We start from the raw sequence: 72089 nt of genomic DNA on the forward strand, positions 1-72089 counted from the left end.
ATGCCTCAGTCACTATGCCCGCATTCTCCACCAAGCTGTAAGGCGGCAGTGTTCACACCGTTATGTAACTGAGACGGTGACCCAAGCAAATCCAAGCAAGCTTTATTCAGCAACTCACGGGGAAACAGAAAAGTCCTCCGGTTTGCAGCCGGGTTAACACGATTCCTTAAACAACGGTTGCCGTGGGCAACGGCCATGCCGGGCCGCTCAGAGCCTGACATGTGCAGAGCCTTCCCAGGCGTGGGTTCAGCCACACTCAATCCTGCTGAGCTTTCCTGCTAAGCTCCTAGCAGGTTCCAATACAGAACAACACTAATCCTTAGTGCAGGGTTTTTAAAGGACCTGTGGCAAGAGCTACTGGAAAACCCCGGTTGGAGGGAGGAGGCCGTCCCACTGCCTTCCTGTAGCCTCCCCCAAGAAATGAAGGCCCTGCCAGGTTTTACTTAATCTGCCTTATCCAGATAGCCTGACCAGATCAATGCTCACCTTCATTCCTGCATTGCAGCCGCAGGTGAGTTTGTGACTGTGACGCGCCCCTGGGCCTGTGTCGCGCTGCGTTGCGCACGCGGGAGCTTACCCGGAACCGGATCTGTTGAGGGTTGTAGTCTCGTGGCGGTGACCCGGTCCGTGCCCAGGGAGTCAGACTAAGTGGCAGAGTACTAGCAGTAGATGTTGGATGAATGTCGACTACGCGACCCGTTGAGTGCGGCTTTGAAGCCGCCGCTGCAGAACAGTCCGCTGAGGCCGGTGGTATGTGTGCAGCAATGGTGGTATAACCCCCAATGGGAGAGGTATGGCCTCAGGGCAGCTTGTGCGGATGATGGGGGTGATGGTGGTACATGAGCGCAACAAAGATAACTCGGAGTCTTGATGGTGCAGTTCAGGGTCTTTACTCACGGTTACTCGGTTACTCACCAGGTGAGGGGCTCGGTTAACCCCCAGGTCTTTCTGGAGTGCTTTGCAGGACCCCCTTTATGTCTCCTGTCTCTGTTCTTCAACCCCACTAGTGACCACGCTTATGTCCAGCTGCCTCGGACCTTCTTGGTGGGCAAACGTTGGCCTGCGTTTCCCAGGTCCTATGTGGTGCCTTTCTAGCGGGTTTGGTGAGGGGCTGCTCCACATGTAATGTCGCAGCCTCCGGTTCTTAGTTGAGGGTAGTTTCTCTCCTCCACTAATTTGGGATCCGGTTCCCTTCTTCTTGACCTGACCCCCCTACTCGGGTAGTGGCGGGCGTGTGGTGGCTACCAGCCAGTCCACACCCCTGGGGTCCCCTCTGTCCTTCTTGGAGCCCAGTCTGCTCCTCTTCCTCCTTCTTCCCTCCTCCAGGCTCAGGCCTCCTGACAGGGCCTGCCTGTGGAGCAGAGCCCATAAAGCAGCTCTGCTCCCTGGCTTCTCCTCCTGACAGGGCCTGCCTGTGGAGCAGAGCCCATAAAGCAGCTCTGCTCCCTGGCTTCTCCTCTCTGAACTCACTCCTTGTCCTAAGATGGTGCCCACCTTATATACTCCCTCTATGTGTGAGCTCAGGTGACCAGCACCCAATGAGCTCCTAGCCTTACCCAGACTACTCCCCCTATCTGCCCCTACACTACTGGGATGTTCCACCCCCCTCCCACTCCAGCCAGGGACAGACGCTGTCGTACCTGCACATATACTGGTGGGAGTACCGTCGGTCTGTCCCCCGGAAATGGGATGTATGTAGTGCATGCAGCCTACTAGCTCAGTTCCACACTCCATCCTTACCCGGGAGTGGAATACCACACCTCTGGCTTGAGGTGTAATACCCCTGTAGCAGCCGAATCCTCAGGGTGCTACATTCCCCCCTGGTAAATCACAGCACGTCCTCGGGCTGTAAAAGAGCAAAAACATACAAAAACATACAATTTTTTTTCATAACATCATAAACATAGAAAACATTATATATATATTATCAGCAGCATAAAAACTTTTTCATTATAAACTGTTCATTATCAACATTCTTGTGCCTCCGGCCACGGTGCAACTTGTGACCGGGTAAAGTGCAACAGTCTCTTCTGAAAAAAACACAGTTCCTTATAAAACCAATAGGGGGCGCCTTAGAAAGCGCAACTATATACAAGGGGAGGTATGGCCGCTCTCAGTCCTCGGCCAGGTATTAGGAAAGGATGACCGCTCTCAGTCCTCGGTCAGTGGGAATAGGGACACACGGGTTTCAGTTCACACTTGTCCCAACGGGAACATATTTTAACTATTAACAGTTCTCTGTACCCTGACGGGTAACTATTTTACAGTTCTCTTTACCGTACTCTAGTAACGGCGTCCTCCTGCTCCTTCTCGCGGGTAAGCTTCAGACCCGTCCGGGTGCTCTTGCTCCTCCTGACACTTCAGCTCTTCCTCCGTCAAACGGTGTACATGAAGGGCATAGGGTCCTTTGGCACATTTGTGCCGGGTGAATGTGACCTCATCCCCTACGTATAGGTCACGTCCTCTGTGTCCCTCTGGTAGGTGGGACTCGACATCTCTCCTGGTCACGAAGACGTCGCCGGGGGTGCGGTGATCCCTGATGAAACCCCAACCGTGCTGCAGTTGGAATTTAATCACAGTCCCGGTGGCACGGGGACCATGAGCTGCACGGGGGTTCCTCCGGGTCCGACTCTTCTGTTCTGCACTTTGTATTTGCAGCCGCTGCTCACGGACCCGCCTCTCTCTCCGCTCTTGCTCAAAGACCTCCAACTGCTGGCGGCAGCACTCCGCACGCTCAGCTGCGGCCGCCCGAGTTTCTTGGGTGAACCCCATGAGGTCTCCTTCAGTGGGATCCCACTCAAACTGTGCCTCCTCCAACGAGAGCGGGGTCCTCTTGACGGGCTTCGGAGCCGGAATCAGGGGCTCGCACAGGGGCCTTTCCTTTTGGAGTTGTAGTTGGTAGTACTCCGGTGGCCATATAAAGGGCTGCCCATCCGGGCAAGTGTGCTGAGCAAACAAGTCTTCACCCAGGTGCGGCACTCTAGATGTTGAGGGCGCGGTGGTGGTAGCGGCGCCCGGGTTGACCAGGCCTTGCGACCAGGCTTGGGGCATCCTAAAGGTAAAGGGCACCGTTAGGACGGCGGCGCCCGGGGTTACTTGGCCCAGCGACCAGGCCGATGGCTCAGTGGAAGTAGAGGGCGCTGTTGGCACTGCGGCGCCCGGGGGCACTCGGCCTTGCGACCAGGCTGGTGGCGTCTCCTGCTTGGCCGCGCTCAGGGTTGAGGCGCGTGACGTCCCAGGGGGCGTGGTCGCGGCTTCTGCTTGAGGCCTAGTCTGGAGCGGTAGCGGTGCGGCAACGGGCACGAGCGGTGGGATTTCGGGCTCTGCGACGGGGAGCGGGGATAGGCTTACGGTGGCTGGGCTTGGGGTAGTGACGTCCCCTTTACTTGCCTCCGTCCCTTCTGCATCCTCTTCAGGGGCAGGCGTGCTCCTCGTTGCGGGTGGTGTGCTCCGCTGGCGGGTTCCAGCCTGCTGGGCCATCTCCCTGCTCCATTCCGTCAGCGTTTCTCGCTGCACCTGGGCCATCCTCCGTGCGAGGCCCTCCAGCGCGGTCTGTGCACACTCCCGGTCTCGGGGGAGCTGTGCCAGGATCTCCACCATGCCTAGTGGGGTTGTCGCTTGCAGCAGGCTCCTGACCACAGGGTCGGTGCTGCCTGACTCTCCCTCCATCTCCGGGTGCGACTTCTCCGGACTCCTCTCCAGACTCCTCATCTCCGGGTGCGCTCTCTCCAGACTCCTCCAGGCGGCACCCATCTTCGCTCTTTTGTTCTGTATCCGCCCCCTTTGGGGATGGTCCCGGGGCAACTTGGTGATTGTCAGTTCCAGGGGCAGTTCCCTCACGCTGATGGACACTTCTATCATCACAGTCTCTGTTAGTGGGGGCGGTTTCCGCTTTTGGCGCCATTCTTGGACCTGGCCCACGATGGGAGGTGGCCTCTTGCCACCCTCTGGCACGCCCATAATGGCGTCCGCTCTGCCAGGGCGGGAAATCTTCTGAAATGGCGGGAATTGTCTCCCAGCGGCGGGAAACTCCGTGGATGGCGGGAAAAAGCTGCAGATGGCGGGCAACCGGCGGGAAACGATCCGTGATGGCGTCCGATGGCGGGGACCCTCTGGAATCGGCGGGAGACTTCTTTTTGAAGTAAATGTGAACTTTTCTTCAGGCACGCAGTACCCGGTGATTGCGGGCACGTTATCCTGCCGACTACGCCAAAAGTTGACGCGCCCCTGGGCCTGTGTCGCACTGCGTTGCGCACGCGGGAGCTTACCCGGAGCCGGATCTGTTGAGGGTTGTAGTCTCGTGGCGGTGACCCGGTCCGTGCCCAGGGAGTCAGACTAAGTGGCAGAGTACTAGTAGTAGATGTTGGATGAATGTCGACTACGCCACCCGTTGAGTGCGGCTTTGAAGCCGCCGCTGCAGAACAGTCCGCTGAGGCCGGTGGTATGTGTGCAGCAATGGTGGTATAACCCCCAACGGGAGAGGTATGGCCTCAGGGCAGCTTGTGCGGATGATGGGGGTGATGGTGGTACATGAGCGCAACAAAGATAACTCGGAGTCTTGATGGTGCAGTTCAGGGTCTTTACTCACGGTTACTCGGTTACTGCTCCAGGCCACCGCTGCAGAGGTGGCCGCCTGTGTCGCGCTGTGCTCACCAGGTGAGGGGCTCGATTAACCCCCAGGTCTTTCTGGAGTGCTTTGCAGGACCCCCTTTATGTCTCCTGTTTCTGGTCTTCAACCCCACTAGTGACCACGCTTATGTCCAGCTGCCTCGGACCTTCTTGGTGGGCAAACGTTGGCCTGCGTTTCCCAGGTCCTATGTGGTGCCTTTCTAGCGGGTTTGGTGAGGGGCTGCTCCACATGTAATGTCGCAGCCTCCGGTTCTTAGTTGAGGGTAGTTTCTCTCCTCCACTAATTTGGGATCCGGTTCCCTTCTTCTTGACCTGACCCCCCTACTCGGGTAGCGGCGGGCGTGTGGTGGCTACCAGCCAGTCCACACCCCTGGGGTCCCCTCTGTCCTTCTTGGAGCCCAGTCTGCTCCTCTTCCTCCTTCTTCCCTCCTCCAGGCTCAGGCCTCCTGACAGGGCCTGCCTGTGGAGCAGAGCCCATAAAGCAGCTCTGCTCCCTGGCTTCTCCTCCTGACAGGGCCTGCCTGTGGAGCAGAGCCCATAAAGCAGCTCTGCTCCCTGGCTTCTCCTTGCCTGTGGAGCAGAGCCCATAAAGCAGCTCTGCTCTCTGGCTTCTCCTCTCTGAACTCACTCCTTTTCCAAAATGGTGCCCCCCTCTTATACTCCTGTACAGAGTGCACCCAGGATCTACTTCCCCCACGCACACACTACCGGGTTCCCTTCTCTAGGTGTTCCCTCCCCCCACTCCAGCCAGGGACATGCTCACTCGTGCCTGCATAACTAATGGGAGCACCGTCGAGCTGTCCCCCGGAAATGTGGTGTAGTGCATGTGGGTGTTAGGGTCCTGAGCCACACTCCATCCTTACCTGGAAGTGAGATATCGCACATCTGGGTGAGATGCAATACCTCTGTAGCAACCGAACCCTCGGGGTGCTACAACTGCAATGCACTCCAATGGACTTAATAGGTCTCTGTACACATTCTGGGGGATATATAATGTCCCTCGTATACGATCCCGGTCACTGCCTCACAGGCTGGATTGGGCCAAACTTCTCAACACCACTGGATGATAGCAGCGGAACATGAAGTCAAATCCAGTGGGGGTTTTGTGGGGGTCTATTCCCATTAACCTCTTCACACCAAGACAGACAAAATCCTGAAGCGTATACCTATTTTATGTTGTCCTTCTTGTCCTTCTCCTCATCCTCCACCACCATATCACTATGGTGACCGAGATGCAACAGCCACATAATTTTTTAAGGGTGTTTATGATGCCCGTGGGGAAAATTTTTAGAGGCGCTGCCCTGGGACAAGATTGTGGACTTGGTTGCTGATGATGGTGGTTATAAATGTGCAATGACAGGTGCATGGCAGGAGGCATCTTCGCCTGCACCATGGACAGGGGATTGGCGTGCATGCTCAACAGCAGAACTGGCAGTGGTGTCTCCCTTAGACACTGTTTCTGGACCCTGGCATTCGGCCCAACTAGACAGGTGCTGTCACGCTGTCTCAGTATACTGGAGGTAGGGGGCCTAAGCTGACCCTAAGCTGGGGCCCTGACTAATCCCTCAACCTGGAGGTACTGTTAAAGGTACAGAGGTCCAGGCCGCCAGAGTAACCCCTACCTCCTGAGGATCCCTGCACCTAAGTAATCTAGTCCTGAGAAGGACCCCGATCACAACAAAAGGGAACAAGAAATAATATGCCCACACACAGTACTTAGACGAACGAGACAGTACAAGGGAAAAACCAAAACCACCTTGCATACAACAACTACACAACTACAACAGAGGGAACACCAACGGGAAAGGAGATAAATGATAAAGCGAGGAAAGGGAAAAAACACTTCCAAATACACTTATCTCAGAAACTCCAAACACCACGATCTGCTCTGTAATTCTGAATGAAATGCTTTCACCGACACTTCCCAAACAGACCAGCAGGCATTTGAAGGAGTCTCACTACAGAAATATTGATTGCAGCTGGGCGAGGCTGGACCTCATCTAGCACAGAGAGAGAGAGAATTAACTCCCTCACTGCCGAAAAAACACAAAGCACCAACAAGTCAGCTGCGAGAAGTCAGGCTGTGTACTCGTGACGATCTTCGTGGCGACACACCCGTAACAGTACCCCCCCTTCTACGAGGGGCCTCCGGACCCTCAGGGCCAGGTTTATCCGGGTGAGTCGTGTGGAAGGCCCGAATTAATCGGTCTGCGTTAATATCCGACGCAGGAACCCACATCCTCTCCTCAGGACCATACCCCTTCCAATGAACCAGGTACTGAAGGGACCGGCGATTAAAGCGTGAATCGATGACCCTCGATACCTGGAACTCCAAGTTACCATTGACCACCACTGGAGGGGGAGGTAAAGGTGACGGTACCACCGGCGCCACATACCTCTTAAGCAATGATCTGTGAAACACGTTGTGAATTTTAAACGTAGGGGGGAGGTCAAGACGGAATGCCACCGGATTAATAATAGAACTGATTCTGTACGGCCCGATGAACCTGGGACCCAGTTTCCAGGAGGGAACCTTAAGTTTAATATTCCTGGTAGACAACCATACCCGATCGTTCACACTTAGGTCCGGACCAGACACTCTCCTCCTATCAGCCATACGTTTGTATCGGTTTCCCATAGTATTCAGATTCTTCAGCACCCCTCTCCATACTGAAGCGAGTGATGAGGAAAATCGTTCCTCCTCAGGAACCCCCGAAGAGCCCCCCCTACTGAAAGTACAAAACTGGGGGTGAAAACCATATGCCCCAAAAAACGGGGACTTACCAGTGGACTCGCTCCGCCTATTATTAAGAGCAAACTCTGCCAGAGGTAAGAAAGAAGCCCAGTCCTCCTGGTTCTCTGACACAAAACACCGGAGATATGTCTCCAAGCTCTGGTTCATACGTTCCGTCTGACCATTGGTCTGAGGATGAAAAGCCGATGAGAATGACAAATGCATCCCCCGCCGTGCACAAAACGCCTTCCAGAACTTGGACACAAACTGAGACCCCCGATCAGACACCACCTCGGAGGGTACCCCGTGAAGCCTCACAATCTCCCCAATGAACACCTGCGCAAGAGTTTTAGCATTAGGGAGAGCCGGAAGAGCGATAAAATGTGCCATCTTGCTGAACCTGTCCACTACAACGAGTATGACCGTTTTACCCGAAGACGGAGGGAGGTCCGTAATAAAGTCCATAGACAGATGAGTCCAAGGACGCTCCGGGATCTTCAAAGGTAAGAGGGCCCCAGACGGACGGGTATGTGAGGTCTTAGAGCGCGCACAAACCCCACAGGACGCGACAAAAGTTACCACCTCCTTATGTAAGTTAGGCCACCAAAACCGACGCGAGAGGAGATCCACAGTTGCTTTACTCCCCGGGTGTCCTGCAAAAACTGAGTTATGGTGTGCCTCGATAACCTTTTGTCGCAACTGATCTGGAACAAACAGTCTCCCCGGAGGTCCAGCAGGGGCGTCCCCCTGAGCCTCCAATACCTCCTCCTCCAGCTCAGAGCATACTGCCGAAACCACCACCCCCTCCTGAAGGATAGGAATCGGGTCGTCCGTATTCCCGGCCCCAGGGAAACTACGAGATAAGGCATCCGCCTTTACATTTTTTGACCCAGGACGATATGTAACGACAAAATTAAACCTGGTAAAAAACAATGACCACCTAGCTTGTCTGGGATTCAGACGTTTCGCGGACTCCAGATATAGCAGGTTCTTGTGATCGGTGATGACGGTGACCGGATGAACTGCCCCCTCCAAAAAATGGCGCCACTCCTCAAAAGCTAATTTAATGGCCAAGAGTTCCCTATTGCCGACATCGTAATTCCTCTCAGCGGACGACAATTTTTTAGAGAAAAAGGCGCACGGATGCCACTTACCAGGGGACGAACCCTGTGACAATACTGCTCCCACCCCTACCTCGGAAGCGTCTACCTCTACAATGAATGGCTGTGACGCATCAGGTTGAATGAGTATGGGTGCCGAGGCAAAACATTTTTTCAAGGAGGAGAATGCTTGACAAGCCTTGTCAGACCACCTAGAAAAATCCGTCCCCTTTTTAGTCATGTCAGTGAGAGGCTTAACCATGGACGAGAAATTACGAATGAACTTCCGGTAATAATTAGCAAACCCCAGGAAACGTTGTAGTGCCTTAAGATTCTCTGGCCGATCCCACTCAAGAACTGCCCGCACTTTCCCAGGGTCCATACGAAAACCGGACGCTGAAACCAGGAAGCCTAAAAACTGGAGTTCCTGTACGGCGAACACACACTTTTCCCACTTGGCATACAGTTTATTATCCCGCAAGATCTGTAACACCTGCCTAACGTGCTCCTGATGAGACACCAGATCCGGCGAGTAAATTAAGATATCATCCAGATATATGACAACAAACTGTCCCACCAGGCGGCGAAAAATGTCATTAACAAAGTGTTGAAACACCGCCGGGGCATTAGTCAGACCGAATGGCATGACAAGGTTCTCATAATGCCCCTCCGGAGTGTTAAACGCCGTCTTCCACTCATCCCCCTCCTTCATCCTAATCAGATTGTACGCCCCCCTGAGATCCAACTTAGAGAACCATTTGGCGCCCACGATCTGATTAAAGAGATCGGGAATAAGTGGGAGCGGATACGGATCTCGGACCGTAATCCGATTAAGTTCACGGAAATCCAGGCAAGGGCGTAGGCCTCCATCTTTCTTCTTAACAAAGAAGAACCCCGCAGCCACCGGTGAAGATGAAGGTCTAATATGCCCCTTAGCCAGACTTTCTGAAATATAATCCTTCATGGCCTGCCTCTCAGGACCAGAAAGGTTATACAACCTAGCTTTAGGTAACTTGGCCTCAGGGAGCAGTTTTACAGAACAGTCATACTCGCGATGAGGAGGTAGTTCCTGACACCCTTTCTCCGAGAATACATCCTCAAAGTCCGCCAGAAATGGAGGTAAGACCCAAGGAGAAACCGCACCGATGACCGTGTTCATGCAGTTTTTATTAGAGAATTTACTCCATTGGCTTATCTCTCTGGTTTGCCAATTAATAACCGGGTTATGCTTAGCTAACCAAGGAAGGCCCAACACTATAGGAGTGGGAAGACCCTCCAACACGTAGCAAGACAACAGTTCTTTATGTATTGCCCCCACTTGAAGTTTTACGTCATGCACAGCTTGCAAAAAACTTCCCTGACCGAGAGGCCTGGCATCGATCGAGAATATGGGGATGGGTTTAGCCAACTCACTCAATCGCATACCTTGAACCCGGGCAAACCGAGCATCAACCAGATTAGCCCCGGCCCCACTATCCAGAAGAACAGATATCCTCTCAGTTCTCGTACCCACCACCACCTCCGCCGGTACGAGAAACTGAGACAAACCTAGGGACGAAATACCTACTCCCAGATTGCCGTCCACCACACAACCTGGGATCAACAGTTTTCCGACGACTCTTCACTCTGCAAGGAACGGGATGGACACCCCCCAATAAAATGTCCCTTTCTCCCGCAGAAGAAACACCTTCCTGTCTTATGGCGCACCACCGGTCCCCTCCCCCGAAATGATGTCCCTCCTAATTGCATAGGCTCCTCTGGACTGACCAGGGGAACCACCATATGAGGGGACCTTGTAGGAGGTGGAGTCATCACAGGGGGTAGAGTTATCCCGCACCTCTCCTGAAGCCGTCTGTCAACGCGAATAGCAAGGGCCATAGCGGCTTCCAGTGACGCGGGAGAGTCATACTGTGCCAACACATCCTGTAATTTGTCGGATAAACCATGACAAAACTGGCTCCTAAGAGCCGGGTCATTCCACTGGGTGTCCGTGGCCCACCTACGGACCTCCGAACAGAATTCCTCCGCCGGACGATCTCCCTGCTGGATCCTACGTAACTTAGACTCAGCAAGGGAGATCCGATCTGGGTCATCATATACGAGTCCCAGAGCAGCGAAAAACCTATCCACTGACTGGAGAGCCGGGGAGCCCGGGGGAAGAGAGAACGCCCAAGATTGTGGGTCCCCTTGTAGGAGCGAGATGACAATTCCCACCCTTTGTTCTTCACTCCCCGATGACCGAGGCCGCAGCCGAAAGTACAATTTGCATGCCTCCCGGAAAACAAAAAACTTGTCCCGCCCCCCAGTGAACATGTCAGGGAGAGCTACTTTAGGTTCTGGTCCGGCTTGCTCCTGAGGATGCAAAACCTTGGACCTAACGTCCGCCAGCTCCATGGACAAACTCTGCAACTGCCGAGCTAGACCGGCTACTGGATCCATGGTAGCTGGAAAAAAGCTAAGTGGGTCGGTGAAAATGTCACGCTGTCTCAGTATACTGGAGGTAGGGGGCCTAAGCTGACCCTAAGCTGGGGCCCTGACTAATCCCTCAACCTGGAGGTACTGTTAAAGGTACAGATGTCCAGGCCGCCAGCGTAACCCCTACCTCCTGAGGATCCCTGCACCTAAGTAATCTAGTCCTGAGAAGGACCCCGATCACAACAAAAGGGAACAAGAAATAATATGCCCACACACAGTACTTAGACGAACGAGACAGTACAAGGGAAAAACCAAAACCACCTTGCATACAACAACTACACAACTACAACAGAGGGAACACCAACGGGAAAGGAGATAAATGATAAAGCGAGGAAAGGGAAAAAACACTTCCAAATACATTTATCTCAGAAACTCCAAACACCACGATCCGCTCTGTAAGTCTGAATGAAATGCTTTCACCGACACTTCCCAAACAGACCAGCAGGCATTTGAAGGAGTCTCACTACAGAAATATTGATTGCAGCTGGGCGAGGCTGGACCTCATCTAGCACAGAGAGAGAGAGAATTAACTCCCTCACTGCCGAAAAACACAAAGCACCAACAAGTCAGCTGCGAGAAGTCAGGCTGTGTACTCGTGACGATCTTCGTGGCGACACACCCGTGACAGGTGCTTTGCTGTCATGTGCCTGAGCATGCTGGTTGTGGTCAGGCTGGTAGTTTTGCTGCCCCTGCTGATTCTGGCATGGCACATGTTGCAAATGGCCTTTTTGTGGTTAACTTGACAGTCTTTGGAAGACTTAACAGTTGGACTGGCAACTTCCCTCATATTGATGTTCTGGGGAACAACTGCCCGCCTTGTGTCTGTGACCACCCCACTGCTTATTCCTGCCTGTTGTGGTGCTACACCTCCCTCCTCCTCTGTGCTGCCCTCCTTGCTTGCCAGGTTGGCTCAGTGACTTCATCGTCCACCACCTCGTCATCCACATACACACCCTAAGCCTCCTCCTGACTTGCTGGCAGTTGTGTCTCATCATCATCACCCACCTCTTGCCACAGTAATTGCACTTTCCCACCATTGTCTTCGTGTGACCATGGCTGCTCAAATACTTGGGCATCGCTACATGTGATCTCCTCTTGCCCAGCTTGAAGCGGACCGGGCAAGAGGCCCGAATCTATAAATGGAAAAGTGAACAGCTCTTTGGCGTGTCCAAGTGTGGGATCAGTTGTCTCCAGGCACTCGGCATGGTGGGATTAATGATCAGGGTGAGGAATATGTGGTTCAGACTTAAGGCTACAGAGACTAAACCATGTGGAAGACAAGGTAGTTTTGGTGGCAAACTTACTGGAAGCATTATCTGCTATCCAACCAACAACTTTTCACTCTGCTCTGGCTTCAATAGTGGTGTTCTACGGCCACTTACAAAAATGGACAGGAAGGTAGAGTGACATGATGTGGGTGCTTATTGTGCTCCCTCAGCAGGCACAATTTCAGCTTGCCCACGGCTTCAGCCTCTGCGTGCACCATCACCATCACGTCCACTTCCCAGTCCTTTGCTATGCGCTTTGCCCATTTTAAATGGAGTATAATGTTTGTCACAGTCCCAAAAATGTCAGCATTATAACTGCTCTAATATCGGATCATGTTTGGTTACCACGGTTTTAGGCAGCGGCCTTATAGTATGGTATTGCTCAGCGACCAAGTGTGAATAGGTTTGAACAAAAGACAACTTGCAGACTTTAAATGGAGTATAATATTTGGAACGCTCCCAAAAATGTCAGCATTATTACAATAATATCGGATCACGTCTGATGACCATGGTTTTAGGCACTGGCTTAATAGTATTGTATTGATCAGTGACCAAGTGTGAATAGGTTTGAACATTACACAACTGGCAGACTTTAAATGGAGTGTAATATTTGGCACGCTCCCAAAAATGTCAGCATTATTACAATAATATCGGATCACGTCTGATGACCACGGTTTTGGGCACTGGCTTAATAGTATTGTATTGGTCAGCGACCAAGTGTAAATAGGTTTGATCCACACACAACTGGCAGACTTTAAAAGGAGTGTAATATTAGGCACGCTCCCAAAAATGACAGCATTATTACTATAATATCGGATCACGTCTGATGACCACGGTTTTAGGCAGTGACCTAGTAGTATTATGTTGGTAAGGGACCAAGTGTGAATAGGTTTGAACAACACACAACTGGCAGACTTTCAATGGAGTATAATATTTGTCACGTTCCCAAAAATGGATTATTACCACAGTAATATCAGATTACTTGAGATGACGGACAAGTTTCTCTGCTTCTACAATACAGCAATGCTATTAAAATCAAACAAACCTGGCTGTATGCTGCTAACAAGCAAATGGAGCTGTAACAATTATGTATTATATTGCTTTTCAAGCAAATAATCAGGATTAAGACCAAAAAGAATATTAGCCCTGATATATAGGGCTATGGATATCAGTAACAGCAGCAGACAGAATGTGCAATGCACCCTATTCTGTTCTATACACTCTCCACAAACTATGCCTGCCTAACTCCTGCTATCACCAGGATTGATATGCATATGGGTTAGTCCTTAGGAGGACTGTTAGTTTAGATGTTTATTGTTGTGGAATACCTCACTAAATAAACCACCAATTCTCTCCCTCACTCAGCTGCAGCTCTGCCTGTCTGAACTGTAGACTGTTATGAGCATAGGTCATCGAGTCTTTTATAGACCAGATGACGCTATGCGGCCAGCCAATCACTGTTACGCCACAACCAACATGGCCGCGGCATTTCAGTGACTGGCAGGCAATCCCCGCATGTTTATTTGCTGTCTAAACAGCGCCAAACATGCGGATGCGGGAACTTGAGCTCCCGCCCGAGCATCCAGGAAGTACTCACCGAGCGCCGAGCATCTCCTAAACCCTTCATCCAATTTTAATGTGGATATGACTCGCCCCCTGGGCCGTGGGGCACTCGGATCCGGGCAATAGGGAAACGGTGGGAGTAGTAGTGGCAACCCGGTTCCGTGGCTCAGGATGGTCAGGCCAGTGGTAGTCCGTTATGTACTGATGTTTATGTCCGACTACGCCACCCGTGGATTGCGGTTATTAGGAACCGCCGCTGCATGCAGACCGCTGGGGCTGATGAGGTGTGCAGCTAGGGTAGTGTGACTGGAAGAGTGCGGCCCCAGGGCAGTATAGTGGATGGTGGGAGTGATGGTAGTGAGAGTCCCAGTGCTGGTAGTGCTGGAGGAGCAAGGAGCACACAGACAACAGGTTGCAGTCCAGGGTCTTTACTAAAACAGGTAAATTGACCCACAAACAGTCCCGGCTAGGAGGGGACCTGGATGTCTGAGAGCAACGGGGAAATTGGCCCTGGTCAGGGTGAGGGTGTAGGTCTACCGTGCTTTCTGCGCTCCTTCTGGCTATCTCCTCCTGATAGGATAACAGCCCACGTTTCCGAGCTCTCCGTGTATTCTCGCCTGTATGGCCTGCGACGTGGGTTCCTTTCTGCTCCCAGCCTTGTATGGCTTTACTGGTCCCTTCGGTTGTGGCAGGGCCTTCAGGCTTCTTAGGCCAAGGAATGTACAGTCCCTTACGGACTGGTTCTCTGCTGGGGGATGTGGAATCCTTCCAGCCTCAGACACCAAAGTCTGGTAAAGTTAAGTCTTTTCTCTGCCAAGACAGGCTCTCTTCGCCTCATGTCTCTGACTTGTGGCTCTCCTACTGCCACACTTCCTCTTAGGTGCAATCAACTTTCTGTCCCTGCTCCACTCTGGGACACGTCTCAGTGCTGAGACAGGCAATCCAGTTCTCTCTAACCCTGCCCTCAGTACCAGCTTTTATAGGGGCAGCCAGCTCCCCCTACTGGCCTGAGACAGGAGGCATTGCATGCTAATGTTCCCCTGACTAGAGAACCTCCCCCTTGCTCTCAGACACAGCTTTAATTACACTTGTGGCATCCAGGTCAGGGTGACACATTCCCCCCTAGTGAAATTTAGTACTCCGGGACTAAGCAGTAAACAAAGATAATATACATAACAATAAAACATTAATAGACAGACGACGCACAAATTGAGTTCTTAAGGTCACAGTGTGGTCTGTGACCAGGTGTCCATATCACCAAAACAACGGGAGCCTTAACCAGGTGGGGGTCTGTCCTACCCCAAGTCCTTCACAGTCTTAGTTCATTCCTGGGTTAGGCTCAGAATGCAGTCCATACAAGGTCCCGGTTATAAAAAGTCCATAACCTGTGAGTCCTTACGGTAGCTGCAAGAAACTGAAACACACTATTAATAAACATGCAGGTAACTTGGCAAACATTTCAACATTTGGCAACAGGGTTATTTACAATTTAGCACACTCTATATTCTCCAGCGAGCGGGTATCTGCCCCTCTGTGCTCCTGGTTGACCTACGTAGCCCACTGTCTGGTGGTGGACCAACTTGGCTCTCCTCAATAGCGTTAGGGGTACAGCTACCAGCTGGGTGTACAGGTAGGGCAGGCAGCTGTCTGCGGGTCCTTTGGCTTACCGCAGGTATGGCAGGCTCACTGTCAGCAGAGGGTTGACTCTCCTGGGCTGCTGGAACAGGCTCTTCTGCCTCTGGAACCGCTTGCTCCTCTTCACCTTCCGGCTCTGGTGTTGGTTGTTGCTGGGCCGGTTGCAGGAAATGCAGGACGGGTACCACTATAGCATCATTTATGCGAGTCCAGGACTGAGGGATCTCTCCGAGAACGGTGCTGATCATTTCTTCCTTGTCCTCTGCGGGTTCAAGGTCACTCTGATCTTCTTCTGCACTACGGAGTTGCTCGGGGCACCTTTTGAGGTCGTCTCTGGAGACGACACTAGTGGTTTCTCCTCCGTCCTTGGTGATTACGCACACCTTTGGGTTGTCGTGATCAGACTGCAGTACGGTGTAGGGTTCCCTTTCCCACTGGTCGTCCAACTTATGTAGCCTTCTCTTCCGCTTTAGGACTTGCTCACCAGGGTCTAGGGGACCAGCAGGGGTGTGTTGGTTGAAGAGTTTTTCTTGCCTCTCTCTCACCTGGGCCAGGCTCTTCTCCACACTCTCCTGTACCTTCTTGTACTGCAGTTGCCTTTCCGTATCCCAGTCTGCATCCGGGGAGGTGTCCTCAGGTATTAGGACTCCCATCTCCAGGTCTACAGGCAGCTTACCTGGTCTAGCTCGCATCAGATAAGCCGGGGTGCAGTTTGTAGCATTCACCGGGATATTGTTGTATAGGTCTATCAGGTCCGGCAGTTTTTCTGGCCACTGGCTGCGTTCCTCCAGGGGCAACGTCTTCAGGAGATCAATGACTATATTGTTCATCTTCTCACACATCCCGTTGGTTTGTGGGTGGTAAGGCGTTGTACGAATTTTCTTACAGCCATAGAGGTTGCAGAACTCCTGGAAGATTTCAGCCTCGAACGCTGGACCCTGGTCTGTCAGGACCTGTTCCGGATACCCGTGTGGACGGCAGAAGTACTGCTGGAAGGCTCTGGTCGCTGTTTGGGCTGTCAAGTCCTTTACCGGGACCACCACTAGAAAACGGGAATAGTGGTCCACGATTGTCAGTGCGTAGATGTATCCGGACCGGCTTGGAGCCAACTTGACGTGGTCCAGAGCTACCAGCTCAAGAGGCTGCGTGGTGACGATGGGCCTCAAGGATGTCTTCTGGCTGGTGCGGTCCTTCCTCCTCAGGTGACAAGGGACACAGTCTCTGCACCACTTTTCTACTGCTCCTCTCATGCCGACCCAAAAGAACCTTCCTCTTAGTAGGAACTCCAGTTTCTTCCAACCGAAGTGTCCCGCTCTGTCATGGTAAGCCCCCAGGACCATAGCTGCATCCCGCCTTGGGACCAGGACTTGCCAGGTCAGCTCGTGCGTCCGGTGGTTGACAATCCTTCTGCACAACTTGCCTTCGTAGAGGAACAGCTTGCTCTTCTCCTTTCATAGCTGCTTGGCTTCCTCTGGGGCATCTGGATCTAGGCGGGCGTCTTCCCGGGTCAGCAGATCTTTCACCAGGCGGACTGCAGGGTCACTATCTTGGGTCTCGGCCCAGCTGTGGTGAGGTAGGGGATTCATCATCACAGTTGTTAGATCCTCCTCCTTCACGCGGTGAGAGTGTTGAGAGGCTCCATACCGGTGAAACGCGGGGAGTTCTACCTCCTCCAGCTCTTCTGGGTCTTCGTCACCTTCAGGTAAGTGAGGCATTCTTGATAGGGCGTCCGCGTTGGCGTTGGTTTTGCCTGCCCGGTACTTGATCAAGAAGTCATAGTTGGAGAGACGGGCCATCCACCGCTGTTCCAGGGCACCCAGTCTTGCATTGTCCAGGTGTGTCAACGGGTTGTTGTCCGTGTACACGGTGAACTTCACGGAGGCCAGGTAATGCTTGAAGCGTTCCGTCACGGCCCACACCACCGCCAAGAATTCTAGCTTGAAGGAGCTGTAATTCTCCGGGTTCCTCTCGGTGGGCCTCAGCTTCCGGCTGGCGTATGCGATCACCCGTTCTGTGCCCTGTTAGTTTTGGGACAGTACGGCTCCCAGTCCCACATTACTGGCATCTGTGTGGAGAATGAAAGGCTGGCCGTAATCAGGGTAGGCCAGGATCTCATCCCCCGTGAGGGCCATATTTAGCTGGCGGAAGGACTCCTCTTCTGGTTTATCCCACTTGAAGGGTGGCTTTTGACTCCTGGACTTGGACTGTCCGATCAGGAGGTCCTGCATAGGAGCTGCCATCTTAGTGAACCCGGGGATGAACCTTCGGTAGTAGCCTACCAACCCGAGAAACTGTCTCACCTCTTTGATGTTCGAGGGGCTTGGCCAGCTCTTGATTGCCGTGACCTTGTCAGGGTCGGGGGCTACTCCTTCCGCACTTACCACGTGCCCTAGGTACTGGACTTTTGGTTTCAGCAGGTGACACTTCGATGGTTTCACCTTCAGGCCATAGCCTGCCAGGGCTTCGAACACCTCGGCCAGGTGCTTGAGATGGTCCTCGTAGGTCTTCGAATAGACGATCACGTCGTCCAGGTAAAGGAGGACCGTCTCGAAGTTTCGGTGCCCTAGACAGCATTCCATCAGCCGCTGGAAGGTCCCTGGTGCGTTGCAGAGCCCGAAAGGCATACAGTTGAATTCGCTCAGTCCCATCGGGGTGGTGAAGGCGGTCTTCTCCTTGTCAGCCTCTGCCACAGGAACCTGCCAGTACCCGCTAGTAAGGTCCAAAGTAGAAAAGAAGTTAGCAGATTTTAGTGCGGCTAAAGACTCTTCTATTCTAGGCAGCGGATATGCGTCTTTGTGGGTGATACGGTTGATTTGTCTATAGTCCACGCACATTCTCATGGTGCCGTCTTTCTTTTTCACCAGAACCAAGGGGGCTGCCCAGGGGCTACAGCTATCTCTAATGACCCCAGCTTCTTTCATTTCCCGCAGCATACCCTTGGCGTTCTGATAATGTGCAGGGGGTACAGGTCTGTGCCTCTCTTTTATTGGTGGGTGGCTCCCTGTGGGGATGTGGTGTTCTATCCCTTTTACTCTGCCGAAGTCTAGCGGGTGCTTACTAAAGACTCTCTCGTACTCCTGTACCACCCGGTAGACTCCTTGTTTTTGGTGCAGGGGAGTGGAGTCAGCACCCACGTGGAGTTTCTGGCACCAGTCCTCTTTTTGTTTCTGGGAGCCATTACCCTCCGCCTGAGGAGATGGAGGCAAGGGTTCCACGGCCCTGATAGCTTGGTGTTCGACAACAAACAGTTTGGCGAGTGTAGCGTACCTGGGTAAGTGTACTTCCCTCTCCCCAATGTTGAGGATGCGGACGGGCACCCTCCCATGACGGACATCAACCACCCCCCGGGCTGTCAAAATGGTGGGCCTGCTGTCTGAGTACACGGGTTCTACCATGGCTTGGTAGTCTCTACCTCTCAACCCGATTGCAGTCCGACACCAGATCATCATTTCACTTTTGGGAGGCATGGAAATGGGGAATGGATCACTGAGTCTTACGCTACCGATCTCACCACCAGACAGTTCTACCTGCTGCCGTCTCATCAGGGCTTTTATCTCCTTGTTGAGGACCCTCTGTTGGCTGGAACTAGCATTCACCGCCACCTGTTGTTGAATTACAATTACCTCTGAAAGACAATTTTCAATTATGTTAGTACCCACAGTTATTTTAGGGTGACTTTCATGACGGTCAATGTCCACAATAATCACTCCCTGTGCCGGCAGTTCAACTTTACCAATTTTAATGGTCATCTCCTTGAACCCCATCTGCGGCACGGGTAAGCCATTACTGGCGATGATGCTCAAGTTACTGTCTGGATACCGTGTGATATCAGCATCAGTCCAATACTGCTTAAAAAGTACATAAGGGATTGTGGTTACTTGCGACCCAGTATCCAGCAAGGCGCTCATGGGGATACCGTCCAGCACCACGGGTAAAACCGGGCGCCCCCCAATGTACTTATCACGCCAATTATAAGGGCCTGGTGATCTTATGCCTGGGGGTCGGCCCTCTGCCCCAGGTAGGACCCGTTTAAATTACAGTACCTGGAAATGTGTCCGGTCTGGTTGCATCGACGGCAAATGGGCTGTCCATCCTCTGCGTAGCGGTCTGTGGGCCTCCCTCGGAACGACGGGATCCTCCTCTGTCGACACCACGGGACATCCTCCGGACTTGAAGCCAGCTCGATGGGTCTTGACGGGTCCACTTGCAACGCCTGGACGGTCCTGGTCAACGCCGCGACGCTCCTGGTCAGCTCCTGGACTTGGTGGTGCAGGCCTTTCGACGGGGCTTGGTTCAGGGCCTGTGCATCAGCCTCCACGGAGTCCATAGAGGAGGGCGCCGCCTCCTGGTGGTAGGTGATAGCAGGGCGCCGGGGGTTTTATAGCGCCACTGGTTGCAGATTCACGGAGCACCCTTATGGCCCTGTCCTTAAATTGGGCAAAGGTCAGGTCGGGGTTCTGAAAGAACATGAGGCGCAGTTGGGCCCTGTGGGCGCTAGACAGCAGACCTTCTATGAATTGTTCTGTTAGCAGCTTATCGGTTTCCTGCACACTGCCAGGGTCAGTTTGTTGAATAGCCCTCAAGGCTTCCTGCAGATTTAGGGCATAGTCTCTGATGCTGTCCTGTGCCCGCTGCTTACATCCATAGAACCTCATTTTAATCTCAGCGGAGGTACGTGTATCAAAGGTACCCCGCAGCCGGGCCAGAATACCCTTCACAGTCCTTTTCTCCTCAGTGGGCCATGATTTTACCTCCCTTTGGGCTGCGCCAGTTAACTGCCCTGTTAATATGCTGACCTTCTGCTCCTCTGTCAGGGGGTAAACCTGGAACAAACTGTATAGCCTTTCCTTGAAGTCAGTTAGGGCATGGGGCTCCCCTGAGTATTTGGGCAGCCAGGCCGCTCCAGGGATGTAGGGCAGGGCAAAGGGCATCACCGCTGCTGCAGCTGCGTTGGTGGTAGTGGGCGCCTCTGTGTCCGACATCTTCCTCCCCCCTAGTTAAGCGTGGCCTACCTTCCGACGATCCTCTTCTGTAGGCCGCGGCTCCGCTGCTGCTGCTATGGACGAGGACCTGGCGTCGCGTCCTGATGACGTCAGCGTCGCTCTCTCTCCCTTCCAGGACCTTGCGCAGCGTCGGTGCGTGGGGCGGAGCTTCGGATCTCGCGCGGTTTTGACGTCCACGCCCCTCTTCTTCCCGCGCGGCGTCCTGAAGATGGCGTCCGATGGCGGGAAGCAGCCGCGGATGGCGGGAAGACGGCCGAAGACGGTGGGAAACGGTCCAAGATGGCGTCTGATGGCGGGAATCGGCTCCGGATGGCGGGAAACGACTCCGGACGGCGGGAAACGGTCCAAGATGGCGTCTAATGGCGGGAATCGGCTCCGGATGGCGGGAAACGACTCCACAGGTAAGTTACAAAAGTCTTTTTCAGGCACGCAGTACCCGGTGGTTGCGGGCACGAAATCCTGCCGACTACGCCAAAGCTGACTCGCCCCCTGGGCCGTGGGGCACTCGGATCCGGGCAATAGGGAAACGGTGGGAGTAGTAGTGGCAACCCGGTTCCGTGGCTCAGGGTGGTCAGGCCAGTGGTAGTCCGTTATGTACTGATGTTTATGTCCGACTACGCCACCCGTGGATTGCGGTTATTAGGAACCGCCGCTGCATGCAGACCGCTGGGGCTGATGAGGTGTGCAGCTAGGGTAGTGTGACTCCCCACGGGAAGAGTGCGGCCCCAGGGCAGTATAGTGGATGGTGGGAGTGATGGTATTGAGAGTCCCAGTGCTGGTAGTGCTGGAGGAGCAAGGAGCACACAGACAACAGGTTGCAGTCCAGGGTCTTTACTAAAACAGGTAAATTGACCCACAAACAGTCCCGGCTAGGAGGGGACCTGGATGTCTGAGAGCAACGGGGAAATTGGCCCTGGTCAGGGTGAGGGTGTAGGCCTACCGTGCTTTCTGCGCTCCTTCTGGCTATCTCCTCCTGATAGGATAACAGCCCACGTTTCCGAGCTCTCCGTGTATTCTCGCCTGTATGGCCTGCGACGTGGGTTCCTTTCTGCTCCCAGCCTTGTACGGCTTTACTGGTCCCTTCGGTTGTGGCAGGGCCTCCAGGCTTCTTAGGCCAAGGAATGTACAGTCCCTTGCGGACTGGTTCTCTGCTGGGGGATGTGGAATCCTTCCAGCCTCAGACACCAAAGTCTGGTAAAGTTAAGTCTTTTCTCTGCCAAGACAGGCTCTCTTCGCCTCTTGTCTCTGACTTGTGGCTCTCCTACTGCCACACTTCCTCTTAGGTGCAATCAACTTTCTGTCCCTGCTCCACTCTGGGACACGTCTCAGTGCTGAGACAGGCAATCCAGTTCTCTCTAACCCTGCCCTCAGTACCAGCTTTTATAGGGGCAGCCAGCTCCCCCTACTGGCCTGAGACAGGAGGCATTGCATGCTAATGTTCCCCTGACTAGAGAACCTCCCCCTTGCTCTCAGACACAGCTTTAATTACACTTGTGGCATCCAGGTCAGGGTGACACAGATACCCTTCAAATGAAAGCTGAAAGTCTGAACTTCAACTGCATCTGAATTGTTTTGTTTAAAATTCATTGTGGTAATGTCTAGAACCAAAATTAGAAAAATGTTGTCTCTGTCCAAATATATATGGACCTAACTGTATGTCTAGTGAAACCTTTTCTTATACTACAAATGAAGTAGCTGAAATTATTTCCAATGTCTGAATTCCCAGTGATTTGGCACAAAGAATACCACATGGCTTGAGGGTAAACTTTCAACCAACAATGTTTAAAGATAATGACAATTTTTGTAAAAGATTCGAGCAAATTTTAAACAAGTACTCTTTCAACTTGTTTGTATTGGCATTCCTTGAGAAAGACGCCAATACAAACCTTTCTATGAACTCAGAAAAAAGGTACATACCCATGCCTACGCTGCCCGCAATGTAGCAATATACAGCGGGGTGATACTTTTTTCCACCCCCATACCGGGATTAGAATTCAAGGTTTTTTTACTTGTGATTCTTCTTTTGTAGTGTATGCGATCAAATGTCCTTGATGGTCTCATATATGTTGGTGAGACAACCTAACCTATACGAGACCGCATATCTCAAAACAAGTCGAGTATAAGATGTGGGAAGACTTATCTCCCCTTATCTTACCATTTTAATTTAAAGAAGCACTCCGTAGAACAAGTCAATTTTCAGGTTCTGGAACATGTACCACCATTAATATGTGGGGATAATAGGATTCAGGCATTAAAACGTCGTGAAGCTTTTTAGATCCATACGTTGGATACGTTGTAACCTCGGGATTTAAATAGAGAGTATGAGTTATCTAGCTTTCTGTAAATGTATTAATTATTGTTTTTCTGTTTCAGACACGTACTACTTGATTCCTTTCTCTGGAACTGCATGAAATCACATTTCTTCTCATAGAACTTTATTCACTCCTGTGGGTGATGATGTTGTCTGTTGATTAATGCTAGATATCACCTACTCCTCTCTATTTTCTTCTCTTCCTTTCTTTTCTTTTATTTCAATCTAATACTACATTGGGTAGTGATCAGTATATTTCCCTAAATTATTTTTCCTTATATTTTTTTCCCCTTGGTCTAGTTTATCCCTTAAACATGTATTACTATATTTTTCTTACTAATACCATTGGTAGCCAGAGGTCTACGCTTTATGAACACCTGTGATTCTATTATATATATATTCCCCATTCATTTTAACTGCCTTTACCTATTTTTTTCTTTTCTATTTGGATCTGGGTTATTGCAGATCCAATAACATGACACCGGGTGGCGACATACACATTTGTGCTTGTTACTTCCGTGTTTGCGATCATGTGACCTGATCACATGACCAGAAGTGAGTCATGCAGGTCCTTTTGCTCAGATTCCATTGCAACTTATGAAACAGGAAGTGGCCAATTGTCAGATCCTTGTCTCATTACACGGTTGCGTCTAGATCGCAGTTGATTTTTTGTGGTCCTCACTTTAGCCACTCCATTCTAGACGCCTCACTGCTGAACTTTCTAGATCGGAGTTGATCTTTTGAGGTTCTCACATGCTCCTCTTCGATCTAGTGCTTTCAGTGCTGAGGCGTCTAGATCGGAGTTTATCTTTTGAGGTTCTCACATTCTCCTCTTCGATCTAGTGCTTTCAGTGCTGAGGTGTCTAGATTGGAGTTTATCTTTTGTGTTAACCGTTTTAACAGTTCCACTCTAGATGCTTCAGTGTTGAGGTGACTAGATCGGAGTTGCTGGAGTGAGGGCCTCAAGAGAACAACTCCAATGTAGACAGTTCAGCACTGACACCACTAGATCGTAGTTGATTCCAGGAGCTTCTCATACACTCTGCAATCTAGATGCCTCTTCTGGCTTTTTATTGTAGTTTTAATGCTTTTTTATGGAATTGCTCATGTTTTTAATGGAGCAAACATCACAGGTCAAACAGGATTTTTTTATGCACTGTTATATATTTTTTCTATTTTTACACTCTTATACTTTGTGTTTGGGCAAAATTCTTTTTTTTCCAGATTAATAAAACTTGCATTGTCACTTTTTGCAATATAAAAAATTACACTCAGCACTGATTATTCAGTTTTGCCAGAATGTGACTTTTCCCATTTGTCCACAGCCCCGACATAGTGAAGAGTGTGCGGAGCTCCACGGGGAGAGGTGTAAAAGAGCGCCCCCGACAGTCACTATAATATACAAAACAGAATATATACAGTACAGACCAAAAGTTTGGACACACCTTCTCATTTAAAGATTTTTCTGTATTTTCATGACTATGAAAATTGTACATTCACACTGAAGGCATCAAAACTATGAATTAACACATGTGGAATTATATACTTAACAAAAAAGTGTGAAACAACTGAAAATATGTCTTATATTCTAGGTTCTTCAAAATAGCCACCTTTTGCTTTGATGACTGCTTTGCACACTCTTGGCATTCTCTTGATGAGCTTCAAGAGGTAGTCATCGGAAATGGTCTTCCAACAATCTTGAAGGAGTTCCCAGAGATGCTTAGCACTTTTTGGCCCTTTTACCTTCACTCAGTCCAGCTCACCCCAAACCATCTCAATTGGGTTCAGGTCTGGTGACTGTGGAGGCCAGGTCATCTGGCGTTTCACCCCATCACTCTCCTTCTTGTCAAATAGCCCTTACACAGCCTGGGGGTATGTTTGGTGTCATTGTCCTGTTGAAAAATAAATGATGGTCGAACTAAACGCAAACCAGATGGAATAGCATGCCGCTGCAAGATGCTGTGGTAGCCATGCTGGTTCAGTATGCCTTCAATTTTGAATAAATCCCCAACAGTGTCACCAGTAAAGCACCCCCACACCATCACACTTCCTTCTCCATGCTTCACGGTGGGAACCCGGCATTGAGAGTCCATCCGTTCACCTTTTCTGCGTCTCACAAAGACACGGTGGTTGGAACCAAAAATCTCAATTTGGACTCATCAGACCAAAGCACAGATTTCCACTGTTCTGATGTCCATTCCTTGTGTTCTTTAGCCCAAACAAGTCTCTTCTGCTTGTTGCCTGTCCTTAGCAGTGGTTTCCTAGCAGCTATTTTACCATGAAGGCCTGCTGCACAAAGTCTCCTCTTCACAGTTGTTGAAGAGATGTGTCTGCTGCTAGAACTCTGTGTGGCATTGACCTGGTCTCTAATCTGAGCTGCTGTTAACCTGTGATTTCTGAGGCTGGTGACTCGGATAAACTTATCCTCAAAAGCAGAGGTGACTCTTGGTCTTCCTTTCCTGGGGAGGTCCTCATGTGAGCCAGTTTCTTTGTAGCGCTTGATGGTTTTTGCAACTGCACTTTCAAAGTTTGCCCAATTTTGCGGACAGACTGACCTTCATTTCTTAAAGTAATGATGGCCACTCATTTTTCTTTACTTAGCTGCTTTTTTCTTGCCATAATACAAATTCTAACAGTCTTTCAGTAGGACTATCTGCTGTATTTTCACTGAAAGTCGCACGCGTATTTTCACTGAAACTCAGCAGCCATTTGAAAGACATCAAAAATGGGCTTTTTGGAACAGTGATAGCAATGGTACACGTCATAGAGTTTCAGAAACGAGGTCTCCCACATGCGCACTAAGCAAATCATCAATCTAGATCATATGAGGTGAGGTGAGGTGAGGTACAGATCCTCATATGATCTAGATTGATGATTTGCTTAGTGACTTGGCTTGAACAAGTTTTATAAAGATTTTTTCTATTTTTCATTGTTTGACCTGTACTACTGTAATTCATGCTCATGTGGGTATCTATTATGGTGCTCTTTTCTTTTTTTTTTTGGTTAATTATTAATACTTACTGCCTTTTTTTAAACATTGTGTTTTTGTCTGATTTTAAATATTACTAATAAAGAATTCTTTGTATTTTTTGGATAATATTCAGTTTACGTCTTTTTTCTATTTGATATACTTACTAGTTGACGTTGAACAGCGTCACGTTTGGGTCCCTCCTACTAAATTTCTGCATGACTCTATTGGTCAGTTATGTTGACTGACAAAGTTCCGAAGGTAGACAGCAGCAGTGGTCGGCCTCCTACACAACGAGTAAATTATTCATGATCATGAGGCCATCCATCTCCTTAGTTTTCTGTTCCTTGGAATGCAAGCGCATGTATGTAGTAGCAGCTAGGCCTGAGGTGGTCAGCGTTTTGGCGCATATCCTACCTCCTACGAGGATTGCTGGATGTTTTCCTGCTACTATCCCTGTTCTATGACTCCCGTTTAAAAAAAGCTTGATGTGATGAATGATGGATGAGGTGGTGGCAAAGGAGAAAGAGCAGGAGGAACAGGAACCATTCACACCAATGTCAGGTCAGTCAACCACACATGTCTTGTAGGATATGTTTCTGTACCAAAAGGAGAGGTTTGGCTACACAGTTATAGGGCATACAGTGAGTGCAATGCCTACCAAAAATTTTGAGGCACTCCAATGCCCCTTAGAAGTGACATGGAGGTCAGAGGGCCTTAACTAAACCTTTTTTTCCATTTATAGCAACTGGGTCTACTGTACACTGTTGGCCTAAGCAGTGAATGGAAAGCTTTCCAAAAATTATGAGGAACTGCAATGCCCCTTGAAACAGACGTGGATTACAGCATACTAAAAACCTTCTACCCATTATTGGGGAGTGGGTCTCCCTTAGTGTTCACTTATGCATTGAAAAGCAAAAGCTGACTAAAAGTGTGGTGGAGGTCGCAGTGGAATAAAAAGACAATATCAATGCCCCTTGGAAGAGACATGGAGGTCACTGTAGCTTAACAAGACGATTTTAATGCACTTTGGAAGAGACGTGGAGTTCAGAGTGGTTTAACAAGACGTTTTTAATGCCCCTTGGAAGAGACGTGGAGGTCACAGTAGCTTAACAAGATGGTTTTAATGCCCCTTGGAAGAGACGTGGAGTTCAGAGTGGTTTAAAAAGACGTTTTTAATGACCCTTGGAAGAGACGTGGAGGTCACAGTAGCTAAACAAGACAGTTTTGATGCCTCTTGGAAGAGACTTGGAGTTCAGAGTGGTTTAACAAGACGGTTTTATTACTCCTTGTAAGAAACATGGAGTCCAGATTGGTTTAACAAGACAAGTTTAATGCCCCTTGGAAGAGACGTGGAGTTCAGAGTGGTTTAACAAGATGATTTTAACGGCCCTTGGAAGAGACGTGGATTTCAGAGTGGTTTAACAAGACGGTTTTAATGCCCCTTAGAAGAGACGTGGAGGTCACAGTGGAGTAAAGAGACAATATCAATGCTCCTTGGAAGAGTGGTGGAGGTTACAGTGGAATAAAGATACAATATCAATGCCCCTTGGAAGAGAGGTTGAGTTCAGAGTGGTTTAGCAACACGGTTTTAGTGCCCCTTGGAAGAGACGTGGAGGTCATAGTAGCTTAACAAGACGGTTTTAAAGCCCCTTGGAAGAGACATGGAGGTCACTGTAGCTTAAAAAGATGATTTTAATGCGCTTTGAAAGAGACGTGGAGTTCAGAGTGGTTTAACAAGACGTTTTTAATGCCCCTTGGAGGAGACGTGGAGGTCACAGTAGCTTAACAAGACGGTTTTAATGCCCCTTGGAAGAGACGTGGAGTTCAGAGTGGTTTAACAAGACGTTTTTAATGCCCCTTGGAAGAGATGTGGAGGTCACAGTAGCTTAACAAGACGGTTTTAATGCCCCTTGGAAGAGACGTGGAGTTCAGAGTGGTTTAACAAAACGTTTTTAATGTCCCTTGTAAGAGGCGTGGAGGTCACAGTAGCTTAACAAGATGGTTTTAATGCCTCTTGGAAGAGAATTGGAGTTCAGAGTGGTTTAACAAGACGGTTTTAATGCCCCTTGGAAAAGACGTGGAGGTCACAGTAGAATAAAGAGACAATATCAATGCCCCTTGGAAGAGTGGTGGAGGTTACAGTGGAATAAAGATACAATATCAATGCCCCTTGGAAGAGACGTGGAGTTCAGAGTGGTTTAGCAAGACGGTTTTAATGCCCCTTGGAAGAGACGTGGAGGACATAGTAGCTTAACAAGATGGTTTTAATGCCCCTTGGAAGAGACGTGGAGTTCAGAGTGGTTCAACAAGACAGTTTTAATGCCCCTTGGAAAATACGTGGAGGTCACAATAGCTTAACAAGACGGTTTTAATGCCCCTTGGAAGAGACGTGGAGGTCACAGTAGCCTAAAAAGACGGTTTTAGTGCCGTTTAGAAGGGACGTGGAGTTAAGAGTGGTTTAACAAGTCGATTTTAATGCCCCTTGGAAGAGACGTTGAGTTCAGAGTGGTTTAACAAGAAGGTTTTAATGCCCCTTGGAAGAGACGTGGAGGTCACAGTAGCTTAGCAAGACGGTTTTAATGCCCCTTGGAAGAGACATGGAGTTCAGAGTGGTCTAACAAGATGGTTTTAAGACCCTGTGGAAGAGACGTGGAGGTCAGAATAGCTAGACAAGACAGTTTTAATACCCCTTGGAAGAGTGGTGGAAGTCGCAGTGGAACAAAAAGACAATATCAATGCCCCTTGGAAGAGCTGTGGAGCTCAGAGTTTTTTAACAAGACGGTTTTAATGCCCCTTGGATGAGTGGTGGAGGTCGAAGTGGAATAAAAAGACAATATCAATGCCCCTTGGTAGAGTGGTGGAGGTCGCAGTGAAATAAAAAGACAATATCAATGCCCAGTGAAAGAGACGGGGAGGTCATAGTAGCTGAACAAGACGGTTTTAATGCCCCTTGGAAGAGTGGTGGAGTTCAGAGTAGTTTAATAAGACGGTTTTAATGCCCCTTGGAAGAGACGTGGAGGTCACAGTAGCTTAACAAGACGGTTTTAAAGCCTCTTGGAAGAGACTTGGGGTTCAAAGTGGTTTAACAAGACGGTTTTATTACCCCTTGTGAGAAACGTGGAGTCCAGATTGGTTTAACAAGACAGTTTTAAAGCCCCTTGGAAGAGACGTGGAGGTCACAGTAGCTTAAAAAGACGGTTTTAATGCCACTTGGAAGAGACGTGGAGTTCAGAGTGGTTTAACAAGATGGTTTTAACGGCCCTTGGAAGAGACGTGGAGGTCACAGTGGAATAAAGAGACAATATCAATGCCCCTTGGAAGAGTGGTGAAGGTTACAGTGGAATAAAGATACAATATCAATGCCCCTTGGAAGAGAGGTTGAGTTCAGAGTGGTTTAGCAAAACGGTTTTAATGGCCCTTGGAAGAGACGTGGAGGTCATAGTAGCTTAACAAGACGGTTTTAAAGCCCCTTGGAAGAGACATGGAGGTCACTGTAGCTTAAAAAGACAATTTTAATGCACTTTGAAAGAGACGTGGAGTCCAGAGTGGTTTAACAAGACGTTTTTAATGCCCCATGGAAGAGACGTGGAGGTCTCAGTAGCTTAACAAGACGGTTTTAATGCCCCTTGGAAGAGACGTGGAGTTCAGAGTGGTTTAACAAGACGTTTTTAATGCCACTTGGAAGAGACGTGGAGGTCACAGTAGCTTAACAAGACGGTTTTAATGCCCCTTGGAAGAGACGTGGAGTTCAGAGTGGTTTAACAAGACGTTTTTAATGCCCCTTGGAAGAGACGTGGAGGTCACAGTAGCTTAACAAGATGGTTTTAATGCCTCTTGGAAGAGACTTGGTGTTCAGAGTGGTTTAACAAGACGGTTTTAATGCCCCTTGTAAGAGACGTGGAGTTCAGAATGGTTTAACAAGATGGTTTTAATGCCCCTTGGAAGAGACGTGGAGGTCATAGTAGCTTAACAAGACAATTTTAATGCCACTTTGAAGAGACATGGAGTTCAGAGTGGTTTAACAAGACGGTTTTAATGCCCCTTGGAAGAGACGTGGAGGTCACAGTAGAATAAGGAGAAAATATCAATGCCCCTTGGAAGAGACGTGGAGTTCAAAGTGGTTTAGCAAGACGCTTTTAATTCCCCTTGGAAGAAACGTGGAGGACATAGTAGCTTAACAAGACTGTTTTAATGCGCATTGGAAGAGACATGGAGTTCAGAGTGGTTCAACAAGACGGTTTTAATGCCCCTTGGAAGAGACTTGGAGGTCACAGTAGCCTAAAAAGACGGTTTTAGTGCCGTTTAGAAGAGACGTGGAGTTAAGTGTGGTTTAACAAGTCGATTTTAATGCCCCTTGGAAGAGACGTTGAGTTCAGAGTGGTTTAACAAGAAGGTTTTAATGCCCCTTGGAAGAGACTTGGAGGTCACAGTAACCTAAAAAGACGGTTTTAGTGCCGTTTAGAAGAGACGTGGAGTTAAGTGTGGTTTAACAAGTCGATTTTAATGCCCCTTGGAAGAGACGTTGAGTTCAGAGTGGTTTAACAAGACGGTTTTAATGCCCCTTGGAAGAGACATGGAGTTCAGAGTGTTCTAACAAGATGGTTTTAATGCCCCTTGGAAGAGACGTGGAGGTCACAGTAGCTTAACAAGATGGTTTTAATGTCCCTTGAAAGAGTGGGGGAGGTTACAGTGGAATAAAAAGACAATTTCAATTCCCCGTGGAAGAGAGGTGGAGGTCACAGTAGCTTAACAAGAAGGTTTTCATGCCCCTTGGAAGAGTGCTGGATGTCACAGTGGAATAAAAACACGATATCAATGTCCTGTGGAAGAGACTTGGAGAACACAGTAGCTTAACAAGACGGTTTTAATGCTATTTGAAAGAGTGGTGGAGGTTACAGTGGAATAAAAAGACAATATCAATTCCCCTTGGAAGAGTGGTGCATGTCGCAGTGGAATAAAAAGACTATATCAATGCCCCGTGGAAGAGGCGTGGAGAACACAGTAGCTTAACAAGACAATTTTAATGCCCCTTGGAAGAGTGATAGAGGTTACAGTGAAATTAAAAAGACGATATCAATGCCCCGTGGAAGAGACTTGGAGAACACAGTAGCCTAACAACATGGTTTTAATGCCCATTGGAAGAGTGGTGGAGATCGCATTGGAATAAAAAGACAATATCAATGCCCCTTGGAAGAGAGGTGCAGGTCACAGTAGCTTAACAAGATGGTTTTAAAGCACGTTGGAAGAGTGGTGGAGGCCGCTGTGGAAAAAAAAACAATATCAAAGCCCTGTGAGAGAGACGTGGAGGTCACAGTAGCTTAAATATACGGTTTTAATGCCCCTTGAAAGAGCTGTAGAGTTCAGAGTGGTTATCAAGATGGTTTTAATGACCCTTGGAAGAGAAGTGGGGGTCAGAGTAGCTTGACAAGACGGTTTTAATGTCCCTTGGAAGAGTGGTGGAGGTTACAGTGAAATGAAAAGACAATATCACTGCCACGTGGAAGAGACATGGAGGTCACAGTAGCTGAACAAGATGGTTTTAATGCCCCTTGGAAGAGTGGTGGATTTCAGAGTGGCTTAATAAGATGGTTTTAATGCCCCTTGGAAGAGACGTCAAGGTCCCAGTAGCTCAACAAAAGATGGTTTTAATGCCACTTGGAAGAGTGGTGGAGGTTACAGTGGAATAAAAAGACAATATCAATGCCCCGTGGAAGAGACATGGAGGTCACAGCAGCTTAACAAGATGGTATTAATGCCCCTTGGAAGAGTTGTTGAGGTCGCAGTGGAATAAAAAGACGATATCAATGCCCCTTGGAAGAGTGGTGGAGGTCGCAGTGGAATAAAAAGACAATATCAATGTCCCGTGGAAGAGACGTGGAGGTCACAGTAGCTTAATAACACGGTTTTAATGCCCCTTGGATGAGTGGTGGAGGTCGCAGTGGAATAAAAAGACAATATCAATTCCCCGTGGAAGAGACGTGGAGGTCATAGTAGCTTAAATAGACGGTTTTAATGCCCCTTGGAATAGCTGTGGAGGTCAGAGTGGTTTAACAAGATGGATTTATTGCCCTGTGGAAGAGACGTGGAAGTCACTGTAGCTTAGCAAAATAGTTTTAATGCCCCTTGGAAGAGTGGTGGAGGTTACAGTGGAATAAAAAGACAATATCAATGCCCCGTGGAAGAGACGTGGAGTATACAGTAGCTTAAAAAGACGGTTTTAATGCCCCTTGGAAGAGTGGTGGAGGTTACAGTAGAATAAAAAAACAATATCGATGCCCCATGGAAGAGACGTGGAGATCACAGTAGCTTAACAAGTTGGTTTTAATGCCCCTTGGAAGAGTGGTGGAGGTCACAGTAGAATAAAAAGACAATATTAATGCCTCTTGGAAGAGTAGTGGAGATCGCAGTGGAATAAAAAAACAATACCAATGCCCTGTGGAAGAGATGTGGAGGTCACAGTAGCTTAATAAGATGGTTTTATTGCCCCTTGGAAGAGTGGTGGAAGTCGCATTGGAATAAAAAGACAATATCAATGCCACTTGGAAGAGACGTGGAGGTCAAAGTAGCTTAAAAAGATGGTTTTAATGCCCCTTGGAAGAGCTTTGGAGTTCAGAGTGGTTTATCAAGATGGTTTTAATGCACCTTAGAAGAGACGTGTAGGTCACAGTAGCTTAACAAGGCAGTTTTAATGCCCCTTGGAAGAGTGGTGGAGGTTACAGTGGAATAAAAAGACAATATCAATGCCCCGTGGAAAAAACGTGGAGTTCAAATTAGATTAAAAAAACGGTTTTAATGCCCCTTGGAAGAGTAGTGGAGGTCGCAGTGGAATAAAAAAACAATACCAATGCCCTGTGGAAGAGACGTGGAGGTCACTGTAGCTTAACAAGACGGTTTTAATGACACTTGGAAGAACTGTGAAGTTCTAAGGGGTTTATCAAGATGGTTTTAATGCCCCTTAGAAGAGACGTGTAGGTCAGAGTAGCTTAGCAAGACGGTTTTAATGCGTATTGGAGGAGCGGTGGAGGTTACAGTAGAATAAAAAAACAATATCAATGCCCCATGGAAGAGACGTGGAGATCACAGTAGCTTAACAAGTTGGTTTTAATGCCCCTTGGAAGAGTGGTGGAGGTCACAGTAGAATAAAAAGACAATATTAATGCCCCTTGGAAGAGTAGTGGAGGTCGCAGTGGAATAAAAAAACAATACCAATGCCCTGTGGAAGAGATGTGGAGGTCACAGTAGCTTAATAAGATGGTTTTATTGCCCCTTGGAAGAGTGGTGGAAGTCGCATTGGAATAAAAAGACAATATCAATGCCACTTGGAAGAGACGTGGAGGTCAAAGTAGCTTAAAAAGATGGTTTTAATGCCCCTTGGAAGAGCTTTGGAGTTCAGAGTGGTTTATCAAGATGGTTTTAATGCACCTTGGAAGAGACGTGTAGGTCACAGTAGCTTAACAAGGCAGTTTTAATGCCCCTTGGAAGAGTAGTGGAGGTTACAGTGGAATAAAAAGACAATATCAATGCCCCGTGGAAAAAACGTGGAGTTCAAATTAGATTTAAAAAACGGTTTTAATGCCCCTTGGAAGAGTGGTGGAGGTTGCAGTGGAATAAAAAGACAATATCAATGCCCCTTGGAAGAGTGGTGGAGGTCGCAGTGGAATAAAAAGACAATATCAATGCCACGGGGAAGACACGTGGAGGTCACAGTAGCTTAATAAGATGGTTTTATTGCCCCTTGGAAGAGTGGTGGAGGTCGCTGTGGTATAAAAAGACAATATCAATGCCCCGTGGAAGAGACGTGGAGGTCACAGTAGCTTAACAAGGTGGTTTTAATGCTCCTTGGAAGAGCTGTGGAGTTCAGAGTGCTTTGACAAGATGGTTCTAATGCCCATTGGAAGAGACGTGTAGGTCACAGTAGGTTAACAAGACGGTTTTAATGCCCCTTGGAAGAGTGGTGGAGCTCGCTGTGGAATAGAAAGACAATATCAAAGCCCCGTGGAAGAGACGTGGAGGTCACAGTAGCTTAAATAGACCTTATTAATGCCCCTTGAAAGAGCTGTGAAGTTCAGAGTGGTTTAACAAGATGGATTTAATACTCTGTGGAAGAGACGTGGAGGTCAGAGTAGCTTAAAAAGACAGTTTTAATGCCCCTTGGAAGAGTGGTTGAAGTCGCAGTGGAACAAAAAGACAATATCAATGCCCATTGGAAAAGTGCTGGAGGTCGCAGTGGAATAAAAAGACAATATCAATGCCCTGTTAAAGAGACGTGGAGGTCATAGTAGCTTAGATAAACGGTTTTAATGCCCCTTGGAAGAGTCAGGCAGGTCACAGTAGCTTAGCAAAAGACGGTTTTAATGCCTCTTGGAAGATTGGTGGAGATTACAGTGGAATAAAAAGACAATATCAATGCCCCGTGGAAGAGAAGTGGAGGTCACTTTAGCTTAACAAGACTGTTTTAATGCCCCTAGGCAGAGTGGTGGAGGTCGCAGTGGAATAAAAATACATTATCAATGCACCTTGGAAGAGTGGAGGAGGTCGCAGTTGAACAAATAGGCAATATCAGTGACCCCTTGGAAGAGTGGTGGAGGTCGCAGTGGTATAAAAAGACAATATCAATGCCCCTTGGAAGAGGGGTGAAGGTTAAAGTGGAATAAAAAGACAATATCAATGCCCCGTGGAAGAGACGTCGAGGTCATAGTAGCTGAACAAGATGGTTTTAATGCCCCATGGAAGAATGGTGGAGTTCAGTGTGGTTCAATAAGACGGTTTTAATGCCCCTAGGAAGAGACGGGAAGGTCACAGTAGCTTAACAAAAGACGGTTTTGATACCAATTGGAAGAGTGGTGGGGGTTACAGTGGAATATAAAGACAAAATCAATGCCCTATGGAAGAGACGTGGAGGTCACAGTAGCTTAACAAGACGGTTTTAATGCCCCTAGGCAGAGTGGTGGAGGTCGCAGTGGAATAAAAATCCAATATCAATGCCCCTTGGAAGAATGGTGGAGGTCGCAGTTGAATAAAAAGACAATATCAGTGACCCCTTGGAAGAGTGGTGGAGGTCGCAGTAGTATAAAAAGACAATATCAATGCACCTTGGAAGAGGGGTGGAGGTTACCGTGGAATAAAAAGACAATATCAGTGCCCCGTGGAAGAGACGTGGAGGTCACAGTAGCTTAACAAGACGGTTTTAATTCCCCTTGGATGAATGGTGGAGGTCGCAGTGGAATAAAAAGACAATATAAATGCCCCGTGGAAAAGACGTGGAGGTCAGAGTAGCTTTAAAACACAGTTTTAATGCCATTGGAACAGTGGTGGAGGTCGCAGAGGAATAATAAGACAATATCAATGTCCATTGGAAGAGTGGTGGAGGTCGCAGTGGAATAAAAAGACAATATCAATGCCCCGTGGAAGAGACGTGGAGGTCATAGAAGCTTAACAAGATGGTTTTAATGCTTCTTGGAAGAGCTGTGGAGTTCAGAGTGGTTTATCACGATGGTTTTAATGCCCCTTGGTAGAGTGGTGAAGGTTACAGTGGAATAAAAAGACAATATCAATGCCCCGAGAAAGAGACGTGGAGGTCACAGTAGCTTAACAAGACGTTCTTAATACCCCTTGGAAGAGTGGTAGAGGTCGCAGTGGAATAAAAAGACAATATCAATGCCCCTTGGAAGAGTGGTGGAGGTCACAGTGGAATAAAAAGACAATATCAATGCCACGGGGAAGAAACTTGGAGGTCACAGTAGCTTAATAAGATGGTTTTATGCCCCTTGGAAGAGAGGTGTAGGTCGCTGTGGTATAAAAAGACAATATCAATTCCCCGTGGAAGAGGTCACAGTAGCTTAACAAGACCGTTTTAATGTCTCTTGGAAGAGTGGTGGAGGTGACAGTGGAGTAAGAATACAATATCAATGCCCCGTGGAAGAGACGTGGAGGTCACAGTAGCTTAACAAGATGGTTTAAATGCCACTTGGAAGAGTGATGGAGGTCACAAAGGAATAAAAAGACAATATCAATACCCATTGGAAGATTGGTGGAGGTCGCAGTGGAATAAAAAGACAATAGCAATGCCTCGTGGAAGAGACGTGGACGTCACATTAGCTTAACAAGATGTTTTAATGCCCGTTGGAAGAGTGGTAGAGGTCGCTGTGGTATAAAAAGACAATATCAATGCCCCTTGGAAGAGACGTGGACGTCACAGTAGCTTAACAAGATGTTTTTAATGCCCATTGGAAGAGTGGTGAAGGTCGCTGTGGAAATAATAGACAATATAAAAGCCCCGTGGAAGAGACGTGGAGGACACAGTAGCTTAAATCAATGGTTTTAATGCCCCTTGGAATAGCTGTGGAGTTCAGAGTGGTTTAACAAGATTGTTTTAATGTCCCTTGGAAGATACGTGGAGTTCACAGTAGCTTAACAAGACGGTTTTAATGCCCCTTGAATGAGTGGTGGACATCGCAGTGGAATAAAAAGACAATATTAATGCCCCTTGGAATAGACGTGGAGGTCACAGTAGCTTAAAATGATGGTTTTAATGTCCCTTGCAAGAGTGGTGGAGGTCGCAGTGGAATAAAAAGACAATATCAATGTCCATTGGAAGAGTTGTGGAGGTCGCAGTGGAATAAAAAGACAATATCAATGCCCCGTGGAAGAGATGTGGAGGTCCCAGGAGCTTAACAAGATGGTTTTAATGCCCCTTGGAAGAGCTGTGGAGTTCAGAGTGGTTTATCAAGATGGTTTTAATGCCCCTTGGAAGAGACGTGGAGGTCACAGTAGCTTAACAAGACAGATTTAATGCCCCTTGGAAAAGTGCTGGAGGTTACGGTGGAATAAAAAGACAATATCAATGCCCCAAGGAAGAGACATGGAGGTCACAGTAGATTAACAAGACGGTTTTAATGCCCCTTGGAAGAGTGGTGGAGGTCGAGGTAGAATAAAAAGACAATATTAGTGCCCCGTGGAAGAGACGTGGGGGTCACAGTAGCTTAAATAGACGGTTTTAATGCCCCTTGGAATAGTTGTGGAGTTCAGAGTTTTTTAACAAGATGGCTTTAATTCCCCTTGGAAGACACGTGTAGGTCACAGTAGCTTAACAAAACTTTCTTAATGCCCATTGGATGAGTGGTGGAGGTCGTAATGGAATAAAAAGACAATATCAATGCCCCTTGGAAGAGACGTAGAGGTCACAGTAGCTTTAAAAGACAGTTTTAATGCCCCTTGGAAGAGTGGTGGAGGTGGCAGTGGAATAAAAAGACAATATCAATGGCCAATGGAAGAGTGGTGGAGGTCGCAGTGGAATAAAAAGACAATATCAATGCCCCGTGGCAGAGACGTGGTAGTCACAGTAGCTTAACAAGATGGCTTTAATGCCCCTTGGTAGAGCTGTGGATATCAGAGTGGTTTAACAAGATGGTTTTAATGCCCCTTGGAAGAGTGGTGGGGGTTACAGTGGAATAAAAAGACAATATCAATGCCCTATGGAACAGACGTGGAGGTCACAGTAGCTTAACAAGACGGTTTTAATGCCCCTAGGGAGAGTGGTGGAGGTCGCAGTGGAATAAAAATACAATATCAATGCCCCTTGAAAGAATTGTGGAGGTTGCAACTGAATAAAAAGACAATATCAGTGACCCCTTGGAAGAGAGGTGGAGGTCGCAGTAGTATAAAATGACAATATCAGTGCCCCTTGGAAGAGGGGTGGAGGTAAAGGTGGAATAAAAAGACAATATCAAAGCTCCGTGGTAGAGAGGTGGAGGTCATAGTAGCTGAACAAGATGGTTTTAATGACCCATGGAAGAGTCGTGAAGTTCAGTGTGGTTTAATAAGACGGTTTTAATGCCCCTTGCAAGAGACGTGGAGGTCACAGTAGCTTAAAAAAATACGATTTTAATTCCCCTTGGAAGAGTGGTGGGGGTTACAGTGGAATAAAAAGACAATATCAATGCCCCGTGGAAGAGACGTGGAGGTCACAGTATCTTAACAAGACGGTTTTAATGCCCCTAGGCAGAGTGGTGGAGGTCACAGAGGAATAAAAATACAATATCAATGTCCATTGGAAGAGTGGTGGAGGTCGCAGTGGAATAAAAAGACAATATCAATGCCCCGTGGAAGAGACGTGGAGGTCACAGTAGCTTAACAAGATGGTTTTAATGCTTCTTGGAAGAGCTGTGGAGTTCAGAGTGGTTTATCACGATGGTTTTAATGCCCCTTGGAATAGTTGTGAAGGTTACAGTGGAATAAAAAGGCAATATCAATGCCCCATGGAATAGACGTGGAATTCACAGTATCTTAAAAAGACGGTCTTAATGCCCCTTGGAAGAGTGTTGGAGGTCGCAGTGGAATAAAAAGATAATATCAATGCCCCTTGGAAGAGTGGTGGAGGTCACAGTGGAATAAAGAGACAGTATCAATGCCACGGGGAAGAGACGTGGAGGTCACAGTAGCTGAACAAGATGGTTTTAATGCCCCTTGGAAGAGTGGTGGATTTCAGAGTGGTTTATCACGATGGTTTTAATGCCCCTTGGAAGAGTTGTGAAGGTTACAGTGGAATAAAAAGACAATATCAATGCCCCTTGGAAGAGACGTGGACGTCACAGTAGCTTAACAAGATGTTTTTAATGCCCATTGGAAGAGTGGTGGAGGTCGCTGTGGAAATAAAAGACAATATAAAAGCCCCGTGGAAGAGACGTGGAGGACACAGTAGCTTAAATCGATGGTTTTAATGCCCCTTGGAATAGCTGTGGAGTTCAGAGTGGTTTAACAAGATTGTTTTAATGCCCCTTGGAAGATACGTGGAGTTCACAGTAGCTTAACAAGACGGTTTTAATGCCCCTTGCGTGAGTGGTGGACATCGCAGTGGAATAAAAAGACAATATTAATGCCCCTTGGAAGAGACGTGGAGGTCACAGTAGCTTAAAAAGACGGTTTTAATGTCCCTCTCAAGAGTGGTGGAGGTCGCAGTGGAATAAAAAGACAATATCAATGCCCATGGAAGAGTTGTGGAGGTCGCAGTGGAATAAAAAGATAATATCAATGCCCCGTGGAAGAGACGTGGAGGTACCAGGAGCTCAACAAGATGGTTTTAATGCCCCTTGGAAGAGCTGTGGAGTTCAGAGTGGTTTATCAAGATGGTTTTAATGCCCCTTGGAAGAGACGTGGAGGTCACAGTAGCTTAACAAGACGGTTTTAATGCCCCTTGGAAAAGTGGTGGAGGTTACGGTGGAATAAAAAGACAATATCAATGCCCCAAGGAAGAGACATGGAGGTCACAGTAGCTTAACAAGATGGTTTTAATGCCCCTTGGAAGAGTGATGGAGGTCGCAGTAGAATAAAAAGACAATATTAATGCCCCATGGAAGAGACGTGGAGGTCACAGTAGCTTAAATAGACGGTTTTAATGCCCCTTGGAATAGCTATGGAGTTCAGAGTGGTTTAACAAGATGGCTTTAATTCCCCTTGGAAGACACGTGTAGGTCACAGTAGCTTAACAAAACTTTCTTAATGCCCATTGGATGAGTGGTGGAGGTCGTAATGGAATAAAAAGACAATATCAATGCCCCTTGGAAGAGACGTGGAGGTCACAGTAGCTTTAAAAGACAGTTTTAATGCCCCTTGGAAGAGTAGTGGAGGTGGCAGTGGAATAAAAAGACAATATCAATGGCCAATGGAAGAGTGGTGGAGGTCGCAGTGGAATAAAAAGACAATATCAATGGCCCGTGGAAGAGACGTGGAAGTCACAGTAGCTTAACAAGATGGCTTTAATGCCCCTTGGTAGGGCTGTGGAGTTCAGAGTGGTTTATCAAGATGGTTTTATTGCCCCTTGAAAGAGACATGTAGGTCACAGTAGCTTAAGAAGAAGCTCTTAATGCCCCTTGGAAGAGTGGTGGAGGTGGCAGTGGAATAAAAAGACAATATCAATGCCACGGGGAATAGACGTCGAGGTCACAGTAGCTTAAGAAGATGGTTTTATGGCCCCTTGGAAGAGTGGTGGAGATCGCAATGGAATAAAAAGACAATATCAATGACCCGTGGATGAGACGTTGAGGTCACAGTAGCTTAACAATATGGTTTTAATACCCCTTTGAAGAGTGGTGGAGTTCAGTGTGGTTCAATAAGACGGTTTTAATGCCCCATGGAAGAGACGGGGAGGTCACAGTAGCTTAACAAAAGACGGTTTTAATTCCCCTTGGAAGAGTTGTGGGGGTTATAGTGGAATAAAAAGACAATATCAATGCCCTATGGAAGAGACGTGGAGGTCACAGTAGCTTAACAAGATGGTTTTAATGCCCCTAGGCAGAGTGGTGGAGGTCGCAGTGGAATAAAAATACAATATCAATGCCCCTTGGAAGAATGGTGGAGGTCACAGTTGAATAAAAAGACAATATCATTGACCCCTTGGAAGAGTGGTGGAGGTTACAGTAGTATAAAAAGACAATATCAGTGCCCCTTGGAAGAGGGGTGCAGGTAAAGGTGGAATAAAAAGACAATATCAATGCCCCGTGGTAGAGACGTGGAGGTCATAGTAGCTGAAGAAGATAGTTTTAATGACCCATGGAAGAGTGGTGAAGTTCAGTGTGGTTTAATAAGACGGTTTTAATGCCCCTTGCAAGAGACATGGAGGTCACAGTAGCTTAACAAAAGACGGTTTTAATTCCCTTTGGAAGAGTGGTGGGGGTTACAGTGGAATAAAGAGAAAATATCAATGCCCGGTGGAAGAGACGTGGAGGTCACAGTAGCTTAACAAGACGGTTTTAATGCCCCTAGGCAGAGTGGTGGAGGTCACAGAGGAATAAAAATACAATATCAATGACCCCTTGGAAGAGTGGTGGAGGTCGCAGTTGAATAAAAAGACAATATCAATGACCCCTTGGAAGAGTGGTGGAGGTCACAGTGGAATAAAAAGACAATATCAATGCACCTTGGAAGAGGGGTGGAGGTTACCGTGGAATAAAAAGACAATATCAATGCTCCGTGGAAGAGACGTGGAGGTCACAGTAGCTTAACAAGATGGTTTTAATTCCCCTTGGATCAGTGGTGGAGGTCGCAGTGGAATAAAAAGACAATATAAATGCCCCTTGGAAGAGACGTGGAGGTCACAGTAGCTTAACAAGATGGTTTTAATGTCTCTTGGAAGAGTGGTGGTGGTTACAGTGGAATAAAAAGACAATATCAATGCCCCGTGGAAAAGAGGTAGAGGTCAGAGTAGCTTTAAAACAGTTTTAATGCCCTTGGAAGAGTGGTGGAGGTCGCAGAGGAATAAAAAGACAATATCAATGTCCATTGGAAGAGTGGTGGAGGTCGCAGTGGAATAAAAAGACAATATCAATGCGCCGTGGAAGAGACGTTAAGGTCACAGTAGCTTAACAAGATGGTTTTAATGCTTCTTGGAAGAGCTGTGGAGTTCAGAGTGGTTTATCAAGATGGTTTTAATGCTCCTTGGAAGAGTAGTGAAGGTTACAGTGGAATAAAAAGACAATATCAATGCCCATGGAAAAGATGTGGAGTTCACAGTAGCTTAAAAAGATGGTTTTAATGCCCCTTGGAAGAGTGTTGAAGGTCGCAGTGGAATAAAAAGACAATATCAATGCCCCGAGAAAGAGACGTGGAGGTCACAGTAGCTTAACAAGACGTTCTTAATACCCCTTGGAAGAGTGGTAGAGGTCGCAGTGGAATAAAAAGACAATATCAATGCCCCTTGGAAGAGTGGTGGAGGTCACAGTGGAATAAAGAGACAATATCAATGCCACGGGGAAGAGACGTGGAGGTCACAGTAGTTTAATAAGAAGGTTTTATGCCCCTTGGAAGAGAGGTGTAGGTCGCTGTGGTATAAAAAGACAAAATCAATTCCCCGTGGAAGAGACGTGGAGGTCACAGTAGCTTAACAAGATAGATTTAATGCCCCTTGGAAGAGCTGTGGAGTTCAGAGTGGTTTAACAAGACGGTTTTAATGCCCCTTTGAAGAGATATGTAGGTCACAGTAGCTTAACAAGACCGTTTTAATGTCTCTTGGAAGAGTGGTGGAGGTGACAGTGGAGTAAGAATACAATATTAATGGCCCGTGGAAGAGACGTGGAGGTCACAGTAGCTTAACAAGATGGTTTAAAAGCCCCGTGGAAGAGACGTGGAGGACACAGTAGCTTAAATCGATGTTTTTAATGCCCCTTGGAATAGCTGTGGAGTTCAGAGTGGTTTAACAAGATTGTTTTAATGCCCCTTGGAAGATATGTGGAGTTCACAGTAGCTTAGCAAGACTGTTTTAATGCCCCTTGAGTGAGTGGTGGACATCGCAGTGGAATAAAAAGACAATATTAATGCCCCTTGGAAGAGACGTGGAGGTCACAGTAGCTTAAAAAGACGGTTTTAATGTCCCTTGCAAGAGTAGTGGAGGTCGCAGTGGAATAAAAAGACAATATCAATGCCCATTGGAAGAGTTGTGGAGGTCGCAGTGGAATAAAAAGACAATATCAATGCCCCGTGGAAGAGACGTGGAGGTCCCAGGAGCTTAACAAGATGGTTTTAATGCCCCTTGGAAGAGCTGTGGAGTTCAGAGTGGTTTATCAAGATGGTTTTAATGCCCCTTGGAAGAGACGTGGAGGTCACAGTAGCTTAACAAGACGGTTTTAATGCCCCTTGGAAAAGTGGTGGAGGTTACGCTGGAATAAAAAGACAATATCAATGTCCCAAGGAAGAGACATGGAGGTCACAGTAGCTTAACAAGATGGTTTTAATGCCCCTTGGAAGAGTGATGAAGGTCGCAGTAGAATAAAAAGACAATATTAATGCCCCGTGGAAGAGACGTGGAGGTCACAGTAGCTTAAATAGACGGTTTTAATGCCCCTTGGAATAGCTGTGGAGTTCAGAGTGGTTTAACAAGATGGCTTTAATTCCCCTTGGAAGACACGTGTAGGTCACAGTAGCTTAACAAAACTTTCTTAATGCCCATTGGATGAGTGGTGGAGGTCGTAATGGAATAAAAAGACAATATCAATGTCCCTTGGAAGAGACGTGGAGGTCACAGTAGCTTTAAAGGACAGTTTTAATGCCCCTTGGAAGAGTGGTGGAGGTGGCAGTGGAATAAAAAGACAATATCAATGGCCAATGGAAGAGTGGTGGAGGTCGCAGTGGAATAAAAAGACAATATCAATGGCCCGTGGAAGAGACGTGGAAGTCACAGTAGCTTAACAAGATGGCTTTAATGCCCCTTGGTAGAGCTGTGGAGTTCAGAGTGGTTTATCAAGATGGTTTTATTGCCCCTTGGAAGAGACATGTAGGTCACAGTAGCTTAACAAGAAGCTGTTAATGCCCCTTGGAAGAGTGGTGGAGGTGGCAGTGGAATAAAAAGACAATATCAATGCCACTTGGAAGAGACGTGGAGGTCACAGTAGCTTATCAAGACTGTTTTAATCCCCCTTGGATGAGTGGTGTAAGTCGCAGTGGAATAAAAAGACAATATTAATGCCCCTTGGAAGAGTGATGGAGGTCGCATTGGAATAAAAGGACAGTATCATTGCTACTTGGAAGAGACGTAGAGGTCACAGTAGCTTAAAAAGACGATTTTAATGTCCCTTGGAAGAGTAGTGGTGGTCGCAGTGGAATAAAAAGACAATATCAATGCCCCGGGGAAGAGACGTGGATGTCACAGTAGCTTAGCAAGATGGTTTTATTGCTCCTTATAAGAGTGCTGGTGGTTGCTGTGGTATAAAATGACAATATCAATGACCGAGGAAGAGACGTGGAGGTCAAAGCAGCTTACCAAGACAGTATTAATGTACCTTGGAAACGTGGTAGAGGTCGCAGTGGAATAAAAAGACAATACCAATGCCCCTTCGAAGAGACGTCGTGCTCACAGTAGCTTAACAAGATGGTTTTATTGCCCCTTGGAAGAGTGGTGGAGGTTGGTGTGGTATAAAAAGACAATATCAATGCCCCGTGGAAGAAACGTGGAGGTCAAAGTAGCTTAACAAGACGCTTTTAATGCTCCTTGGAAGAGACGTTGAGTTCAGAGAGGTTTATTGAGATGGTTTTAATGCCCCTTGGAAGATACGTGTAGGTCACATTAGCTTAACAAGATGGTTTTAATGCCCATTGGAAGAGTGGTGGAGGTTACAGTGGAATAAAAAGACAATATCAATGCCTCGTGGAAGAGACGTGGAGTTCATAGTAGCTTAACAAGACGGTTTTAATGCCCCTTGGTAGAGTGGTGGAGGTCACAGTAGCTGAACAAGACGGTTTTTATGTCTCTTGGAAGAGTGGTGGAGGTTACAGGGAAATAAAAAGACAATATCAATGCCCTCAGGAAGAGACATGGAGGTCACAGTAGCTTATCAAGACGGTTTAAATGCCCCTTGGAAATGTGGTGGAGGTCGCAGTGGAATAAAGACAATATCAATGCCCCGTGGAAGAGACGTGTAGGTCACAGTAGCTTAACAAGATGGTTCTAATGCCCCTTGGAAGAGTGGTGGAGGTCGCAGTGGAATAAAAAGACAATATGAATGCACCTCGGAAGAGTGGTGAAGGTCGCAGTGGAATAAAAAGACAATATCAATGCCCCTTGAAGAGTAGTAGAGTTCATAGTAGCTTACAAGACGTTTTTAATGCCCCTCGGAAGAGTGGTGGAGGTTACAGTGGAATAAAAAGACAATATCAATGCCCCGTGGAAAAGACGTGGAGGTCACACTAGCTTTAACCCCTTAACTACCGAGGACGTATTAGTAAGCATATTTGCGTACTGCCCGTTCAGTGAGGGCTGCTGCGCTGAGCCCTCACTGAACGGAGCACATGTCAGCTGATTCTTACATGTGCCCGCAACAGCCGCGGGTGGAATCGCGATCCACCCGTGGCTGTTAACATGTTAAATGCTGCTGTCAATCTCTGACAGCAGCATTTAACGGTCGCTTCCGGGTGGCACGTCATAAGCCACGCCCACCGGCGACCCCGTCACGTGATCGCGGGTCGCCGATGGGCGTGCATGACAACCCAGGGTCTGCAGCAGACGCCTGTGGTTGTCATGATCTTATCGCTATGAGCGCCACCTAGTGGTCGGCGCTCATAACACAGGACCATTTCTGCTGCATGCAGGGGATCTGCTCGTCCTCTGTATGTAGCAGAGGCGATCGGATAGTTGCTGCTTCTAGTCTCCTATGGAGACTATAGAAGCATGCAAAAAATAAAAAAAAAAAGTTTTTAAAAATATAAAAAAAATAAAAAAATATAAAAGTTTAAATCACCCCCCTTTCGCCCCATTCAAAATAAAATATATATATATATATAAAAAAAAAAACCCACATACACATATTTGGTATCGCCGCGTTCAGAATCGTCCGATCTATCAATATAAAAAAAAAATTAATCCGATCGGTAAACGGCGTAACGAGAAAAAAATTCTAAACGCCAGAATTACTTTTTTTGGTCGCCGCAAAATTGAAATAAAATGCAATAACGGGCGATCAAAACATCGGATCTACCCCAAATGTTATCAATAAAAACGACAGCCCGGTTCGCAAAAAATAAGCCATAAACCAGCCCCAGATCACGAAAAATGGAGACGCTACAGGTCTTAGAAAATGGCGCTATTTTTTTATTTATTTTTTTACCAAATTTTGGAATTTTTTTTCACCACTTAAATATAAAAGAACCTATGCATGTTTGGTGTCTATGAACTCGTAATGACCTGTAGAATAAGAAGGGCAGGTCAGTTTTAGCATTCAGTGAACGTGGTAAAAAAAAAAAAAAAAAAAACAACTGTGGTATTGCACTTTTTTTGCAATTTTACCGCACTTGGAATTTTTTTACCGTTTTCCCGTACAGGATATGGTAAAACTAGTAATGGCGTTGAAAAGTACAACTCGTCTCGCAAAAAATAAGCCCTCACATGGCCATATTGACCAAAAAATAAAAACGCTATTGCTCTGGGAACAAGGGGAGCAAAAACGAAAATGCAAAAACGGAAAATGCTCCTGGGCTTAAGGGGTTAAAAGATGGTTTTAATGCCCCTAGGCAGAGTGGTGGAGGTCGCAGTGGAATAAAAAGACAATATCAATGCCCCTTGGAAGAGTGTTGGATGTTGCAGTGGAATAAAAAGACAATATCAATGACCCCTTGGAAGAGTGGTGGAGATCGCAGTGGAATAAAAAGACAATATCAAAGCCCCGTGGAAGAGGGGTGGTAGTTACAGTGGAATAAAAACTCAATATCAATGCCCCGTGGAAGAGACATGGAGGTCATAGTAGCTGAACAAAATGGTTTTAATGCCCCTTGGAAGAGTGGTGGAGTACAGAGTGGTTTAATAAGACGGTTTTAAAGCCGCTTGGTAGAGACGTCGAGGTCACAGTAGCAGAACAAGACAGTTTTAATGCCCCTTAGAAGAGTGGTGGAGGTTACAGTGTAATAAAAAGACAATATCAAAGCCCCATGGAAGAGACTTTGAGGTCACAGTAGCTTAAAAAGATGGTTTTAATGCCCCTTGGAAGAGTGGTGGAGGTCGCTGTGGAATAAAAAGACAATATCAAGGCACCGTGGAAAAGACGTGGAGGTCACAGTAGCTTAAATATACAGTTTGAATGCCCCTTGGAATAGCTGTGGAGTTCAGAGTGGTTTAACAAGATGGTTTTTATGCACCTTGGAAGAGAATTGGAGTTCACAGTAGCTTAACAAGACAGTTTTAATGCCCCTTGGATGAGTGGTGGAGGTTACAGTGGAATAAAAAGACTATATCAATGCCCCTACGAAGAGACGTCGAGGTCACAGTAGCTTACAAGACGGTTTTAATGTCCCTTGGAAGAGTGGTGGAGGTTACAGTGGAATAAAAAGACAATATCAATGCCCCATGGAAGAGACATGGAGGTCAAAGTAGCTTAACAAGACAGTTTTAATGCCCCTTGGATGACTGGTGGATGTCGCAGTGGAATAAAAAGACAATATCAATGCCCCTTGGAAGAGGGGTGGTGGTTACAGTGGAATAAAAAGACAATATCAATGCCCCGTGGAAGATACGTGGAGGTCATAGTAGCTGAACAAGACGGTTTTAATGTCCCTTGGATGAGTGGTGGATGTCGCAGTGGAATAAAAAGACAATATCAATGCCCCTTGGAAGAGGGGTGGTGGTTACAGTGGAATAAAAAGACAATATCAATGCCCCGTGGAAGAGACATGGAGGTCACAGTAGCCTAACAAGACGGTTTAATGCCCCTTGGATGATTGGTGGAGGTCACTGTGGAATAAAAAGACAATATCAAAGCTCCGAGGAAGAGACGTGGAGGTCACAGTAGCTTAAATAGATGGTTTTAATGCACCTTGGAATAGCTGTTGAGTTCAGAGTAGTTTAACAAGATGGTTTTTATGCACCTTGGAAGAGAAGTGGAGGTCACAGTAGCTTAACAAGACAGTTTTAATGCCCCTTGGATGAGTGGTGGATGTCGCAGTTTAATAAAAAGACAATATCAATGCACCTTGGAAGAGGGGTGGTGGTAACAGTGGAAGAAAAAGACAATATCAATGCCCCGTGGAAGAGACGGGGAGGTCATAGTAGCTGAACAAGACGGTTTTGATGCCCCTTGGAAGAGTGGTGGAGTTCAGAGTGGTTTAACAAGGTGGTTTTAATGCACCTTGGAAGAGACGTGGAGGTCACTGTAACTAAACAACATGGTTTTAATGCCCCTTGGAAGAGTGGTGGAGATCGCAGTGGAATAAAAAGACAATTTCAATGCCCATTGGAAGAGTGGTGGAGGTCGCAGTGGAATAAAAATACAATATCAATGTCCCGTGGAAGAGATGTGGAGGTCACAGTAGCTTAATAAGACGGTTTTAATGCCCCTTGGAATAGCTGTGGATTTCAGAGTGGTTTAACAAGATGGTTTTAATGCCCCTTGGAAGAGACGTGGAGGTCACAGTAGCTTAACAAGAGGGTTTTAATGCCCCTTGGATGAGTGGTGGAGTTTACAGTGGAATAAAAAGACAATATGAATGCACTGTGGAAGAAACATGGAGGTCACAGTAGCTTAACAAGATGGTTTTAATGCCCCTTGGAAGAGTGGTGGAGGACGCAGTGGAATAAAAAGACCATATCAATGCCCCTTGTAAGATTGGTGGAGGTCGCAGTGGAATAAAAAGACAATATCAATGTGCCATGTAAGAGATGTGGAGGTCACAGTAGCTTAACAAGATGGTTTTAATGCCCCTTGGAAGAGTGGTTGAGGTCGCAGTGGAATAAAAAGACAATATTAATGCCCCTTGGAAGAGTGATGGAGGTCGCAATGGAATAAAGAGAATATCAATACCCCTTGGAAGAGACGTGGAGGTCACAGTAGCTTAACAAGACGTTTTTAATGCACCTTGGAAGAATGGTGGAGGTCGCAGTGTAATAAAAAGACAATATGAATGCACCTCGTAAGAGTGGCGGAGGTCGCAGTGGAATAAAAAGACAATATCAATGCCCCTTGGAAGAGACGTAGAGTTCAAAGTAGCTTAACAAGATGGTTTTAATGCCACTCGGAAGAGTGGTGGACGTTACAGTGGAATAAAAATACAATATCAATGCCCCGTGGAAAAGACGTGGAGGTCACAGTAGCTTTAAAAGATGGTTTTATTGCCCCTAGGCAGAGTGGTGGAGGTCGCAGTGGAATGAAAAGACAATATCAATGCCCCTTGGAAGAGTATTGGAGGTCAAAGTGGAATAAAAAGCAATATCAAAGACCCCTTGGAAGAGTGGTGGAGGTCGGAGTGGAATAAAAAGACGATATCAATGTCCCTTGGAAGAGGGGTGGTGGTTACAGTGAAATATAAACTCAATATCAATGCCACGTGGAAGAGACATGGAGGTCATAGTAGCTGAACAAAATGGTTTTAATGCCGCTTAGAAGAGTGGTGGAGTTCAGAGTGGTTTAATAAGATGGTTTTAATGCCGCTTGGAAGAGACGTCGAGGTCACAGTAGCAGAACAAGACAGTTTTAATGCCCCTTGGAAGAGTGGTGGAGGTCGCAGTGAAATAAAAAGACAATATGAATGCGCCTTGGAAGAGTGATAGAGGTCGCAGTTGAATAAAAGGGCAGTATCAAAGCACCGTGGGAAAGACGTGGAGGTCACAGTAGCTTAAATAGATGATTTGAATGCCCCTTGGAATAGCTGTGGAGTTCAGAGTGGTTTAACAAGATGGTTTTTATGCACCTTGGAAGAGAATTGGAGGTTACAGTAGCTTAACAAGACGGTTTTAATGCCCCTTGGATGAGTGGTGGAGGTTACAGTGTAATAGAAAGACAATATCAATGCCCCTACGAAGAGACATCGAGGTAAAAGTAGCTTACAAGACGGTTTTAATGTCCCTTGGAAGAGTGGTGGAGGTTACAGTGGTATAAAAAGACAATATCAATGCCCCGTGGAAGAGACATGGAGGTCACAGTAGCTTAACAAAACAGTTTTAATTCCCCTTGGATGAGTGGTGGAGGTAGCAGTGGAATAAAAATACAATATCAATGTCCCGTGTAAGAGACGTGGAGGTCACAGTAGCTTAACAAGATGGTTTTAATGACCCTTGGAAGAGTGGTGGAGGTCGCTGTGGAATAAAAAGATAATAACAAAACCCCGTGGAAGAGACGTGGAGGTCACAGTAGCTTAAATAAATGGTTTTATTGCTCCTTGGAAGAGATGTGGATTTCATAGTGTTTTAACAAGATGGTTTTAATGCCTCTTGGAAGAGACGTGGAAGTCACAGTAGCTTAACAAGATGGTTTTAATGCCCCTTGGAAGAGTGGTGGAGGTTACAGTGGAATAAAAAGACAATGTCAATGCCCCGTGGAAGAGACGTTGACGTAACTGTAGCTTACCAAGACGGTTTTAATGCCCTTTGGAAGAGTGGTGGAGGTCACAGTGGAATAAAAAGACAATATAAATTTCCCTTGGAAGAGATGTGGAGTGCAGAGTGTTTTAATAAGACGGTTTTAATGCCCCTTGGAGGAGACATGTAGGTCACAGTAGCTTAACAAGACGGTTTTAATGCCCCTTGGAAGAGTGGTGCAGGTCGCAGTGAAATAAAAAGACAATATCAATTCCCATTGGAAGAGTGGTGGAGGTCGCAGTGGAATAAAAGGACAATATTAATGCCCCTTGGAAGAGTGATGGAGGTCGCAGTTGAATAAAAGGACAGTATTAGTGCCCCGTGGAAGAGACATGGAGGTCACATTAGCTTAACAAGATGGTTTTAATGCCCCTTGGAAGAGTGGTGGAGGTCGCTGTGGAATAAAAAGACAATATCAATGCCCCGTGGAAGAGACGTGGATGTCACAGTAGTTTAAATAGACGGTTTTAAAGCCCCTTGGAATAGCTGTGGATTTCAGAGTGGTTTAACAAGATTGTTTTAATGCCCCTTTTAAGAGAGGTGGAGGTCACAGCAGCATAACAAGACGGTTTTAATGCCCCTTGGATGAGTGGTGGAGGTTATAGTGGAATAAAAATACAATATCAATGCCCCTTGGAAGAGACGTCGAGGTCCCAGTAGATTAATTAGAAGGTTTTAATGCCCCTTGGAAGAGTGGTGGAGGCTACAGTGGAATAAATAGACAATATCAATGCCCCTTGGAAGAGACGTGGAGGTCACAGTAGCTTAACAAGGCAGTTTTAATGTCCCTTGGAAGAGTGGTGGAGGTCTCAGTGGAATAAAACGACAATATCAATGCCCCTTGGAAGAGTGGTGGAGGTCACAGTGGAATAAAAAGACAATATCAATGTCTCGTGCATGAAACGTGGAGGTCACAGTGTAATATACGGACAGTATCAATGCCCCGTGGAGAGAAGTGGAGGTCGCTGTAGCTTAACAAGGTGGTTTTAATGCCCCTTGGAAAATTGGTGGAGGTCGCTGTGGAATAAAAAGACAATCAATGCCCCGAGGAAGAGACGTTGAGGTCAGAGTAGATTAAATAGACGGTTTTAATGCCCCTTGTAATAGCTGTGGAGTTCAGAGTGGTTTAACAAGATGGTTTTAATGCCCCTTGGAAGAGACGTGGAGTTCTCAGCAGCCGAACAAGACTGTTTTAATGCCCCTTGGATGAGTGGTGGAGGTCGCAGTGGAATAAAAAGACAATATCAATGCCCCGTGGAAGAGTTGTGGAGGTCGCAGTGCAATAAAAAGACAATATCAATGCCCCGTGGAAGACTCGTGGAGGTCACAGTAGCTTAACAAGATGGTTTTAATGCCCCTTGTAATAGCGGTGGAGGTCGCTGTGGAATAAAAAGACAATATCAATGCCCCTTGGAAGAGTGGTGGAGGTCACAGTGGAATAAAAAGATGATATCAATGCCCCTTGGAAGAGGGGTGGTGGATACAGTTTAATAAAAACTCAAAATCAATGCCCCGTGGAAGAGACATGGAGGTCATAGTAGGTGAACAAGATGGTTTTAATGCACCTTGGAAGAGTGGTGGAGTTCAAAGTGGTAGAAAAACACAATACTAATGCCCCTTGGAAGAGTGAGAGAGATCGCAGTTGAATAATAGGATAGTATCAATGCCCCGTGGAAGAGACGTGAAGGTCACAGCAGCTTAACAAGATGGTTTTAATGCCCCTTGGAAGAGACATGGAGGTCACAGTAGCTTAACAAGATGATTTTAATGCCCCTTGGAAGAGTGGTGGAGGTCGCATTGGAATAAAAAGACAATATCAACACCGGTTGGAAGAGTTGTGGAGGTCGCAGTGGAATAAAAAGACAATATCAATGGCCCAAGGAAGAGATGTGGAGGTCATAGTATCTTAACAAGATGGTTTTAATGCCCCTAGGCAGAGTGGTGGAGGTCGCAGCGGAATAAAAAGACAATGTCACTGCCCCTTGGAAGAGTGGTGGAGGTCACAGTTTAATAAAAAGACAATATCAATGACCCCTTGGAAGAGTGGTGGAGGTCGCAGTGGAATAAAAAGATGATATCAATGCCCCTTGGAAGAGGGGTGGTGGATTCAGTTTAATAAAAACTCAATATCAATGCCCCGTGGAAGAGACATGGAGGTCATAGTAGGTGAACAAGATGGTTTTAATGCACCTTGGAAGAGTGGTGGAGTTCAGAGTGGTTTAATAAGACGGTTTTTATGCCCCTTGGAAGAGACGTCGAGCTCACAGTAGCTGAAGAAGACGGTTTTATTGCCCCTTGGATGAGTGGTGGAGGTTACAGTGGAATAAAAAGACAATATCAATTCCCCGTGGAAGAGATATGGAGGTCACAATAGCTTAACAAGACCGTTTTAATGTCCCTTGGAAGAGTGTTGGAGGTCGCAGTGGAATAAAAAGATAATATCAATGTCCCGTGGAAGTGACGTGGAGGTCACAGTAGCTTAATAAGACGGTTTTAATACCACTTGGAGGAGTGGTGGAGGTCATAGTGGAATAAAAACACAATATTAATGCCCCTTGGTTGAATAATAGAACAGTATCAATGCCCCGTGGAAGAGACGTGAAGGTCACAGCAGCCTAACAAGATGGTTTTAATGTCCCTTGGAGGAGACGTGGAGGTCACAGTAGCTTAACAAGATGGTTTTAACGCCCCTTGGAAGAGTGATGGAGGTCGCATTGGAATAAAAAGACAATATCAACACCGCTTGGAAGAGTTGTGGAGGTCGCAGTGGAATAAAAAGACAATATCAATGTCCCAAAGAAGAGACGTGGAGGTCATAGTAGCTTAACAATATGGTTTTAATGCCCCTAGGCAGAGTGGTGGAGGTCGCAGTGGAATAAAAAGACAATATTAATGCCCCTTGGAAGAGTGGTGGAGTTCACAGTGGAATAAAAAGACAATATCAATGACCCCTTGGAAGAGTGGTGGAGGTCGCAGTGGAATAAAAAGATGATATCAATGCCCCGTGGAAGAGACGTGAAGGTCACAGCAGCTTAACAAGATGGTTTTAATGCCTCTTGGAAGAGTGGTGGAGGTCACTGTGGAATAAAAAGACTATCAAAGCCCCGTGGAAGAGACGTTGAGGTCACAGTAGCTTAAATAGATGGTTTTAATGCCCTTTGGAATAGCTGTGGAGTTCAGAGTGGTTTAACAAGATGGTTTTTATGCACCTTCGAAGAGACGTGGAGGTCACAGTAGCTTAACAAGATGGTTTTAATGTCCCTTGGATGAGTGGTGGAGGTTATGTGGAATAAAAATACAATATCAATGCCCCTTTGAAGAGACGTCGAGGTCACAGTAGCTTACAAGACGGTTTTACTGTCCCTTGGAAGAGTGGTGGAGGTTACAGTGGAATAAAAAGACAATATCAATGCCCCGTGGAAGAGACATGGAGGTCACAGTAGCTTAACAAGATGGCTTTAATGCCCCTTGGAAAAGTGGTTGAGGTTGCAGTGGAATAAAAAGACAATATTAATCCCCCTTGTAAGAGTGGTGAAGGTCGTAGTGGAAATAAAGGACAGTATCAATGCCTCGTGGGAGAGACGTGGAGGTCACAGTAGCTTAACAAGACGGTTTTAATGCCCGTTGGAAGATACGTGGAGGTCACAGTAGCTTAACAAGACGGTTTTAATGCCCGTTGGAAGAGTGGTGGAGGTCAGAGTGGAATAAAAAGACAATATCAATGAACATTGGAAGAGTGGTGGAGGTCGCAGTGGAATAAAAAGACGATATCAATTCCCCGTTGAATAGACTTATAGGTAACAGTAGCTTAACAAGATGGTTTTAATGCCCCATGGAAGAGACGTGGAGGTCACAGTAGCTTAACAAGTCGGTTTTAATGCCCCTTGGAAGAGTGTTGGAGGTAGCTGTGGAATAAAAGGACAGTATCAATGCCCAAAGGAAGAGACGTGGAGGCCACAGTAGCTTAACAAGACGGTTTAATGCCCCTTGGATGATTGGTGGAGGTCACTGTGGAATAAAAAGACAATATCAAAGCTCCGAGTAAGAGACGTGGAGGTCACAGTAGCTTAAATAGATGGTTTTTAGGAGGAAGCCAATGTGGCTAAATAAGGAAGTCAAGAGGGCAATGAAAAACAAAAAAAGGGCTTTCGGTAAACTTAAACAAGAAGGCAGCGAGGAAGCGCTAATAACTTATAGGGAAAAAAACAAAATCTGTAAGAAACAAATAAGAATAGCAAAAGAGGAGACAGAGAGACTAATTGCCAAAGAAAGTAAAACGAATCCCAAACTGTTCTTTAACTATATAAACAGTAAAAGGATTAAAACTGATGGAGTTGGCCCATTGAAAAATAACCTGGGTAAAATCATAGAGGGCGATGAGGGTAAAGCAAACCTACTCAATAGCTTCTTCTCCACTGTTTTCACAAAAGAAAACAATTTATCGGAGGAAATGCAAAGTAATAAAGTAAACCCTCCGCTAAATATCACCCACCTAACCCAGGAGGAAGTTCAGAAACGCCTAAATAATATCAAAATAGACAAGTCACCAGGCCCAGATGGCATACACCCCCGGGTACTAAAAGAATTAAGTAATGTGATAGACAGACCGCTGTATCTTATATTCAAGCACTCTTTATGGACAGGGACTGCCCCACTAGACTGGCGCCAAGCAAATGTGGTACCAATATTCAAAAAGGGGTCTAAAAGTGACCCTGGGAACTATAGACCAGTCAGCTTAACGTCTGTTGTGGGTAAATTGTTTGAAGGATTTCTTAGAGATGCTATTGTAGAATATCTTAATGATAATAACTGTCTAACTCCATATCAACATGGATTCATGAGAGATCGCTCCTGCCAAACAAACCTGATTGCCTTCTACGAGGAGGTGAGCTCACAGCTGGACCGGGGAGAGTCAGTGGATGTTGTATACCTTGACTTCTCCAAAGCGTTTGATACCGTGCCACACAAAAGGTTGGTATATAAAATGAGAATGCTTGGTCTGGGGGATAATGTGTGTAAGTGGGTAAATAGCTGGCTGAGTAATAGAAAGCAGAGGGTGGTTATCAATGGAGTAAGCTCAGGGTGTGTCAGGGTTACTAGCGGGGTGCCTCAAGGGTCTGTCTTGGGCCCTATATTATTTAATATATTTATTAATGATCTAGTGGAAGGGTTGCATAGTAAAATAGCAATATTTGCAGATGATACTAAACTTTGTAAAGTAGTTAACACAGATGAGGATAGGGCACAGCTACAGGAGGATTTAGATAAATTGGGGAGTTGGGCCAAAAAATGGCAAATGGGGTTCAATGCCGATAAATGTAAAGTCATGCACATGGGAAAGAAAAACAGCAGTCACCCATACATATTAAATGGGAAACCGTTGGGGAAATCTGACATGGAGAAGGACCTGGGCGTCTTGGTTAATAGCAAATTAAATTGGAGTGCCCAGTGTCAGGCAGCAGCTGCGAAGGCAAATAGAGTCATGGCATGCATCAGAAGAGGAATAGGGGCATATGATGAGAACATTGTTCTTCCTCTGTATAAAGCGCTGGTAAGGCCGCACTTAGAATATTGTGCACAGTTCTGGGCTCCGGGGCTCAGGAAAGACATATTGGAGCTAGAGAGGGTACAAAGGAGGGCGACTAAGGTAATAAAGGGAATGGAGGGACTAGAATACCCAGAGAGGTTGTCAAAATTAGGCCTATTTACGTTGGAAAAGAGAAGGCTTAGGGGAGACCTCATAAACATGTATAAATACATCAGGGGGCAGTACAGAGATCTCTCCCATGACCTGTTTATACCAAGGATGGTGACAAAGACGAGGGGGCACACTATGCGTCTGGAGGAAAGGAGGTTCCTGCACCAGCATAGAAGGGGATTCTTTACGGTCAGAGCCGTGAGACTCTGGAACTCTCTGGGAGAGGAAGTGGTGATGTCCAACTCACTTAATGAGTTCAAGAGAGGCCTGGACGCCTTTCTTGAGAACAATAAAATTACATCTTATGCTTAGTGATAGTTAATTAATCCAGATTGGTGTCGGGAAGTGAATTTTTTCCTCAATGATGTCAATTGGCCTATACCGCATGTTTTTTTTTGTTTTGTTTTGTTTTTTTTTGCGTTCCCCTGGATCAACGCTGCGGAATAGCTGCAGTGCACAAGAAATAGGCTGAACTGGATGGACGCTTGTCTTTTTTCGGCCTTATAAACTATGTAACTATGTAACTATGTAACTATGTTTTAATGCCCCTTGGAATAGCTGTGGAGATCAGAGTAGTTTAACAAGATGGTTTTTATGCACCTTGGAAGAGAAGTGGAAGTCATAGTAGCTTAACAAGACAGTTTTAATGCCCCTTGGATGAGTGGTGGATGTCGCAGTGGAATAAAAAGACAATGTCAATGCCCCTTGGAAGAGGGGTGGTGGTTACAATGGAATAAAAAGACAATATCAATGCCCCGTGGAAGAGACGTGGAGGTCATAGTAGCTGAACAAGACAGTTTTAATGCCCATTGGATGAGTGTTGGAGGTCGCAGTGGAATAAAAGGACCATATCAATGCCCCTTGTAAGAGGGTGGAGGTCGCAATGGAATAAAAAGACAATATCAATGTCCCATGTAAGAGATGTGCAGGTCACAGTAGCTTAACAAGATGGTTTTAATGCTGCTTGGAAGAGTGGTTGAGGTCGCAGTGGAATAAAAAGACAATATTAATGCCCCTTGGAAGAGTGATGGCGGTCGCAATGGAATAAAGACAATATCAATGCTCCTTGGAAGAGACGTGGAGGTCACAGTAGCTTTAAAAGATGGTTTTAATGCCCCTAGGCAGAGTGGTGGAGGTCGCAGTGGAATGAAAAAACAATATCAATGCCCCTTGGAAGAGTATTGGAGGTCGCAGTGGAATAAAAAGCAATATCAATGACCCCTTGTAAGAGTGGTGGAGGTCGCAGTGGAATAAAAAGACAATATCAATGTCCCATGTAAGAGATGTGCAGGTCACAGTAGCTTAACAAGATGGTTTTAATGCCCCTTGGAAGAGTGGTGGAGGTCGCAGTGGAATAAAAACACAATATGAATGCCCCTTGGAAGAGTGATAGAGGTCGCAGTTGAATAAAAGGGCAGTATCAAAGCCCCGTGGAAGAAACGTGGAGGTCACAGTAGCTTAACAAGATGGTTTTAATGCCCCTTGGAAGAGTGGTGGAGGTCGCTGTGGAATAAAAAGACAATTTCAAAGCACCGTGGGAAAGACGTGGAGGTCACAGTAGCTTAAATAGACGGTTTGAATGCCCCTTTGAATAGCTGTGGAGCTCAGAGAGGTTTAACAAGATGGTTTTTATGCACCTTGGAAGAGAATTGGAGGTCACAGTAGCTTAATAAGACGGTTTTAATGCCCCTTGGATGAGTGGTGGAGGTTACAGTGGAATAAAAAGACAATATCAATGCCCCTACGAAGAGACATCGAGGTCAAAGTAGCTTATAAGACGGTTTTAATGTCCCTTGGAAGAGTGGTGGAGGTTACAGTGTAATAAAAAGACAATATCAATGCCCCGTGGAAGAGACATGGAGGTCACAGTAGCTTAACAAGACAGTTTTAATGCCCCTTGGATGAGTGGTGGAGGTCGCAGTGGAATAAAAATACAATATCAATGTCCCGTGGAAGAGACGTGGAGGTCACAGTAGCTTGACAAGATGGTTTTAATGACCCTTGGAAGAGTGGTGGAGGTCGCTGTGGAATAAAAAGATAATAACAAAACCCCGTGGAAGAGACATGGAGGTCACAGTAGCTTAAATAAATGGTTTTATTGTTCCTTGGAAGAGATGTGGATTTCATAGTGGCTTAACAAGATGGTTTTAATGCCTCTTGGAAGAGACGTGGAAGTCACAGTAGCTTAACAAGATGGTTTTAATGCCCCTTGGAAGAGTGGTGGAGGTTACAGTGAATATAAAGACATTATCAATGCCCCATGGAAGAGACGTTGACGCAACTGTACCTTACCAAGACGGTTTTAATGCCCTTTGGAAGAGTGGTGGAGGTCACAGTGGAATAAAAAGACAATATCAATTCCCATTGGAAGAGTGGTGGAGGTCGCAGTGGAATAAAAGGACAATATTAATGCCCCTTGGAAGAGTGATGGAGGTTGCAGTTGAATAAAAGGACAGTATTAATGCCCCGTGGAAGAGACATGGAGTTAACAGTAGCTTAACAAGACGGTTTTAATGCCCCTTGGATGAGTAGTGGAGGTTTTAGTGGAATAAAAAGAGAAAATCAAAGCCCCGTGGAAGAGACGTGGAGGTCACAGTAGTTTAAATAGACGGTTTTAATGCCCCTTGGAATAGCTGTGGATTTCAGATTGGTTTAACAAGATTGTTTTAATGCCCCTTGGAAGAGACATGGAGGTCACAGCAGCGTAACAAGACGGTTTTAATGCCCCTTGGATGAGTGGTGGAGATTATAGTGGAATAAAAAGACAATATCAATGCCCCTTGGAAGAGACGTCGAGGACCCAGTAGATTAACAAGGAGGTTTTAATACCCCTTGAAAGAGTGGTGGAGGCTACAGTGGAATAAATAGACAATATCAATGACCCTTGGAAGAGACGTGGAGGTCACAGTAGTTTAACAAGGCAGTTTTAATGCCCTTTGGAAGAGTGGTGAAGGTCTCAGTGGAATAAAAAGACAATATCAATGCCCCTTGGAAAAGTGGTGGAGGTCGCAGTGGAATAAAAAGACAATATCAATGCCCCTTGGAAAAGTGGTGGAGGTCGCAGTGGAATAAAAAGACAATATCAATGTCCCGCGCATGAAACGTGGAGGTCACAGTGTAATATACGGACAGTATCAATGCCCTGTGGAAGAGAAGTGGAGGTCACTGTAGCTTAACAAGATGGTTTTAATGCCCCTTGGAAAATTGGTGGAGGTCGCTGTGGAATAAAAAGACATTATCAATGCCCCGAGGAAGAGACGTTGAGGTCACAGTAGCTTAAATAGACGGTTTTAATGCCCCTTGGAATAGCTGTGGAGTTCAGAGTGGTTAAACAAGATGGTTTTAATGCCCCTTGGAAGAGACGTGGAGTTCTCAGCAGCTTAACAATACGGTTTTAATGCCCCTTGGATGAGTGGTGGAGGTCGCAGTGGAATAAAAAGACAATATCAATGCCCCGTGGAAGAGGGGTGGTGGTTACAGTGCAATAAAAAGACAATATCAATGCCCCGTGGAAGACTCGTGGAGGTCACAGTAGCTTAACAAGACGGTTTTAATGCCCCTTGGAATAGCGGTGGTGGTCGCTGTGGAATAAAAAGACAATATTGAAGCTCCGTGGAAGAGACGGGGAGGTCACAGCAGCTTAAATAATTGGTTTTATTGCGGCTTGGAAGAGCTGTGGAGTTCCTATTGGTATAACAAGATGGTTTTAATGCCCCTTGGAAGAGACGTGGAGGTCACAGTAGCTTAACAAGATGGTTTTAATGCCTCTTGGAAGAGTGGTGGAGGTCGCATTGGAATAAAAAGACAATATCAACACTGCTTGGAAGAGTTGTGGAGGTCGCAGTGGAATAAATAGACAATATCAATGTCCCGAGGAAGAGACGTGGAGGTCATAGTAGCTTAACAAGATGGTTTTAATGCCCCTAGGCAGAGTGGTGGAGGTCGCAGTGGAATAAAAAGATGATATCAATGCCCCTTGGAAGAGGGGTGGTGGATACAGTGGAATAAAAACTCAATATTAATGCCCCGTGGAAGAGATATGGAGGTCATAGTAGGTAAACAAGATGGTTTTAATGCACCTTGGAAGAGTGGTGGAGTTCAGAGTGGTTTAAAAAGACGGTTTTTATGCCCCTTGGAAGAGACGTCGAGCTCACAGTAGCTGAAGAAGACGGTTTTATTGCCCCTTGGATGAGTGGTGGAGGTTACAGTGGAATAAAAAGACTATCAAAGCCCCGTGGAAGAGATGTGGAGGTCACAGCAGCTTAACAAGATGGTTTTGATGCCCCTTTGAAGGGTGGTGGAGGTCGCTGTGGAATAAAAAGACTATCAAAGCCCCGTGGAAGAGATGTGGAGGTCACAGTAACTTAAATAGATGGTTTTAATGCCCATTGGAATAGCTGTGGAGTTCAGAGTGGTTTAACAAGATGGTTTTTATGCACCTTGGAAGAGACGTGGAGGTCACAGTAGCTTAAAAAGATGATTTTAATGCCCCTTGGATGAGTGGTGGAGGTTTTGTGGAATAAAAATACAATATCAATGCCCCTTTGAAGAGACGTCGAGGTCACAGTAGCTTACAAGACGGTTTTAATGTCCCTTGGAAGAGTGGTGGAGGTTACAGTGGAATAAAAAGACAATATCAATGCCCCGTGGAAGAGACATGGACGTCACAGTAGCTTAACAAGATGGCTTTAATGCCCCTAGGAAGAGTGGTGGAGGTCGCAGTGGAATAAAAAGACAATATTGGTGCCCCTTGGAAGAGTGATGAAGGTCGCAGTGGAAGAAAAGGACAGTATCAATGCCCCGTGGGAGAGACGTGGAGATCACAGTAGCTTAGCAAGACGGTTTTAATGCCCGTTGGAAGATACGTGGAGGTCACAGTAGCTTAACAAGACGGTTTTAATGCCCGTTGGATGAGAGGTGGAGGTCAGAGTGGAATAAAAAGACAATATCAATGAACATTGGAAGAGCGGTGGAGGTCGCAGTGGAATAAAAAGATGATATCAATTCCCCGTTGAAGAGACGTGGAGGTCACAGTAGCTTAACAAGATGGTTTTAATGCCCCTTGGAAGAGTGGTGGAGGTCGCAGTGGCATAAACTGACAATATCAATACCCCGTGGAAGAGACGTGGAGGTCACAATAGCTTAACAAGTCGGTTTTAATGCCCCTTGGAAGAGTGTTGGAGGTAGGTGTGGAATAAAAGGACAGTATCAATGCCCCATGGAAGAGACGTGGAGGTCACAGTAGTTTAAATAGACGGTTTTAATGCCCTTTGAAATAGCTGTGGAGTTCAGAGTGGTTTAACAAGATGGTATTTATGCACCTTGGAAGAGACGTGGAGGTCACAGTAGCTTAACAAGACGGTTTTAATGCCCCTTGGATGAGTGGTGGAGGTTATGTGGAATAAAAATACAATATCAATGCCCCTTTGAAGAGACGTCGAGGTCACAGTAGCTTACAAGACGGTTTTAATGTCCCTTGGAAGAGTGGTGGAGGTTACAGTGGAATAAAAAGACAATATCAATGCCCCGTGGAAGAGACATGGTGGTCACAGTAGCTTAAGAAGATGGCTTTAATGCCCCTTGGAAGAATGGTGGAGGTCGCAGTGGAATAAAAAGACAATATTAATGCCCCTTGGAAGAGTGATGAAGGTCGCAGTGGAAGAAAAGGACAGTATCAATGCCCTGTGGGAGAGAAGTGGAGGTCACAGTAGATTAACAAGATGCTTTTAATGCCCCTTGGAAGAGCTGTGGATTTCAGAGTGGTTTATTAAGATGGTTTTAATGCCCTTGGAAGAGACTTGTAGGTGACAGTAGCTTAACAAGATGGTTTTAATGCGACTTGGAAGAGTGGTGGAGGTCGCAGTGGAATAAAAAAACAATATCAATGCCCCGTGGAAGAGACGTGGAGGTCACAGTATCTTAAAAAGACGATTTTAATGCCCCATGGAAGAGGGTTGGAGGTCGCAGTGGAATAAAAAGACAATATCAATGCCCCGTGGAAGAGACGTGGAGGTCACAGTATCTTAAATTGATGGTTTTAATGCCCCTTGGAAGATCTGTGGAGTTCAGAGTGCATTATCAAGATGGTTTTAATGTGCCTTGGAAGAGAAGTGTAGGTCACCGTAGCTTAACAAGACGGTTTTATTGCCCCTTAGAAGAGTGCTGGAGGTCGCAGTGGAATAAAAAGAAAATATCATTGCCTCTTGGAAGAAACTTGTAGGTCACAGCTGCTTAACAAGATGGTTTTAATTCCCCTTGGAAGAGTGGTGGATGTCACAGTGGAATTAAAAGACAATATCAATGCCCCATCGTAGAGACGTGGTTGTCACTGCAGCTCAACAAGACGGTTTTACTGCCCCTTGGAAGAGTGGTGGACGTCGCAGTGGAATAAGAAGACAATATCAATGCCCCTTGGAAGAGTGGTGGAGGTCTCAGTGGAATAAAAAGACAATATAAATGCCCCGTGGAAAAGGCGTGGAGGTCATAGTAGCTGCACAAGATGGTTTTAATGCCCCTTGGAAGAGCTGTGGAGTTCAGAGTGGTTTAACAAGATGGTTTTAATGCCCCTTGGAAGAGACGAGTTCACAGTAGCTTAACAAGACGGATTTAATGCCCCTTGGAAGAGTGGTGGATGTTACAGTGGAATAAAAAGACAATATCAATGCACAGTGGAAGAGACATGGAGGTCAAAGTAGGTTAACAAGCCGGTTTTAATGCCTCTTGGAAGCGTGGTAGAGGACGCAGTGGAATAAAAAGGCAATATCAGTGCCCCTTGGAAGAGTGTTGGAGGTCGCAGTGGAATAAAAAGACAATATCAATGTCCCTTGGAAGAGACTTGGAGGTAACAGTAGCTTAATAAGATGGTTTTAATGCTCCTTGGAAAAGTGGTGGAGGTCGCAGTGCAATAACAATACAATATCAATGCCCCTTGGAAGAGTGATGGAGGTCGCAGTGGAATAAAAAAACAATATCAATGCCCCCTGGAAGAGACATGGAGGTCATAGTAGCTTTACAGAATGGTTTTAATGAACCTTGGAAGAGTGATGGAGTTCAGAGTGGTTTAATAAGATGATTTTAATGCCCCTTGGAAGAGACGTCGAGGTCACAGTAGCTTAACAAGACGGTTTTAATGCCCCTTGGTTGAGTGGTGGAGGTCGCAGTGCAATAAAAAGACAATATTAATGCTCCTTGGAAGAGTGATAGAGGTCGCAGTGGAATAAAAGGACAGTATCAATGCCCCTTGGAAGAAACATGGAGTTCACAGAAGCTTAACAAGAGGGATTTAATGCCCCTTGGAAGAGGTGTGGAGTTCAGAATAGTCTAACAAGTCTGTTTTGATGGCCCTTGAATGAGATGTGAAGGTCACTGTAGCTTAACAAGACTGCTTCAATGCCCCTTGGAAGAGGTGTGGAGTGAAAAGTGGTTTAACAAGACGGTTTTAATGCCCCCTGGATGAGAAGTGGAGGTCACAGTAGCTTAACAAGACGGTTTTAATGAACCTTGAAAAAGTGGTGGAGGTTACAGTGGAATAAAAAGACAATATCAATGCCCCATGGTAGAGACTTGGAATTCACATTAGCTTAACAAGACGTTTTTAATGCCCCTTGGAAGAGTGGTGGAGGTCGCAGAGGAATAAAAAGACAATATCAATGCCCCTTGGAAGAATAGTGGAGTTCGCAGTGGAATAAAAAGACAATATCAATGACCCGTGGAAGAGACGTGGTGGTCACAGTAGCTTAACAAGACTCTTTTATTTCCCCTTGGAAGAGTGGTGGAGGTCGCAGTGGCATAATAAGACATTATTAGACAAGATTGGTGGAGGTTACAGTGGAATAAAAAGACAATATCAGTGCCCCATGGAAGAGACGTGGAGGTCACAGTAGCTAAACAAGACGGTTTTAATGCCCCTCGGAAGAGTGGTGGAGGTCGCAGTGGAATAAAAAGACAATATCAATGCCCCTTGGAAGACTGGTGGAGGTCGCAGTGGAAAAAAAAGGCAACATCAATGTCCCGTGGAAGAGACGTGTTGGTCACAGTAGCTCAACAAGACAGTTTTAATCCCCTTTGGAAGAGTGGTGGAGGTTACAGTGGAATAAAAAGACAATATCAATACCCTTTGCAAGTGATGTGGGGATCACAGTAGCTTAACAAGACGGTTTTAGTGCCCCTTGGAAGAGTGGTGGAGGTCGCAGTGGAATAAAAAGACAAAATAATGCCCCTTGGAAGAGTGATGAAGGTCGCAGTGGAAGAAAAGGACCGTATCAATGCCCCGTGGGAGAGAAGTGGAGGTCACAGTAGCTTAACAAGACTGTTTTAATGCCCATTGAAAGAGTGGTGGAGGTCGGAGTGGAATAAAAAGACAATATCAATGAACATTGGAAGAGTGGTGGAGGTCGCAGTGGAATAAAGAGATGATATAATTTCCCCGTTGAAGATACGTGGAGGTCAAAGTAGCTTAACAAGTCGGTTTTAATGCCCCTTGGAAGAGTGTTGGAGGTAGCTGTGGAATAAAAAGACAATACCAATGTCCCGTGGAAGAGTGGTGGAGGTCGCAGTGGAATATAAAGACAATATCAATGCCCCATGGAAGAGTGGTGGAGGACGCAGTGGAATAAAAAGACAATATCAATGCCCCGGGGAGAAGACGTGAAGGTCACAGTAGCTTTACAAGACGGTTTTAATGACCCTTGGAAGAGTGGTGGAGGTTGCTGTGATATAAAAAAGACAATATCAATGCCCCGTGGAAGAGACGTGGAGGTCACAGTAGCTTAACAAGACACTTCTAATGCCCCATGGATGAGTGGTGGAGGTCGCAGTGGAATAAAAAGACATTATCAATGCCCCTTGGGAGAGACGTCGAGGTCACAGTAGCTTAACAAGATGGTTTTAATGCCCCTTGGTTGAGTGGTGGAGGTTACAAGGGAATAAAAAGACAATATCAATGCCCCGTGATAGAGACGTGGAGGTCACAGTAGCTTAATAAGATGGTTTTAATGCCCCTTGGAAGAGTGGTGGAGGTCGCAGTGCAATAAAAAGACAATATTAATGCCCCTTGGAAGAAACGTGGAGTTCACAGAAGCTTAACAAGAGGGATTTAATGCCCCTTGGAAGAGGTGTGGAGTTCAGAGTAGTCTAACAAGTCTGTTTTGATGGCCCTTGGATGATATGTGAAGGTCACAGTAGCTTAACAAGACTGCTTCAATGCCCCTTGGAAGAGGTGTGGAGTGCAAAGTGGTTTAACAAGACGGTCTTAATGCCCCCTGGATGAGAAGTGGAGGTCACAGTAGCTTAACAAGACAGTTTTAATGAACCTTGAAAAAGTGGTGGAGGTTACAGTGGAATAAAAAGACAATATCAATGCCCCATGGTAGAGACTTGGAATTCACATTAGCTAAACAAGACGTTTTTAATGCCCCTTGGAAGAGTGGTGGAGGTCGCAGAGGAATAAAATGACAATATCAATGCCCCTTGGAAGAATAGTGAAGTTCGCAGTGGAATAAAAAGACAATATCAATGACCCGTGGAAGAGACGTGGTGGTCACAATAGCTTAACAAGACTCTTATTTCCCCTTGTAAGAGTGGTTGAGGTCGCAGTGGCATAATAAGACATTATCAATGCCCCGTGGAAGAGATGTGGAGGTCTCAGGAGCTTAACAAGACGGTTTTAATGCCCCTTGGAAGAGCTGTGGAATGAAGAGTGGTTTAATAAAACGGTTTTATTGCCCCTTGGAAGAGACGTGGGGGTCACAGTAGCTTAACAAGACTGTTTTAATGCCCTTTGGAAGAGCTGTGGAGTACAGAGTGGTTTAACAAGACGGTTCAAATGCACGTGGAAGAGACGTGGAAGTCAAATTAGCTTAACAAGACAGTTTTAATGCCCCTTGGAAGAGTGGTGGAGGTCGCAGTGGAATAAAAAGACAATATCAATGCCACTTGGAAGACTGGTGGAGGTCGCAGTGGAATAAAAAGACAATAAAAATAACCCGGGAAAAGGAATGGAGGTCATAGTAGCTGCACAAGACGGTTTTAATGCCCCTTGGAAAAGCTGTGGAGTTCAGAGTGGTTTAACAAGACGGGATTAATGCCCCTTGGAAGAAGCGTGAAGGTCACATTGGCTTAACAAAACGGCTTTAATGACCCTTGGAAGATTGGTGGAGGTTACAGTGGAATAAAAAGACAATATCAGTGCCCCGTGGAAGAGACGTGGAGGTCACAGTAGCTAAACAAGACGGTTTTAATGCCCCTTGGAAGAGTGGTGGAGGTCGCAGTGGAATAAAAAGACAATATCAATGCCCCTTGGAAGACTGGTGGAGGTCGCAGTGGAATAAAAAGGCAACATCAATGTCCCGTGGAAGAGACGTGGTGGTCACAGTAGCTCAAAAAGACAGTTTTAATCCCCTTTAGAAGAGTGGTGGAGGTTACAGTGGAATAAAAAGACAATATCAATGCCCTGTGGAAGTGACGTGGGGATCACAGTAGCTTAACAAGATGGTTTTAGTGCCCCTTGGAAGAGTGGTGGAGGTCGCAGTGGAAAAAATAGACAATATCAATGCTCCGTGGAATATACGTGGAGGTCACAGTAGCTTAACAAGATGGTTTTAATGCCCCTTGGAAGAGCTGTGGAATGAAGAGTGGTTTAATAAAACGGTTTTATTGCCCCTTGGAAGAGACGTATGGGTCACAGTAGCTTAACAAGACTGTTTTAATGCCCTTTGGAAGAGCTGTGGAGTACAGAGTGGTTTAACAAGACGGTTCAAATGCACGTGGAAAAGACGTGGAGGTCAAATTAGATTAACAAGACAGTTTTAATGCCCCTTGGAAGAGTGGTGGAGGTCGCAGTGGAATAAAAAGACAATATCAATGCCACTTGGAAGACTGGTGGAGGTCGTAGTGGAATAAAAAGACAATAAAAATGCCCCGTGGAAAAGGAATGGAGGTCATAGTAGCTGCACAAGACGGTTTTAATGCCCCTTGGAAAAGCTGTGGAGTTCAGAGTGGTTTAACAAGACGGGATTAATGCCCCTTGGAAGAGGCGTGAAGGTCACATTGGCTTAACAAAACGGCTTTAATGACCCTTGGAAGATTGGTGGAGGTTACAGTGGAATAAAAAGACAATATCAGTGCCCCGTGGAAGAGACGTGGAGGTCACAGTAGCTAAACAAGACGGTTTTAATGCCCCTTGGAAGAGTGGTGGAGGTCGCAGTGGAATAAAAAGACAATATCAATGCCCCTTGGAAGACTGGTGGAGGTCGCAGTGGAATAAAAAGGCAACATCAATGTCCCGTGGAAGAGACGTGGTGGTCACAGTAGCTCAAAAAGACAGTTTTAATCCCCTTTAGAAGAGTGGTGGAGGTTACAGTGGAATAAAAAGACAATATCAATGCCCTGTGGAAGTGACGTGGGGATCACAGTAGCTTAACAAGATGGTTTTAGTGCCCCTTGGAAGAGTGGTGGAGGTCGCAGTGGAAAAAATAGACAATATCAATGCTCCGTGGAATATACGTGGAGGTCACAGTAGCTTAACAAGATGGTTTTAATGCCCCTTGGAAGAGTGCTGGAGGTCGCAGTGGAATAAAAAAACAATATCAATGCCCCGTGGTAGAGTGGTGGAGGTCGCAGTTGCTTAACAAGACGGTTTTAATGCCCCTTGAAAGAGAGGTGGAGGTCACAGTAGGTTAACAAGACGGTTTTAATGCCCCTTGGAAGAGCTGTGGAGTTCAGAGTGGTTTAACAAGATGGTTTTAATGCCTCGTGGAAGAGATGTGGAGGTCACAGTAGCTTATGAAGCCGGTTTTCATGCCCCTTAGAAGAGTGGTGTAGGTTACAGTGGAATAAAAAGAAAATATCAATGCCCCGTGGAAGAGACGTGGAGGTCACAGTAGCTAAACAAGACTGTTTTAATGCCCCTTGGAAGAGTGGTGGAGGTCGCAGTGGAATAAAAAGACAATATCAATGCCCCTTGGAAGACTGGTGGAGGTCGCAGTGGAAAAAAAAGGCTACATCAATGTCCCGTGGAAGAGACGTGTTGGTCACAGTAGCTCTACAAGACAGTTTTAATCCCCTTTGGAAGAGTGGTGGAGGTTACAGTGGAATAAAAAGACAATATCAATATCCTTTGCAAGTGATGTGGGGATCACAGTAGCTTAACAAGACGGTTTTAGTGCCCCTTGGAAGAGTGGTGGAGGTCGCAGTGGAATAAAAAGACAATATTAATGCCCCTTGGAAGAGTGATGAAGGTTGCAGTGGAAGAAAAGGACCGTATCAATGCCCCGTGGGAGAGAAGTGGAGGTCACAGTAGCTTAACAAGACGGTTTTAATGCCCATTGAAAGAGTGGTAAAGGTCGGAGTGGAATAAAAAGACAATATCAATGAACATTGGAAGAGTGGTGGAGGTCGCAGTGGAATAAAGAGATGATATAATTTCCCCGTTGAAGATACGTGGAGGTCAAAGTAGCTTAACAAGTCGGTTTTAATGCCCCTTGGAAGAGTGTTGGAGGTAGCTGTGGAATAAAAAGACAATACCAATGCCCCGTGGAAGAGTGGTGGAGGTCGCAGTGGAATATAAAGACAATATCAATGCCCCATGGAAGAGTGGTGGAGGACGCAGTGGAATAAAAAGACAATATCAATGCCCCGGGGAGAAGACGTGAAGGTCACAGTAGCTTTACAAGACGGTTTTAATGACCCTTGGAAGAGTGGTGGAGGTTGCTGTGATATAAAAAAGACAATATCAATGCCCCGTGGAAGAGACCTGGAGGTCACAGTAGCTTAACAAGACACTTCTAATGCCCTATGGATGAGTGGTGGAGGTCGCAGTGGAATAAAAAGACATTATCAATGCCCCTTGGGAGAGACGTCGAGGTCACAGTAGCTTAACAAGACGGTTTTAATGCCCCTTGGTTGAGTGGTGGAGGTTACAAGGGAATAAAAAGACAATATCAATGCCCCGTGATAGAGACGTGGAGGTCACAGTAGCTTAATAAGATGGTTTTAATGCCCCTTGGAAGAGTGGTGGAGGTCGCAGTGCAATAAAAAGACAATATTAATGCCCCTTGGAAGAAACGTGGAGTTCACAGAAGCTTAACAAGAGGGATTTAATGCCCCTTGGAAGAGATGTGAAGTTCAGAGTAGTCTAACAAGTCTGTTTTGATGGCCCTTGGATGATATGTGAAGGTCACAGTAGCTTAACAAGACTGCTTCAATGCCCCTTGGAAGAGGTGTGGAGTGCAAAGTGGTTTAACAAGACGATCTTAATGCCCCCTGGATGAGAAGTGGAGGTCACAGTAGCTTAACAAGACAGTTTTAATGAACCTTGAAAAAGTGGTGGAGGTCGCAGAGGAATAAAATGACAATATCAATGCCCCTTGGAAGAATAGTGGAGTTTGCAGTGGAATAAAAAGACAATATCAATGACCCGTGGAAGAGACGTGGTGGTCACAATAGCTTAACAAGACTCTTATTTCCCCTTGGAAGAGTGATTGAGGTCGCAGTGGCATAATAAGACATTATCAATGCCCCGTGGAAGAGATGTGGAGGTTTCAGGAGCTTAACAAGATAATTTTAATGCCCCTTGGAAGAGCTGTGGAATGAAGAGTGGTTTAATAAAACGGTTTTATTGCCCCTTGGAAGAGACGTGGGGGTCACAGTAGCTTAACAAGACTGTTTTAATGCCCTTTGGAAGAGCTGTGGAGTACAGAGTGGTTTAACAAGACGGTTCAAATGCACGTGGAAGAGACATGGAGGTCAAATTAGCTTAACAAGACAGTTTTAATGCCCCTTGGAAGAGTGGTGGAGGTCGCAGTGGAATAAAAAGACAATATCAATGCCACTTGGAAGACTGGTGGAGGTCGCAGTGGAATAAAAAGACAATAAAAATGCCCCGTGGAAAAGGAATGGAGGTCATAGTAGCTGCACAAGACGGTTTTAATGCCCCTTGGAAAAGCTGAGGAGTTCAGAGTGGTTTAACAAGACGGGATTAATGCCCCTTGGAAGAGGCGTGAAGGTCACATTGGCTTAACAAAACGGCTTTAATGACCCTTGGAAGATTGGTGGAGATTACAGTGGAGTAAAAAGACAATATCAGTGCCCCGTGGAAGAGACGTGGAGGTCACAGTAGCTAAACAAGACGGTTTTAATGCCCCTTGGAAGAGTGGTGGAGGTCGCAGTGGAATAAAAAGACAATATCAATGCCCCTTGGAAGACTGGTGGAGGTCGCAGTGGAATAAAAAGGCAACATCAATGTCCCGTGGAAGAGACGTGGTGGTCACAGTAGCTCAAAAAGACAGTTTTAATCCCCTTTGGAAGAGTGGTGGAGGTTACAGTGGAATAAAAAGACAATATCAATGCCCTGTGGAAGTGACGTGGGGATCACAGTAGCTTAACAAGACGGTTTTAGTGCCCCTTGGAAGAGTGGTGGAGGTCGCAGTGGAAAAAATAGACAATATCAATGCTCCGTGGAATATACGTGGAGGTCACAGTAGCTTAACATGATGGTTTTAATGCCCCTTGGAAGAGTGCTGGAGGTCGCAGTGGAATAAAAAAACAATATCAATGCCCCGTGGTAGAGTGGTGGAGGTCGCAGTTGCTTAACAAGACGGTTTTAATGCCCCTTGAAAGAGAGGTGGAGGTCACAGTAGGTTAACAAGACAGTTTTAATGCCCCTTGGAAGAGCTGTGGAGTTCAGAGTGGTTTAACAAGATGGTTTTAATGCCTCGTGGAAGAGATGTGGAGGTCACAGTAGCTTATGAAGCCGCTTTTCATGCCCCTTAGAAGAGTGGTGTAGGTTACAGTGGAATAAAAAGAAAATATCAATGCCCCTTGGAAGAGTGGTGGAGGTCGCAGTTGCTTAACAAGACGGTTTTCATGCCCCTTAGAAGAGTGGTGGAGGTTGCAGTGGAATAAATAGACTACATCAATGTCCCTTGGAAGAGTGGTGGAGGTCGCAGTGGAATAAAAAGACAATATCAATGCCCCGTGGAAGAGACGTGGAGGTCACAGCAGCTTTACTAGACGGTTTTAATGCCCCTTGGGAGAGTGGTGGAGATCACAATGAAATAAAAAGACGATACCAATTCCCCGTGGAATAGACGTGGAGGTCACAGTTGCTTAAGAAGACGGTTTTAATGCCCCTTGGAAGAGCTGTGGAGTTCAGAGTGGTTTAACAAGACGGGATTAATGCCCCTTGGAAGAGGCGTTAAGGTCAAAGTGGCTTAAAAAAACGGTTTTAATGCCCCTTGGAAGATTGGTGGAGGTTACAGTGGAATAAAAATACAATATCAATGCCCCATGGAAGAGGCTTGGAGATTACAGTAGCTTAACAAGACGGTTTTAATGCCCCTTCGAAGAGTGGATGAGGTCGCAGTGGAATAAAAAGACAATATCAATGCCCCTTGATAGACTGGTGGAGGTCGCAGTGGAATAAAAAGGCAATTTCAATGCCCGGTGGAATAGACGTGGGGGTCACAGTAGCTTAACAAAACGGTTTTAGTGACCCTTGGGAGAGTGGTGGAGGTCGCTTTGGAAAAAACAGACAATATCAATAGCAGGTGGAAGAGACGTGGAGGTCACAGTAGCTTAACAAGTTTGTTTTATTGCCCCTTGGAAGAGTGGTGGAGGTCGCAGTGGAATAAAACATTATCAATCCCCCATGGAAAATACGTGGAGGTCACAGTAGCTTAACAAGACGGTTTTAATGCCCCTTGGAAGAGAGGAGTTCGCAGTGGAATAAAAAGACAATATCAATGACCAGTGGAAGAGACGTGGAGGTCACAGTAGCTTAACAAGATGGTTTTAATGCCCCTTGGAAGAGCTATGGAGTTCAGAGTAGTTTATCAAGATGGTTTTAATGCCCCTTGGAAGAGAAGTGTAGGTCACAGTAGCTTAACAAGACGTTTTTAATGCCCCTTGGAAGAATGGTGAAGGTTACAGTGGAATAAGAAGAAAATATCAATGCCCCATGGAAGAGACGTGGAGTTCACAGTAGCTTAAAAAGACGGTTTTAATGCCCTTTGGAAGAGTGGTGAAGGTCGCAGTGGAATAAAAAGACAATATCAATGCCCCTTGAAAGAGAAGTGGAGGTCACAGTAGCTTAACTAGACTGTTTTAATGCCCCTTGATAGAGCTGTGGAGTGCAGAGTGGTTTAACAAGACGGTTTTAATTCCCCTTGGATGAGACATGGAGTTCACTGCAGCTTAACAAGACGTTTTTAATGGCCCTTGGAAGAGTGGTGGAGGTTGCAGTGGAATAAAAATACAATATCAATGCCCCTTGGAAGAGAGGTGGAGGTCACTGTAGCTTTACAAGACAGTTTTAATGCTCCTTGGAAGAACTTTGGAGTTCATAGTGGTTTAACAAGACGGTTTTAATGCTCCTTGGAAGAGACGTGGAGGTCATAGTAGCTCAACTAGACAGTTTACTGCCCCTTGGAATAGTGGTGCAGGTCACAGTGGATTAAAAAGACAGTATTAATGCCCTTGGAAGAGTGGTGGAGGTCACAGTAGAATAAAAAGACAATATCAATGCCCCGTGAAAGAGACTTGGAGGTAACAGTAGCTTAAAAAGACGGTTTTAATGCCCCTTGGAAGAGCTGTGGAGTTCAGAGTGGTTTAACAAGACGGTTTTAATGTCCTTTCGATGAGATATAGAGGACAAAGTAGCTTAACAAGACGGTTTTAATGCCCCTTGGAAGAGCTTTGCAGTTCACAGTGGTTTAACATTACGGTTTAATTGTCACTTGGAAAAGACGTGAAGGTCACAGTAGCTTGACAAGATGGTTATAATGCCCCTTAGAAGAGTGGTGGAGGTCACAGTGGAATAAAAAGACAATATCAATGCCCCGTGGAAGAGATGTGGAAGTCACAGTAGCTTAACAAGACGTT

This window comes from Phyllobates terribilis, unplaced genomic scaffold (assembly GCF_046119375.1).
Source record: "Phyllobates terribilis strain yellow unplaced genomic scaffold, ASM4611937v1 Scaffold_212__1_contigs__length_3418457, whole genome shotgun sequence".
In the NCBI taxonomy this organism is placed as follows: domain Eukaryota; kingdom Metazoa; phylum Chordata; class Amphibia; order Anura; family Dendrobatidae; genus Phyllobates; species Phyllobates terribilis.